This window comes from Pelobates fuscus, chromosome 6 (assembly GCF_036172605.1).
Source record: "Pelobates fuscus isolate aPelFus1 chromosome 6, aPelFus1.pri, whole genome shotgun sequence".
NCBI classification, from domain to species: domain Eukaryota; kingdom Metazoa; phylum Chordata; class Amphibia; order Anura; family Pelobatidae; genus Pelobates; species Pelobates fuscus.
Genome location: NC_086322.1, coordinates 88,147,891 through 88,208,838, shown reverse-complemented (window position 1 = coordinate 88,208,838; position 60,948 = coordinate 88,147,891). Strand labels below are relative to the sequence as shown.

The window sequence follows — 60,948 nt, the reverse complement described above, 5'->3', positions numbered from 1 at the left end:
CTACTATAATCACTGGTTTGCAGCTATAATCACTCTAGGACTGGGCACAACTAGGAAGGGGCGACCACAGGCGGTAGTAACCCATTCTCGAGAGGGTATACCGCCACATCACCCTCCGCTAAAGGGAACATTGAAAAGCTCCTGTAGGATCTACAAGCGGTTAGGAAAGCAGACCTAGCAGAAAGCAAACTGAAATAGGCAGCCTGAATCGACTCATTAGCGACGTTAAATACCGAGAGGAGGAACGAGAGGGACTACTGACTGTGACCCATACACAAACGATAAGATCTCCCAACAGGTCCAGAGGCTTAACCGCACAGTACCATCACTGGAAGCACAACATCGACATAAAAATATCTGGTCCTGAGGGGCACAAGAAACAGTGGGCCCAGATGCCCACTCCACTGTTGATATGGAGGACTTTCATCTTAAAATATTTGATGATGGGGGCGGGGCCAGGCCGCCGAGCGAGATGGTCGCATGTCAGACCAGCTCCCGAAATTTACAACGAAAGAACAAGCAATCAGTTTATTTTGGCATAAAAAGTTGACAAAAATCAGTGAAACACATCGGGTGGAGAGTACAGAATAAACTTGCGGGCAGCACCGGCTAGAAGCGGCACCTTCACAAGAGACCACAGAGCGCAGAGTCCACCTTTAAAATGGCGGAGACTGCATGCCCAGCTATCCATGCCCGAGGGCTGACTGAGGCACCCTCCCTTCTGACTTCTCAAGGACGGACTGCCGAAAGACGCCAAGCAGGAACAGGCGAGCACATCCTCATACCCCACTAGCCTCACTACAGAGGGACAACAACTTAACCTTACCTTCCACACTGCATGCGGGCCAACGAACGCGGATTAACCACCTACAGCCACCATACTGTACACGATGATCGGCACGGCAACAGGGACTCTTTTCCCGCCTAAGACAGACACTCGTCTGGATCGCCCATACAGGGACTGCCACCATACGAACATGACACACATCGGGACTATAACTACCATAGCAGTCCTTATATCCCCTTTTATTTAAATGCTTCAAGATATATTTAGGGGGGTCCCTTGGCAGGCGACCACTGACTGCCCATCAAAAGTGTACTCACAAGGGTAATTCCATCTCCTGAAAGAGTAACTATGCGGCTGTTAATATACATATATTTGTGTGTACCTAACATTAATGCAGAGCACTGTATATCACCTAGCCTAACATACCCTCATTTTGTTATAGCTATCCTTGACTACAATACAATTGGTAGTCAGTGGTCTTTATTATATAATATGTCTGTCTAGCATGTAACCTAACGTTTAATAATTAACCTGTCCCAACCGAGTACAGCCTTGCATGTAAGCTACTATACGTTGACAGTATTAAGTCGAGAAGACAACCGTATTAAAGCGAGAGATAACCGTATTAAAGCGAGCGATAACCGTATTAAAGCGAGAGATAACCGTATTAAGGCGAGAGATAACAGTATTAAAGCGAGAGATAACAGTATTAAAGCGAGAGATAACAATATTAAAGCGAGAGAAAACAGTATCAATGCGAGAGATTACAGTATTAAAGCAAGAGATAACAGTATTTAGCCACAGCATGTTACTATATATATAAAATGAGGTTGATAATCATAGGAGACTTTGTCAATATGTTATGACGACCCCATCCTGTACAACTCTTGAACGTCTCCCTCTCTTTTTTCTGTACCCCCATAATCACATGCCTCAACAAAAATAAAGAATTTAAAAAATAAATAAAATATTTGATGATTTGCCATTCTCCGTCCTGATGGAGTGGCGAAGATGCAGGTACTCTGGTGGTGGGTGCCTCAAGGAGATTCTGTGTCAACACTGTCGGCTGGAGAGGACCCGGAGGGTCACTTGCACCCTTCAATTGACGTCTCTACGACTATCGAGGGTGAATGTAGATCCACCCAAAGCCGTAATCAGTCTGAGACGAGGTGGTGAGGAGAAGAGCCAAGACCCTCTATAAACCACCCGGCCTGGCATATGGGTTGCATTGGGGTTGTTTGTTTTCCCAGACACACTGTCTATTTGACACAACCTGCTTTTATTTTTGGTTTTACAGTAATGCATTTTTTCTTTTGTACTTACCTTGTGAAAGTTAATGTTGTACTTTTCCTGTGAGAGGGAGGGTATTTAAATAGCTGGGAATGATGGCCTGTGGGCGAGGGAACCTGTGTGTAAGCCAGGTGTGTGAAAGGTGGCCTGTAGTGACCCTAATTGAGACTACCCCTCCTCTACCATTTTGCACCAGTGGGCTTACCTAGAGGACAGAAGGCTGTTTTAAAGGAAATCTAGGCTGCCCATGGGTTGGGTCTGTGGACCGTGAATAGTCCAGCCCCACAATGAGGTCTCAGTGAAAACCATTTTTAGAAAAAGTCGCTTGGCTTTGAGAATATTATCTCGAGTGGTATATAAAATCCCTTGCCGTGTGAATGTGTGCATGCATGTCCTGATGTGTGGATGGAGGCAGTTAGCTGACCCACTGTGCAAGGGAGAAGAAAATAGGGAGGAGGCCCAGGCTTTGATGATTGACCCTCAACCTCATGTTGATTAGATTTGCCTCATTTCTAGTGATATGAAAGTATACAAATTTAAGCCTACTAGAATTTACAAAATATGGGAAAGCTATGACTTTTTGTGTCTTACTTGAATGATACCACATCAAGAATAAATATATATTTATTTATTTTTAAAAAGGGGGAGGGGAGAGGGTTTTTGGTTCATCTATATTTTTAGTGTTTAGAAATATGGAAAACAAAATAAACAACGTAGTACAATTAAAGCAGAACAGTAATACATTTCCAAAAGGTTTGTACATGTGAAGGAGAGCACATCCCAAAATACAGCATGAAATCTTACAATACTACTTACTTAGACCTATCTTGGCAATACGGAATTTAGTTACACCGTATGGCATACTGGGTTATTTTGAAGCAGGAGAGGACCCCCACATGGCCATATGGTGTGACTAAATCCCACCTAGGAGAAATCTGACTGCCTTTGGAGTTGAGATTTTTTTTTTTGTGGCATGATTGGAAGTCACTTGAAATTGGAATTTGCCGCCCTCTTTTGCATTACCAGTAGAAAGAGAGGCATGCTCATTCACTAAAACCTGAATTATAAAATTGAGGCAAAAAAACCCCAAAAGATCTCAAATCTGAAATTCAAGTTTAATTGAATCTACCGATGTGTGAAAATCGGGATGGATTGGAGTCTTTATTTCCTTCCACCTTATATTGATATGCAGCACTTTCCTATTGTTCACAATAGTGACTTAACTATTAATCCGCTTTTGATCGATTTCTTGTGTTTCACTAAAGACTCCCCAGTGTATAACAAGTAGTAATAGCAATGGTTAGAAAGGGAAAGTCCGCTAGGTGTGTTTTAATGGAAATTTGAAAAGCATCACTTAGTTCGTTAGCCGAATTACAGAGACTGTAAAAAAGAGGTATTAGACCCTTAAATACTAAATTCCCTTTGACGTGTCACTGTAGTGAATAACCGTATAAGAATGTAGCAAGACAGTGATCACCTCCATACAGTCATATATCAGTGTGAGCTCTTTCTGGGGATTGTGGGTGGCTCTTAAAAGAGCCTTTTGTGTAAGTTTGGGAGCTGAGGGACAGTGGAGTTACTTGCTCTTGGCTGGCTTGTGGCTGTCGGTTTTCTTGGGCAGTAAAACAGCCTGGATATTGGGCAATACCCCACCCTGGGCTATGGTGACCCCTCCGAGCAGTTTGTTGAGCTCCTCGTCGTTGCGCACAGCGAGCTGCAGATGGCGGGGGATGATGCAGGTCTTCTTGTTGTCTCGGGCTGCATTCCCAGCCAGTTCCAGGATCTCGGTGGTCAGATACTCCAGCACTGCAGCCAGATAGACCGGAGCTCCGGCTCCAACCCGCTCTGCATAATTCTCCTTTCTGAGCAGCCTGTGGACACGGCCGACTGGGAACTGCAGACCTGCTCTGGATGATCGGGTCTTGGCTTTAGCCCTGACTTTGCCGCCCTGTTTGCCTCTTCCTGACATTTTCAAAACAAAATTGAATTATCGTCTAGACCTTGGCGCCCCCTGCACGGCTATTTATACCATCTCAGATACCATGAGCTCTAATCTAATTGGTTGCATTTTAAAGCCACCAATCAGCGTCCGACTCAGAAAGTAACCAATCGCTGTAGGTTACCGCGTTCCATGCTCAATGCTCTTACTGAACGAACCAATAGAAAATGCACACAGGTCAGGCTTTACTGCCAGGGCTTCTATATATAGAGCAGCTGGGAAACGTGTTCCTTATTCTGTTGGAAATTTCGTAAGATTTCTCTGATCATCATGCCTGAACCAGCCAAGTCCGCTCCCGCACCCAAGAAGGGCTCTAAAAAAGCCGTGACCAAGACCCAGAAGAAGGATGGGAAGAAGCGCAGAAAGAGCAGGAAGGAGAGCTATGCCATCTACGTGTACAAGGTGCTGAAACAGGTCCACCCCGACACCGGTATCTCCTCCAAGGCCATGGGGATCATGAACTCCTTTGTCAATGATATCTTCGAGCGCATCGCAGGGGAAGCCTCCCGTCTGGCTCACTACAACAAGCGCTCCACCATCACCTCCCGGGAGATCCAGACCGCTGTACGGCTCTTACTGCCCGGAGAGCTGGCCAAACACGCCGTGTCTGAGGGCACCAAGGCAGTGACCAAGTACACCAGCGCCAAGTAAAGACCCGTCACCCAAACTCTAATAACACAAAGGCTCTTCTAAGAGCCACCCACACAATCCATGAGAGAGCTGTGACTAGATGGCAGTGTAACATTGAAAGAGCATGCGTTGTGCTCAGTATTTCAATCTACACTTTTGTCTCCAAGTGGCAGCGTCTCTCTCCTCCTATCAGAGTTAGGGGCGTGGTACATTGTGTCCAATCATATCCATCTTATATCTATAAAGAACTCGGGCTCGCGGCTCTCTAGCCATAGCTCCTGATAACCTTGTGGTAGGTGAGACGCTCAGTTTGACAGAATGGCCCGTACTAAGCAGACAGCCCGTAAATCCACCGGAGGGAAGGCTCCCAGGAAGCAGCTGGCCACCAAGGCTGCCAGGAAAAGCGCTCCAGCTACCGGTGGTGTCAAGAAACCTCACCGTTACCGCCCTGGCACGGTAGCTCTTCGGGAAATCCATCGCTATCAGAAATCCACTGAGCTGCTGATCCGCAAACTGCCCTTCCAGCGCCTGGTCCGTGAGATCGCCCAGGACTTCAAAACCGACCTGCGCTTCCAGAGCTCTGCTGTCATGGCCTTGCAAGAGGCTAGCGAGGCTTACCTGGTTGGCCTCTTCGAGGATACCAACCTGTGTGCCATCCACGCCAAGAGAGTGACCATCATGCCCAAAGACATCCAGCTGGCTCGCAGGATTAGAGGAGAGCGCGCTTAATGCCATTCTCCTGACCAATCTCTTCATTTCTCCAACCAAAGGCTCTTTTCAGAGCCACTATGTCTTCAACCAAACGAGCTTGTCAATCCCTTCCTCCCGCACCCTTTATTATCCAGGACTATGGTCTTTATTTCTATTGGCTAATATCCTGCACTTTACTAGCAAACAGGTCCTGCTGTGAGGCATAATAAAGTACATTAACAATAATACAAACACTTGAAAATAATTATACCTAAAAACAGAACCATTCATCCCATTTTCTATGATTTATATATGTATATTGCTTTTTTCTTTCTCCTTGGAGCTAGATAATCATTTTCTCTCTCTCCACCCACCCCAATTCCCAGTTTCAGTCAGAATCCTAACATTTTTGAGAGATTCGTAGCTGTTTAAATGTGCATCAGAAAATGTATAAATAATGAAAGCAGGAAAAAACGAAGAATCTTACCAAGTTTATAAGAACCTAAATCGCTTTTGATTTTTTTTTTTCAATGTCAATTTCAGTATTCTGCTTTCCAACTTCCTACGTTCATTTTGAAAACCACACGGGAAAAACGTTAAAAGATTTGTCGGCATATGCTTTAATAGATCCTTTGTTTCTTTTGTTTTTGAAGGTATGGCATACTTGTTACAATTTGATACTATGTTACTGTGTGCCATTCCAGCCACTGATAAGGTGAATGTGTATTTGATTTTGATTATCCTACCAGGAAAACATGTTTATTAGAAACCTAATTTTGTATATATTTTTTTAAATTTTTTTTATTTATTTTATTTAAGTTTCAGTATTATACTTTCCAACGTTCCCTTGTTCGTTTTATACTTGTGGTAGGGGCATAAAAAGGCAGAGGCAAGAGTGTAAGGAGAGTATGACTGTGTAGCAATGTGTAAGAAGAGGAAAAGTCGGTTGAGGTGTGCGGGGAACGTAGCAGTAGACCTGTAAATAAAGAGGGCCTACCCAGTAATGAATAGAGAAAAGTATAAAAGGGAGAGGAGGGTGGGGTCAAGCAACGCTAAGGAACGAACGGGACAGGTGGAGGTGAGTAGTGAGCTTAAATAGGGGACCATGCCCATCCCACAACTGCAGGCCAAGCCTTCACATTTGTGGTAGGGGCATAAAAAGGCAGAGGCAAGAGTGTAAGGAGAGCAATGTGTAAGAAGAGGAAAAGTTGGTTGAGGTGTGCCGGAACCGACGTAGCAGTAGGCCTGTAAATAAAGAGGGCCAAAAAGATACAGACTAGAATTTATTACAATCAACAACAGGAAGAGCATGACTTACATGGACATAGTATGAAAAATATGTCTAGGTTCTGTAGTGGTTGTGGTATGAACAGAGTATGTGTAGTTCGAGTGTGAGGAAGTGTAAGTACATAATAGTCTCCCAAATTAACTAGGTGAGACCTCCTGAGGCATTATTGTAGGTTGGTTATGGTAGTAGTGGTAAGTTCACGGGGTCTAAGAAGACCGTAGAAAGCCAGGTAAATGGGAGTTTACTTACATGGTCGGAGTGAAAACATCAGAAAGGTCCAGCATCTAAAATGGAGAACAGTTCGGTCTTCCTAGTGTATGCAGGGAACAGGAGCTGACATTTCCGAAAATCTGTCATGAGGTGAAGAATCGACCAGGAACCGAAGGAGGCAGGCGTGGCAGAATCTCCCCTGCGAGATGGAGTACCAGACCTGGCCGGAGTGTCGGGCAGTAACAAGTGTTCGCCACCTTCCGGTACTTGATTCATGCTAAAAGAAAGAAGCGAGAAATCAGAGCAAGAAAAAGGACCAGAGTAAGTGTAGGACCAGTGTGAGCTGGCCAGCTTGCTAGTGCCGCAAGGCGGCGAAACAATTAAAACTAAGTTGGTGACAGGTGAGGCCCTGCTAGATGCCAAGCGGCTTGAGAGACTCTATCTATGCGTTGGCGCGAGGGGATTTCGTGGCCACCGAACGTTGTGGCGGGGTGTCGGCCTCTCGGTGACCAGTAAAGCATAAGACAGAATGGGAGTGACAGGGTAGGCCCTCTCTATGCCACATGCGAGGCAACTAACCAGGGCCGTCTTTAATAGTGATTGGACCCTGGGCAAGCATTTGCTTTGGCCCCCTGGACCCTGCTGCCCTCCCACTCCCTGGCATGCAATCATGCCTTACACTCCAACCCAGTGGCGGAACTAATGCAGAGAAGCCCTGGTACAAGAAAGTTGTTTGGGCCTCCCCCTCTAGCACAAGAGTGGCGAGAAGATACATCCCCATCTGTCATACAACTCCCACAATGCTATGCTAGCTGGGGATCTATACTTTGCCCATTCTTGTAGGGTTGTATTTGTGTGCAGTGTTTGTGCATTTGAATGTAAGCCTGTTTTTGTATAGAGTATATGTGTGCATGTAGAGGTGTATTTGTATGTACTATTACAATTGGAATGCAGAGGTGTACTTGTGTGTAGTGTTTGCGTTTGAATGCAGTGGTGTGTGTTTGTATGTATGGTTGACTTTTAAATGCAGGTGTGCAACTGTGAATTGGTGTATGCATATCATTTTGGCATTTTAATACTGGGTTTTGTTAGTATGTAATATTTGCCTTCAGGGTTGTTATAGGATGTAGTGTTGTCTTCTAAACATTTGTGTATAGTATTGGTGTTTGAGTAAAGGGTGTGTTTTATATATAATTTTGGAGTTTGAAATCAGGGGTGTGTTTGTCTGTAATGTTTGTGTTATCAGGGATGTGTTTGCATGTTGTTTTTGATTGCTGGGATGTATACACTTACACAGTTACATACACATCAACACACATATAAACATACTGACACATGCACATACCTTGACATACAGATACACACACTGGCACATGCACACAAATTCTGATATGCACACTGGCACATAAACACTCAGATACACACTGACACAGTTACACACTGGCACACACATACACACAGATACACACACTCTGACATACATGTGATCATTTTTATGTTTGCAGCAGGGCAGAAGCAAAGAGTTGGAGGAGGCACAAAGCTGGTAAATGCTGATGCTGCTGTGGCAAGGCAAGCTGGTACTGTTATATGTAATGCACAACAAAAAAAATAATTAAAACATAAAATAAACACTGTGCTTAAATGCAACTGCAGCAATAATTAAACTCATCTAAACAACAACAAAAAAGCAGTGAGTGGGGGCACATAGTAGAAAGGCAGTGAGTGGGGGCACAGGGCAAAAAAGCAGTGAGGGGGGAAGGCAGGAGCAGTGAGTGGGGGCACCGAGAAGCAGTAAGTGGGGGGAAAGCAGGGCAGGGGCAGAGAGTGGGGGCATAGAGAAGAGAAGAAGTGAGTGGGGGAAGGCAGGGCAGGGGCAGAGAGTGGGGGCACAGAGAAGAGAAGAAGTGAGTGGGGAAGGCAGGGCAGGGGCAGAGAGTGGGGGCATAGAGAAGAGAAGAAGTGAGTGGGGGAAGGCAGGGCAGGGGCAGAGAGTGGGGGCATAGAGAAGAGAAGAAGTGAGTGGGGGAAGGCAGGGCTGGGGCAGAGAGAAGAGAAAAAGTGAGTGGGGGAAGGCAGGGCAGGGGCAGAGAGTGGGGGCATAGAGAAGAGAAGAAGTGAGTGGGGAAGGCAGGGCAGGGGCAGAGAGTGGGGGCACAGAGAAGAGAAGAAGTGAGGGGGGAAAGGCAGGGCAGGGGCAGAGAGTGGGGGCACAGAGAAGAGAAGTGAGTGGGGAAGGCAGGGCAGGGGCAGAGAGGAGAGAAAGAAAAAGTGAGTGGGGAAGGCAGGGCAGGTGCAGAGAGTGGGGGCACAGAGAAGAGAAGAAGTGAGTGGGGAAGGCAGGGCAGGGCCAGAGAGTGGGGGCACAGAAGATAAGCAGTAAGTGGGGGAAATCAGGGCAGGGGCATTGAGTGGGGTGGTTTTTCTAAAAACTGTCCTAGCTGCAGCCATTCACCCAGAAGGAGAGGATCAGGGACTGGATACACTTACCTTCAACTCAGCTTAGTGCTGGCTGAGGCTGATGGGAGTGGGGATGTGCAGCAGCTCATTCCTGCCTCTCCTCCCCATGCTGCTACCTGCTGCTGCCTCCTTCCTCCCGCGGTGCTCTCTCATCGGCTGTCACTTCCTCCCAGCCAGCTAATACTACAGGGGCCCGGTCGGCTCTTAAAGGGCCATGGCACCCCACCGGGTCCCTGTTCAGAGATACCCATCGGGTGGCCCTAAATGCATGAGCCACTTGATAGGCCCCTCCAAATTGTTGTGGGCAGTGTGGGCCCACAGGGCAGCTGCTTTGGGTCCCCCAGGAGTAACTGGGCCCGGGGCAGCTGCCCCTTTTGCCCTGTCTTAAAGACGGCCCTGCAACTAACTATGATTTGGCCCGAGGGGCGTAGTACCTCCGAGTATGAGGATGGGTGTTGGCCTCGCGGGACCACTAACCTAAGGCTAAGAAAGCCAGGGGGAGATAACCTCTATTGGACCCCTAAGACTCTGACAGCCAGCCACATCTAGACTAGGTGGGGGGCCAAGGGCGAGACAGGACGTACCTGGGGAAAACATGTAACAAAAACGTAGGGGAGGTATGAGGCAGCAACGTAAGGCAGACCGTACCTGGAGTGTGGAGTAAGCACGTCAGAAACCAGGTGGTCAGGCCGTACAGAGGGAACAAGGAAATAGGAAATAGAACGTGTATTGGGTTACTAAATTAATAGATCAGGGTGGTGCAGTAGACATTGCTTACCTAGATTTCAGTAAGGATTTTGACACTGTTGCACATAGAAGGCTTGTCCATAAACTGAAATCTTGAAGTTTGGATTCCAATATTGTTGAATGGGCAAGGCAGTGGCTGAGTGACAGGCAACAGAGGGTTGTAGTTAATGGAGTATATTCGAGCATGGGCTTGTCACCAGTTGGGTACCTCAGGGATCTGTACCTGGACCCATTCTCTTTAATATTTTTATTAGTGATATTGCAGAAGATATATCTTTTTGCTGACACTACTAAGATATGTAACAGGGTTAATGTTCCAGGAGGGATAAGCAAAATGGCAAATGCTATAGGTAAACTAGAAAAATGGTCAAAGTTGTGGCAACTGACATTGAATGTGGATAATGGACATAAGATTATTTCTGATGACTCAAAGGTAGGAAGACAATGCTATAGAGCAGCAGGGAGTGCTTGCAGAATGCTTGGTTGTATAGGGAGAGGTATTGGCAGTAGAAAGAGGGAACTGCCCATGCCATTGTACAGAACGGCGACAATAGCCTAGGAACCCTTAACAATAATAATAACGAAGGTGATTGCACAATATTTCAGGAGCTTGAAGACCAAAAGCAGCCGGTGGCACGGCCCCGTTGCTGACAAACCCCGTCAAAAAACACCTCTTTTGGGGTATTAACAAACACCTGCCTCATAGACGTCTGAATGTTGTTGAGAGTGGTGTAGCGGTATACTCTCTCGAGGATGGGTTACTACTGCCTGTGGTCGCTCCTTCCATGTTGTGCCCAGCCCTAGAGGGATTAGAGCTGCTAGCCAGTGATTATAGCCGCTTGCAGAAGGGCAATCGTGGTATCACCCAAACACTATTCGAGACCTAGTGAACGGCGAAAAAAACCCTGTTTATTTCAGGCAAGATACACAGTCTTTATGCACAGACCCCTAGCAACATGAAAACATAAGCCCGCCCAAGCGTCGCTGTCTCTCGGAGATAATGGTATCTCAAGACACAGGAAGCCGAACACACCAAAACCACAAAAATACACACAGTACAGTAACACAACCCTACATGCCATACAATAGCGCCTGGTCTCAGCTATGATCCCTGCAAATAGCGGAGCTATCGGATGTGCAGAGCCCGAGAAATCATCGTACAAAGTCTGGGCTTGAGGCTCTGTACATACCCGAAAATAGCTCCACAGAATCACTTGATTTTGTCCGGTGGATTCAAACTTTGCATCTCAACCACGTGATGGCCAGTCAGAAGAAAGACCATGAACCAATTTGCACCAATTGGCACTCAGGGAGGGGAGGTGTTTCGCCGGCAAATGGGTAGAAAGGGCGCCATACCCACAGGGGGAACGCAGGGGAACACCCTACCTGCTCCTGAAGGAGCCATAATCACTGTCCAGGGAGGATCCAGGAGCCTCATGCCTGGCCAGCTTCCCCGGCTAGTGATTATGGCTCCTTTAGGAGCAGGTAGGGCGATCCCCCACAGGGGAACCTGAAAGCCATGCGGGCAAGCAAGTGGGATCATGTGGATATGGCACTCAGTGACTGCGTTCATACTTCTTGAGTTTGGTGATAAACAGCCCTCCGAACAGTAGGCAATTAGCCAATGGGCCTAATTTGTTCTTGCCTAGATCCAGTATCTTCATAAGAGATGCTCATTGTCTTTCTGTGCAGGGTGACGCATTTGCGTTGCTCAGTAGGCATATTTATCTCTGGGTCCTTTCCGTATGTTTTATGGGTCCAGAGGGGTATCTTGGGTGAGTGCAAGGTCTGCATAGCTTACAACACCTTCCCAGAAAGACAGGAGGCAGCTATTTGAGGGGAAATACAGGGCACGTCCCCAAACAATTGATACCAGGAGAGAGCCAGGGGGAGTCCCCCTTTTTCAGCAAAAGGGTAAAAGACCGGCATATTGTACTAAACGTACTGAACTGTTTTCGGCTAGGACTGCCTAGATTTTGACGGTGTGGAACTTTCCCAAACCTACATGGATCAGAGCGGTAATTCCACAGATTGGTTGCTCCAACAAGAGCTATCTAGGAATATATAGCATGTGGGGGTTTCGGAGGTGTGTCACTGGCCGCGCTGAAGAAAGCCTTAGCCGCAACAGGCTACAGTGGTGTCGCTGGGGGGTGGGCATGGCCCCCCCTACATCATGCTGTGCCCCCCCTTGGGCCCCCTCAAATGCCAGCAACCGGCTGTCCATGTGTTTAAATTCGATTCCCTCGGGCTGTAACAGTGTGTGACAGCCCGATGGTATGCAGGAGAGAGGAGCTGGAGCGGTGCTGGGGGCTGTCTGTGGCCGGAGGGAGCACTGACAGGCTCCCCGGCACAGGCCCCGCCCCAAATGAAGCCCCACCTCCCGAAAATAAGCCCCGCCCCTGCCGTTAAGCAGCAGCCCATGCTGCTGCTCTGCAAAGGACAGAAGATGTCTGAGTGTCTGACCCCCAGCAACAGTTAGGCTTGATGTGCTCAGGTGTGTGTGTGTCTCTGCTAGTGAGGAAGCTTGTGTGTGTGTGTGTATGGACTCAGCAGTCTGTGTGTGTGTGTGTGTGTGTGTGTATGGACTCAGCAGTCTGTGTGTGTGTGTGTGTGTGTGTGTATGGACTCAGCAGTCTCTGTGTGTGTGTGTGGGGGGGGGCTCAGCAGTCTGTGTGTGTGTGTGTGTGTGTATGGACTCAGCAGTCTGTGTGTGTGCGTGTGTATATGGACTCAGCAGTCTGTGTGTGTGCGTGTGTGTGTGTGTATGGACTCAGCAGTCTGTGTGTGTGTGTATGGACTCAGCTGTCTGTGTGTGTATGGACTCATCAGTCTGTGTGTGTGTGTGTGTGTGTGTGCATGGACTCAGCAGTCTGTGTGTGTATGTGTATATGGACTCAGCCGTCTGTGTGTGTGTGTGTGTGTGTGTGTGTATGGACTCAGCAGTCTGTGTGTGTGTGTGTATGGACTCAGCAGTCTGTGTGTGTGTGTGTGTGTGTGTGTGTGTGTGTATGGACTCAGCAGTCTGTGTATGGACTCAGCAGTCTGTGTATGGACTCAGCAGTCTGTGTGTGTGTGTGTATGGACTCAGCAGTCTGTGTGTGTGTGTGTGTGTGTGTGTATGGACTCAGCAGTCTGTGTATGGACTCAGCAGTCTGTGTATGGACTCAGCAGTCTGTGTGTACGTGTATAAATCAGCCTGTGTGCATTCAGCAACGCCTGTGTGCATTCAGAAATCTGTGTGTGTGTGTGTGTGTGTATGTATTCACACCTCTGCCGGTAAGTCTTGCATGATGCCGACCTCTGTGTATTGATGGCTCCGCCGGCGACTCTACCAGCCACAGTCCGGCCGGTATTTGCCGTGGTGCTAACCTGGTGCGGTTGTACTAGGGTCAGAGTGGCCCTCGTGTCTCTTAGCCCCTGAGCCTCCTTGCCATTTATTTTGACAACTTGCCTATGCTCGGCATGGTTGTCCTCCACAGCTTGTACCGGGGCCATCTCATGAAGCACTGGAAAAAATTTCCTGGGTTGCGCCTGGACCACCCCCGTAACGGTTTCCCTCTTCACAGTGGGCTCCGGCTCAGGGCTGGTTAGATGGGGGTCAGTTCCACTCCATCCGGATTTGCTGGGGGCAGTTGTTCCTGTAATGCCTGGGCTGTTTACACCCATGGCACAGAGGGTTGGTGCGATGTGGCTCTACTGTGGTAGCCATGGGGCGCTGTGTGGAGGGCTGGGGGTTATAGGGTTGAGGTAGCGGGGTGTGGGGCCGAGGGAGGCAGTGACAGTATGTGGAGGGTGTAGTGTGACAGTGTGTGTGAGGGGGTAGTGTGACAACTTGGGGCAGTGCCATTGTGGGGGAGGGAGTAGTCTGATAGTGTGGGGCAATGACAGTGAGAGGCAGTGTGACAGTGTGGGACAATGACATTGTAGTAGTGGGGCAGTGACATTGTGGTGTAGGGGACAGTGTGTGTTGGGAGTGGCAGTGTGACAGCTTGCGGCAGTGACATTGTGGTGGAGGGGGCAGCGTGACAGTGTATGTTGGGAGTTGGCAGTGCGACAGCTTGGGGCCTGTGACATTGTGGTGGAGGGGACAGTGTGTGTTTGGAGGCGGCAGTGTGACAGCTTGGGTAAGTGACATTGTGGGGGAGGGAGTAGTCTAACAGTGTGGGGCAGTGGGACAGTGACAATGTGATGGAGGGGGCAGTGTGACAACTTGGGGCAGTTATATTGTGGGAGAGGGAGTAGTCTGACAGTGTGGGACAGTGACAGTGTGGACAATGGGACAGTGACATTGTGAAGGAGCAGCAGAGCCACTTGACGAGGGTGCAGAGACATGCGACTAGGAAGCGGGGCTACATCGCGAGTAGTTGGCAAGCCGTGAATGCGGCAGCAAATCACTAGATGGAACATTTCTGTCTCAATTTGACTTCCATTATGTCATGCACATCGGGCAACTGCCCTGAATCAGCCATGCGGAAGTCAATTGCGCTATTGCACAATATTTTTTTCATAACTCCATGGGAGCTGAATTGTACCCTTGGGGGTAAGCTTACCTTGGGTTGGGAAATCCATGCCAACCAATAGGAGAAGGAGCTGCCATTCAAACTTGTTTGCGCCATTTATCACGATTGGTCGGCGAGCCCTCAAGGGCTTAGCTTGTAACTCCTCCCCTCTGTGAGTGCTGATTGGTTGCTGCATGGTTTAGGCGTGTAGTTTGACTCTACAGGCCTAAACCAAGTGGAACTATTTGTGAGAATGTACAGAGTCTTAAGCCCAGACTTTATATGATGATTTCTCTGGCTCTGTACATGCGATCGCTCTGCTATTTGCAGGGATTCTAGCTGGGACCAGGAGCTATTTGGTGATGTATGGCATGGGGTTGTGTTACTGTATTGGGTGAGTTTTGGGTTTTCTGTGTGTTCGGCTTCCTGTGTCCGGGAGATACCATTATCTCCCAGACACAGCGATGCCTGTGCATAAATACTGTGTATCTTTCCTACAATAAACAGTTCTTGTTTACCCTTCCCTAAGTCTCGACTAGTGTTTGGGTGATACCACGCTTGCCTTCCTGCAAACTACTATAATCACTGGTTTGCAGCTATAATCACTCTAGGACTGGGCACAACTAGGAAGGGGCGACCACAGGCGGTAGTAACCCATTCTCGAGAGGGTATACCGCCACATCACCCTCCGCTAAAGGGAACATTGAAAAGCTCCTGTAGGATCTACAAGCGGTTAGGAAAGCAGACCTAGCAGAAAGCAAACTGAAATAGGCAGCCTGAATCGACTCATTAGCGACGTTAAATACCGAGAGGAGGAACGAGAGGGACTACTGACTGTGACCCATACACAAACGATAAGATCTCCCAACAGGTCCAGAGGCTTAACCGCACAGTACCATCACTGGAAGCACAACATCGACATAAAAATATCTGGTCCTGAGGGGCACAAGAAACAGTGGGCCCAGATGCCCACTCCACTGTTGATATGGAGGACTTTCATATTAAAATATTTGATGGGGGCGGGGCCAGGCCGCCGAGCGAGATGGTCGCATGTCAGACCAGCTCCCGAAATTTATAACGAAAGAACAAGCAATCAGTTTATTTTGGCATAAAAAGTTGACAAAAATCGGTGAAACACATCGGGTGGAGAGTACCGGACCCAGGGTGAGGCTGGCCCGACCGGTTTCAGTCCCCTGGGGGATGAATCCTCACTGGCATCAACGAGGCCTACTCCGGTGGTGAGTGGGGCAGACGGTCGCTGCCCCGCTATCCTGCTCATCGGTGCTCAGACAGGAGCCAGACCCGTGGAGCTGTGGCCCCGTTCCCCCCCCCCATGGACCGGGGGGGTGATCCCGGTCCCCACCCCCGCATGCCCCGACCATCCCGGGAGCAGCAGCAGGGCCGCCTGGATCCAGCACCAAAGCGCAGCGTGCAAGATGGCGGAGACCAAGGATGCTGGCACCAAAACCGGCAGTGAGGCTCAGAAGCGACCCATACCGCTCCCCCTGCACAGAATAAACTTGCGGGCAGCACCGGCTAGAAGCGGCACCTTCACAAGAGACCACAGAGCGCAGAGTCCACCTTTAAAATGGCGGAGACTGCATGCCCAGCTATCCATGCCCGAGGGCTGACTGAGGCACCCTCCCTTCTGACTTCTCAAGGAAGGACTGCCGAAGGACGCCAAGCAGGAACAGGCGAGCACATCCTCATACCCCACTAGCCTCACTACAGAGGGACAACAACTTAACCTTACCTTCCACACTGCATGCGGGCCAACGAACGCGGATTAACCACCTACAGCCACCATACCGTACACGATGATCGGCACGGCAACAGGGACTCTTTTCCCGCCTAAGACAGACACTCGTCTGGATCGCCCATACAGGGACTGCCACCATACGAACATGACACACATCGGGACTATAACTACCATAGCAGTCCTTATATCCCCTTTTATTTAAATGCTTCGAGATATATTTAGGGGGGTCCCTTGGCAGGCAACCACTGACTGCCCATCAAAAGTGTACTCACAAGGGTAATTCCATCTCCTGAAAGAGTAACTATGCGGCTGTTAATATACATATATTTGTGTGTACCTAACATTAATGCAGAGCACTGTATATCACCTAGCCTAACATACCCTCATTTTGTTATAGCTATCCTTGACTACAATACAATTGGTAGTCAGTGGTCTTTATTATATAATATGTCTGTCTAGCATGTAACCTAACGTTTAATAATTAACCTGTCCCAACCGAGTACAGCCTTGCATGTAAGCTACTATACGTTGACAGTATTAAGTCGAGAAGACAACCGTATTAAAGCGAGAGATAACCGTATTAAAGCAAGCGATAACCGTATTAAAGCGAGAGATAACCGTATTAAGGCGAGAGATAACAGTATTAAAGCGAGAGATAACAGTATTAAAGCGAGAGATAACAATATCAAAGCAAGAGAAAACAGTATCAATGCGAGAGATTACAGTATTTAGCCACAGCATTTTACTATATATAAAATTAGGTTGATAATCATAGGAGACTTTGTCAATATGTTATGACGACCCCATCCTGTACAACTCTTGAACGTCTCCCTCTCTTTTTTCTGTACCCCCATAATCATATGCCTCAACAAAAATAAAGAATTTAAAAAATAAATAAAATATTTGATGATTTGCCATTCTCCGTCCTGATGGAGTGGCGAAGATGCAGGTACTCTGGTGGTGGGTGCCTCAAGGAGATTCTGTGTCAACACTGTCGGCTGGAGAGGACCCGGAGGGTCACTTGCACCCTTCAATTGACGCCTCTATGACTATCGAGGGTGAATGTAGATCCACCCAAAGCCATAATCAGTCTGAGACGAGGTGGTGAGGAGAAGAGCCAAGACCCTCTATAAACCACCCGGCCTGGCATATGGGTTGCATTGGGGCTGTTTGTTTTCCCAGACACACTGTCTATTTGACACAACCTGCTTTTATTTTTGGTTTTACAGTAATGCATTTTTTCTTTTGTACTTACCTTGTGAAAGTTAATGTTGTACTTTTCCTGTGAGAGGGAGGGTATTTAAATAGCTGGGAATGATGGCCTGTGGGCGATGGATCCTGTGTGTAAGCCAGGTGTGTGAAAGGTGGCCTGTAGTGACCCTAATTGAGACTACCCCTCCTCTACCATTTTGCACCAGTGGGCTTACCTAGAGGACAGAAGGCTGTTTTAAAGGAAATCTAGGCCCATGGGTTGTGTCTGTGGACCGTGAATAGTCCAGCCCCACAATGAGGTCTCCGTGAAAACCATTTTTAGAAAAAGTCGCTTGGCTTTGAGAATATTATCTCGAGTGGTATATAAAATCCCTTGCCGTGTGAATGTGTGCATGTATGTCCTGATGTGTGGATGGAGGCAGTTAGCTGACCCACTGTGCAAGGGAGAAGAAAATAGGGAGGAGGCCCAGGCTTTGATGATTGACCCTCAACCTCATGTTGATTAGATTTGCCTCATTTCTAGTGATATGAAAGTATACAAATTTAAGCCTACTAGAATTTACAAAATATGGGAAAGCTATGACTTTTTGTGTCTTACTTGAATGATACCACATCAAGAATAAATATATATTTATTTTTTTTTAAAAGGGGGAGGGGAGAGGGTTTTTGGTTCATCTATATTTTTAGTGTTTAGAAATATGCAAAACAAAATAAACAACGTAGTACAATTAAAGCAGAACAGTAATACATTTCCAAAAGGTTTGTACATGTGAAGGAGAGCACATCCCAAAATACAGCATGAAATCTTACAATACTACTTACTTAGACCTATCTTGGCAATACGGAATTTAGTATTTTTTAGAATTTACACCGTATGGCATACTGGGTTATTTTGAAGCAGGAGAGGACCCCCACATGGCCATATGGTGTGACTAAATACCACCTAGGAGAAATCTGACTGCCTTTGGAGTTGAGATTTTTTTTTGTGGCATGATTGGAAGTCACTTGAAATTGGAATTTGCCGCCCTCTTTTGCATTACCAGTAGAAAGAGAGGCATGCTCATTCACTAAAACCTGAATTATAAAATTGAGGCAAAAAAAACCCAAAAGATCTCAAATCTGAAATTCAAGTTTAATTGAATCTACCGATGTGTGAAAATCGGGATGGATTGGAGTCTTTATTTCTTTCCACCTTATATTGATATGCAGCACTTTCCTATTGTTCACAATAGTGACTTAACTATTAATCCGCTTTTGATCGATTTCTTGTGTTTCACTAAAGACTCCCCTATAAGACTCCCTATACTACTATAACAAGTAGTAATAGCAATGGTTAGAAAGGGAAAGTCCGCTAGGTGTGTTTTAATGGAAATTTGAAAAGCATCGCTTAGTTCGTTAGCCGAATTACAGAGACTGTAAAAAAGAGGTATTAGACCCTTAAATACTAAATTCCCTTTGACGTGTCACTGTAGTGAATAACCGTATAAGAATGTAGCAAGACAGTGATCACCTCCATACAGTCATATATCAGTGTGAGCTCTTTCTGGGGATTGTGGGTGGCTCTTAAAAGAGCCTTTGTGTAAGTTTGGGAGCTGAGGGACAGTGGAGTTACTTGCTCTTGGCTGGCTTGTGGCTGTCGGTTTTCTTGGGCAGTAAAACAGCCTGGATATTGGGCAATACCCCACCCTGGGCTATGGTGACCCCTCCGAGCAGTTTGTTGAGCTCCTCGTCGTTGCGCACAGCGAGCTGCAGATGGCGGGGGATGATGCGGGTCTTCTTGTTGTCTCGGGCTGCATTCCCAGCCAGTTCCAGGATCTCAGCGGTCAGATACTCCAGCACTGCAGCCAGATAGACCGGAGCTCCTGCTCCAACCCGCTCGGCATAATTGCCCTTTCTGAGCAGCCTGTGGACACGGCCGACTGGGAACTACAGACCTGCTCTGGATGATCGGGTCTTGGCTTTAGACCTGACTTTGCCGCCCTGTTTGCCTCTTCCTGACATTTTCAAAACGAAATCGAATTATCGTCTAGACCTTGGCGCCCCCTGCACGGCTATTTATACCATCTCAGATACCGCGAGCTCTAATCTAATTGGTTGCATTTTAAAGCCACCAATCAGCGTCCGACTCAGAAAGTAACCAATCGCTGTAGGTTACTGCGTTCCATGCTCAATGCTCTTACTGAACGAACCAATAGAAAATGCACACAGGTCAGGCTTTACTGCCAGGGCTTCTATATATAGAGCAGCTGGGGAACGTGTTCCTTATTCTGTTGGAAATTTCGTAAGATTTCTCTGATCATCATGCCTAAACCAGCCAAGTCCGCTCCCGCACCCAAGAAGGGCTCTAAAAAAGCCGTGACCAAGACCCAGAAGAAGGATGGGAAGAAGCGCAGAAAGAGCAGGAAGGAGAGCTATGCCATCTACATGTACAAGGTGCTGAAACAGGTCCACCCCGACACCGGTATCTCCTCCAAGGCCATGGGGATCATGAACTCCTTTGTCAATGATATTGATACCGGAGAAACTGACGGAAGCCAAGCACAGAGAGATGGACACAGGTTTCTTCAGGAAGGAAGAGATTCTTTATTCGGTTCACCGATCGGGACTCAGAGGGACTAATGTCACCAAAATACAGCAAGTTCTGAGCCCCGGACAATAGTGTAGGCTCCTTATATAGGCACATAACTCCTCCCATATTAAGCTCCACCCGCACATTCTCTTGACCAATCAATACAAATAAGAATTAACTTCCTGCTTGACCGCATGGCCTGTCCAGCACAATGGAGGAGGGGAATACTACATCCTGTATTCTTGCACATGCTCCGTACACTACTGATCGTATCTTGCCTCGTGCAACCAACTGATCGATACGTCAGCATATGCACGTACACATGCCACGTGGTAATCTCGGCCTACTAAATTTATTTTTACCGAGATTCCACCACATTCCCCCCTTTGATGCCTCTTGATATTTCACAATTACTTGAGGCATCACTTAACCTTGGTTTGCATACACCGCAAGTTACCATGAACCAGACCAGACTTATCTATGATGTGAATCTTCAACACTCATCTTCCTGCATTGATTCTCCCTGATCTAGAGCCTTATATTTATAAATTGCCATTATCTGTGCAGCAGCCTTCCTCTCTGCTATATTTTCTATCAGGCTTTGCACAGACCTAACTACTAAGGGTATAAGACATGGCAGGAGTAGACACAACATTAAAATCAGTAGGACTCCACCTACCACTGCCTTAAGCCCTCCAAACCACTCATACCAGCTACCAAACCAACTACTTGGATTGTACCCTTTCCATACCTGAGTAGGCACATGCGCTAGTTTAACCATATGGCTAGTAAGCTCAGCTATTGCTTGCCCTTCGTCATCTATTTGAAGACAGCAATTGCTCAGGTTAAACTTCCCACATACACCTCCCTCTACTGCCAATAGGTAATCCAAGGCTAATCTATTTTGGTACACTGCTGTCCTCATCCTGGTATTATGCTTTGCTAGAAGATTGAGCGCTTGTGATGTCTCATTAGTAATGATCTCAACCACTGCCTGTAATCTTATAATACGGTTGAGCATATAAATTGGGGTTCTATAACCAAAAGTACCATCCTCTGCCCACGTGGCTGGCCCATAGTAATCTATAATACGCTGGGGAGGCCATTCATCATCTTCCCAGGCGCCTATCTCTATGGGTCCCCTTTTCTTCCTATGATTCACATCATAGACTTTAACACCTAAAGTCTCACCTGTTTCGATAGGCAACAAGAAGAAGGATGGTTTGAGCATACCCAACACACATGCCCCTTCCCAGTCCTGTGGCAACTCCGAATAGGCTTTCTTACCACAGATCCAGTACAAATTTGCTGGGGCTCTCCAATTAGATGTGATGGATAAATCAAACCATACGTCCTTTGAATTGGCATATCTTGCAAACGGGTTAGATGGTTCTGAGACATTTGAAGCCGACCACCAAGTTGTATTCTTTGTATCATCATCATAAGCTTTTTGCCCTAGACAAGTTAATTCTCCTACAGAAGTATTATACATCATTCCTTTCCTCGCTATGCAAACATAACCTATGATGGAGGTCTTTAATCTCCACTCAGATTTACCTCTAACACTCATATGATAATCGGCTTGTGTAGATATTAATTGGTCAACTGCCTCAGAACCGGACATTACCTCCTTTGCTTCCCAAGGCCATTGGTCTCCCATGTTAGTACCTCCACACACATAGCAGTTGGTAACATTAAGACTACCGGCAATACTTTCGGCTAAATCAATGAACAGGTTTTTAGCATTATGGGGGATCTTATTATCTATGCTCATCTCTTCATAAAAGGAATGGTATACTTGATGAGTTTGGGAGGTTACCGTATCAGTCTCTATCCCTATAAACAATACTGTCCCAGGGTCTAAACCCGTCCCATATATTTGGAACCCAAATAAATTACCATATTTATCTAAGAACTTGTCAGGGTTATTTATAAGTATATGGATTGGATTGCATTCCATAGACTTACAGTATGGATTGGTAGGCAACTTAGTCACAATCATGTCCTTGTCTGCTGTCTGTCCCCAAGTTGCCCACCCCACACAAGACCAATATGGGCAAAAGTTATAATCTCTATTTGGGCATCTAGGACTCACATACTTATTTTTACTACTGGGACAAATATATTTATCGTTAGACCCATACGTTCTCTCCCATCTAAGATCCCCACATACATTCCACGGCTTTCTACCACTCGATATCGCTTTACACGCATCAAATAGCAGAACACGTGAAGAATATACGGATTCTAATACCGTTTTGTTAATTAGGGTCCCCTGAGGATCTCCATTCCTGAGAGTCAACCAAATTGTACGGGGTTGATACTCTGGACTGAAGCACTTAGGTTCTCCTACCCCTAAATGGCACACACTATATTCTATATTTAAGTATCTACATCTTGATACATCTCCTTTACACTCGTATTGCGAATGCCAAATTAGGGTCTGGGAAATATGATTACCTGTTCTTGTAGTCTTAATGCATACCTCACAGCTAGGAGTGTCGGTACCTCTACCTTCCTGAATATAAAAATACACATATAAAAACATTATTAGAAACACATCTTTCGTCGTCATCCTCAGTCTTCGTCCGTGTGATGGCACCTCAGCTTCCAGGTGTAAGGGCTGCAGGGAATGGAGTTCTGCTCGTCTTCACAGGGGTCCCTTCGAGACTTTTCCTGACTTATACACTACACGTCGGTGAGCGGACAGGCTTTATTATGGCCTTCTCACTCACTTACCAATCTCTGAAACAATAAAATTTGTAATCCACAAGGTTCCTCGTCACTCCGACTGAATCGTGCGCTTTAACCGGATCTTGCAGGGATTCTCTGGATCTGCTGTAGCTTGCCAAGAATCGACTGCTGCTGGTTTAACCCTGGAGTGATGTATCCACGGAGTCACTTTGGCTACTTTTATCGCTGTAGGGGTAGACAAAAGAACAACATAAGGACCTCTCCACTTGGGCCCTAACGGTACATTATTCCACTCTTTAATCCACACTTGGTCTCCTGGGTGGTAACTATGAACTGGGGGATAAATATTCACAGGTAATCTATCTTGTACCCATTTCTGTACCTCCTCCATAGTCTTACCCAACTCTACAACCTGCTGCCGGGTAATTCCTTCTCCCAACTGACTCAAATCCCCCCTTAAGTTACCAAGTACGGGAGGTGGTCGCGCATACATGATCTCAAAAGGAGAGAGGCCCATCCTTCTGGTAGGTGTACTGCGGATTCGCAATAGAGCTATGGGCAAGAGAACGTTCCACTTAAGTTGGGTTTCCTGACACATTTTAGCCAACTGATTCTTGATAGTTCTATTCATTCTCTCTACCTTACCAGAACTCTGGGGTCTATATGCCGTATGAAGCCTCCACTTTATACCAAGCATATGAGTCAGTGGTTGTAGGCACTGATGAACAAAAGCTGGACCATTGTCCGATCCTATAGAGCAGGGTAGTCCATATCGGGGTATTATTTCTCGTAGCAGGAATCTCACAACTTCTCCTGCTTTTTCTGTACGAGTAGGACATGCTTCTACCCAGCCTGAATAGGTGCACACAACTACCAGTAGGTAGCGATGTCCACCAGATTTAGGCATTACTGTATAGTCAATTTGTAGATCGGACATGGGGAGTCCCCCCATAAACTGGACTCCTGGTGGCTTTACTGGTCCTTGCCTTGCATTATTTTTAGCACACGTTACACATCTTCGTACAATGGCCTGAGTCAAATTGGACAATCTTGGTATGTAGAAATATTTTCTGAGAGATTCTTCTGTACTGTCTCTCCCAGAATGTGTCCCGTTGTGATAGTTTTGGACAATTTCTACCGGTAGTGATGCTGGAATGACTATTCTTCCATCTTCTAACTGATACCATTTGTTCTCCAAATACTTTCCAGGTTCAGTCTTTAACCACTCCTCTTCTTGAGCTGTATAAACTGGAGTCCATTGAGACAGTGGAGTTGGTATCAGAGCAGCTATATGCTCCACATATTCCTGTCTTTCTCATTCAGCGGCACGCTTAGCTGCACTATCTGCCATCCGATTTCCTTTGGTTACATCACCATCTCCTCTCAGATGCGCTCGACAATGTATAATACCGACTTCTTTCGGCTCCCACACTGCTTCCAATAGTTGTAGGATTTCGGCTGCGTACTTGATTTCTTTGCCTTCTGAATTCAATAGTCCTCTTTCTTTATACAAAGCTCCGTGGGCATGGGTGGTTAAAAACGCATACTTGGAGTCCGTGTAGATGTTCACTCTTAGACCTTCAGCCAATTGTAACGCTTGTGTCAGTGCTATCAATTCTGCCTTTTGTGCTGATGTTCCTTTTGCCAGTGGCCGAGCTTCTATCACCTTATCTATCGTTGTTACTGCATATCCTGCATAGCGGATCCCTTCTTTCACATAACTACTGCCGTCGGTGTAATATTGAACATCGGGGTTCTGGATGGGAAAATCACGAAGATCTGGTCTACTTGAAAATACTTCATCCATCACTTCCAAACAATCATGTTGACTTTCAGTAGGTTGTGGCAAAAGGGTAGCTGGATTTAAGGTATTTACAGTCTCTAAATGCACTCTTGGGTTTTCACACAACATTGCTTGATACTTGGTCATACGGCTGTTACTAAACCAATGATTTCCTTTGTAATCCAACAACGTCTGTACTGCATGTGGGACTCGTACATAAAGTTCTTGACCCAGAGTGAGTTTATCGGCTTCAGCTACTAACAGGGCGGCTGCAGCTACTGCTCTTAGGCAAGGTGGAAGTCCGCTGGCCACTGCATCCAGTTGCTTAGACATGTAGGCAACAGGTCTTTGCCATGATCCCAAGTACTGTGTCAATACTCCCACAGCCATTCTTCTTTGCTCATGTACATACAGGTAGAATGGTCGTGTGTGATCAGGTAGACCTAATGCTGGGGCACTCATCAAAGCCCTCTTCACATCTTCAAATGCCGTTTGCTGTTCTTGAGTCCATAAGAAGGGGTCGTGCTCTGTACCTTTGATAGCTGCATACAGAGGTTTTGCCAGTATCGCGTAGCTGGGAATCCATATCCTACAGAAGCCTGCTGCCCCCAAGAATTCTCGCACTTGTCTTCTATTCTTGGGTATCGGTATTTGGCACACCGCTTCTTTTCTCTCTGGCCCCATAATTCTTTGACCTTCAGAGATATGGAATCCCAGATATTTGACAGTTGGCAAACACAACTGAGCCTTCTTTCTAGACACCTTGTATCCTGCCTTCCAGAGAATGTGTAGTAGATCGTGCGTTGCTTGCTGACATATTTCCTTTGTAACTGCTGCTATCAACAAGTCATCTACATATTGTAACAATACACACTCTCCTGGGATGGACTCGAAATCCAGTAGATCTTGACTTAGAGCTGAACCAAATAGGGTAGGTGAATTTTTAAACCCTTGTGGCAGTCTTGTCCAAGTCATTTGGCGTTTCGAGCCCGTTACAGCGTTTTCCCATTGGAAAGCGAAGATACATTGGCTTTCTGCGGCAATTCGGAGGCAAAAGAAGGCATCTTTGAGGTCTAAGACTGTAAAATAAGTTGCCCCGCCCGGAATTAAAGCAAGCAGGTTATATGGATTGGGCACAACTGGATGTATGCTAACAACCGCATCATTGACTGCTCTCAAGTCCTGCACAGGTCGATACTCATCTGTACCGGGCTTTTGAACAGGCAGCAATGGGGTGTTCCAGGGGGAAGTACAGAATTTTAGGATACCATACCGTATGAACTTATCCAGATAAGATTGGATGTTCTTCTTAGCCTTCTGCAGGATGTGATATTGCCGTAGGCTCACTGGATAAACCCCAAGTTTTAGTTCGATTTTAATAGGTGGAATATTGCGGGCCAGTCCTGGTGGGTTGTTCTCTGCCCAAACTCCTGGTATGTTGAATAAGGATTCATCACTCCTAGGGTTTTGGCTAGTCAACGCTGTATAAAGTCGCCACTCTTCTTCCTTTGGTACGGATAATGTCATAACACCTGAAGGTCCATTAAACTTTAAGGATGTTGTTCCATTTGGTAGGAACGTAATCTGCGCTTGTAATTTGGATAGCATATCACTTCCCAGCAATTGGACTGGACTTTCAGGCCAGTAAAGGAATTGATGTTTTACTACGTGGCCTCCCAATGTACAGAGTCGACTTTTAAGAACCGGTTTTGCAGCACTTCTTCCAGTTGCTCCTATTACAGTAATAGTTCTTCCAGATGGAGGAGCAACTAGGTTAGTCACCACCGAATGTTCAGCACCAGTGTCGATCATGAATGCACTCCTTTTTCCCCCTATTGATACATCGACCATAGGCTCCGCTCGACCAAGGGGGATGGAGCCCGGTCGGTATCAATAGTCCTCCATGACCGTGTCAGCCAATCCTACAAAGTCCCTACCTTCTCTATCGCGGGACCTTTGCGCTGCTGGATAGTACCTATCTTCCCTTACACTTCCTCTATTACCATTACTTCCTCTATTACCATTGCTCCCTCCGGGGCCTCCTCTACCTCTCGCTCTGCCTCTAAAGTTTCCATAACCTGCCCTGGGTTGGTCTCTCTCATACTGCTCTCTTTGTGGACACTCACTTCTCCAATGCCCTTCTTCCTTGCAATATGCGCACTGATTCCTACTCAGGGGCTCCCTATTCCACCTACTATCGCCTCTATCTGTTCCTCGTCTATCTACGCCTGCGATTGCTACCGCTAGCATATCAGCCTTTCTACGCATCTTGCGCTCTTCCTCTTTCTTTGTCTCTGTTTCCCTGTTCATGTACACCTTATTTGCTACCTCCATTAGTTGGGTGATAGACATACCTGCAAACCCTTCTAACTTTTGTAGCTTGCGCTTAATATCTCCGTAAGCTTGGCTGACAAAGGCGGAGTTTACCATTCGGGAATTATCAGCGTCTTCCGGATTAAAGGGGGTATACAAGCAGTATGCCTCCAATAATCGGTCATAAAAGACACTGGGCGCTTCATCACTTTTCTGAATCACCTCAACTGTCTTCGACATATTAATGGCTTTCTTCCCTCCGGCTTTCATGCCAGCAATTATAGCGTCTCTATAGGCTTTTAGTTGAACCATATCTGCGCCATTAACATTCCAGTCGGGATCGGTATTAGGATAATGCGTTGCGGCCCATGCTGCTGGATTGGCTTGATTTAAAGCACGGGCTTCATCCTCTAGCGCTTTAATGGCCGCTTGGTTAATCCTAGTCCTTTCCTCATTATTGAACATTAATAACTGCTGGCAATCAGCCCATGTCGGATTATGTGTCTGAACTATCGAGGTGAACAGATCGGTCATAGCTTGTGGTTTCTCAGTGTACGAGGAATTGTGGGTCTTCCAATTCAAGAGATCGGTAGTCGTGAACGGGACATATACGAAGACTGGGTCAGCATATACCATTTGACCTGCGGCATCGAGATAGGCTGACCCAGGATTCAGACGAAGAGGCATCTGGTAATGTTTGGGTCGTTGGGTACCGGTCAGTTGTCGGGTTAGTATAGGGCTACGTGAAGGGGCGTCGGTTAGAGGTTCCAGTCGGGGGGTGGTAAGGCATGAGGATGTGGGAGCTTGATTTTGGGAAAGGTCGGTGAATAGAATATTCCGAGCCGAGCTAGAAGAAGCTTGACCGGAAGTTTGAAGTGGCGCCAAATCAGGATATTCAGATCTAACGGGGGTTGGTTCCGGAAGGGAAGATTTAATACGAGGGGGGGTGGATTCTGCACTGGAGGAGGAAGTGGATGGGGGCAATGGGGGAAGGGATGTAGAGCTTCCTGTACTCGTACCACTTCCTCCTAAAGGGAAGTAAGGGGGCGGCAAAGGGATCTCGGACTCAGGGGGCGTGTCCAAAATGGGCCTAACCATAGTCCTAGTGGACAAACAAGTCCTGGCCACCATGAGGCGACATTGCTCCTCGTGGCATATCCGAATCCATCTTGGCGAGTCGTTTACGGCCTGTCTCCAACAATCAATATATGGAAACTGTCCGTAAAGTTCAGGCCTACCTGATACAGCCACGTGTACACGCTGTACCAGAGTTGGATCCAAACTGCCACGTGGCGGCCATGCCGCAACCAAAGTAGGCCACTCCCTAGTACACAAAGTGACCAAACGTACAGGAGACATTTTAACCCCAAAATCACATGTTTTAAATCCCTTTTTGAAATTCTTTACCATACAACCTAAGGGATCCAAGATCGTTGACTCCGACGCGCCCATACTTATCAATGGAGCGTCGTTGACAACGAATACTATGCACACGTTCTATTCAACAGTCACACCCGTTTCTTCCGGCAACAGCACCACGTGGTACGGTTACCAAGTGAAACGTACACAATAACACAATAAACACTCAAGGAATTCCCGTACACACACAGCTGTTACACCAGTCACTAAATAATCAATATTATGCCCTTTGGCGAAACTATACAGTCACCCACGCTATAATTCTCTATATATGAATTACCCGTCTATAACACACCCCAGTAACATCGTCTTTTACAAATAGCAGTTACAGTACGGTTAGCATAGGTCAAGGCACAATTTAGGGTCACAATACAATTATTAGTGGTTATGGTGTTAAACATGCAATAGACGACAATGATTAGTACTTATATACAGTGTCAGTAAATATACAGGGTTATGTACCGTGCACTATGATACAGCAACACACTATTAACACTCTCGCTAGACGGCTGAGCTCGCGCTATCTAACAAGATATACACTTTACTAACAATCTTTAACACATATACAATCCCAACTAAACTATTGGCCAGTACCTTGAATGGACTACCTAAAACTATCTACATCCGTTTTGGTTAGCCACACTGCCCAAGCACCACATATAGCGAACTAGAGGGCGGAATTTACAACAGAACCCTTTTAGTCTTTCTACTCTATCAATAGTCTAGTGGGTTCCAAATTTACACGCCTTCCCACTTAGCCAAGATAGGTTGAGATCTAGCGGACCGAATTTACACAGGCGCCGCTTAGTCTCTCGGTCCCTCCGACCTAGCGAACGTAATATACACCCTAGAACGCTAGTCTAGACAAGACACCGGTGTCCGGCTAGGGCTATTTACACAGGACCCCGCCTGACTCCAAACCAAATCAAACGGTCTTACTAAAGAGCGTTCGATTGAGCGGTGCGCCTTCGCTCCTTCCCTCCGACAGAGGGGGCAGATTCCATACACAGATTTAAACCCCTTATGGGCCTACCGCACAATCGGTATACCCCTAGTGGGTCCGCCGTCTAAAACAGCGGTCGTCTTACCTCCTCGTTCCTGAACCTGAGTTCACACTCATCGACGGGGACACCCCAGCACTTCTTACGTAGAGGCAGATGATCTCCTGGACAACAGACCAGTGTCGCCGAGACGAAGGGAGGTACACGCAGAAGTTCAGGGGTGCAGCCGTAGAGAACGTGGGCAAAGATAGACCGCCTCACGCCTCTGCCTCTCAGCTACCGTTGAACGATGAGCTTCCTGGCCAATGCACCAAATGATACCGGAGAAACTGACGGAAGCCAAGCACAGAGAGATGGACACAGGTTTCTTCAGGAAGGAAGAGATTCTTTATTCGGTTCACCGATCGGGACTCAGAGGGACTAATGTCACCAAAATACAGCAAGTTCTGAGCCCCGGACAATAGTGCAGGCTCCTTATATAGGCACATAACTCCTCCCATATTAAGCTCCACCCGCACATTCTCTTGACCAATCAATACAAATAAGAATTAACTTCCTGCTTGACCGCATGGCCTGTCCAGCACAATGGAGGAGGGGAATACTACATCCTGTATTCTTGCACATGCTCCGTACACTACTGATCGTATCTTGCCTCGTGCAACCAACTGATCGATACGTCAGCATATGCACGTACACATGCCACGTGGTAATCTCGGCCTACTAAATTTATTTTTACCGAGATTCCACCACAATATCTTCGAGCACATCGCAGGGGAAGCCTCCCGTCTGGCTCACTACAACAAGCGCTCCACCATCACCTCCCGGGAGATCCAGACCGCTGTACGGCTCTTACTGCCCGGAGAGCTGGCCAAACACGCCGTGTCTGAGGGCACCAAGGCAGTGACCAAGTACACCAGGGCCAAGTAAAGACCCGTCACCCAAACTCTAATAACACAAAGGCTCTTCTAAGAGCCACCCACACAATCCACGAGAGAGCTGTGACTATATTACGAGAGTATTCTCTATGTGCGAAATGTAAAAAGTAATCGATTGTCGCGTTACACTATTTCAATTTTGAAATCTTCTTCAAGCTAAAATAAATTGTAAAACACTCTCAATGGCAGAACCTATAGTGTAACATTTATTCTGCTGGTTATAAAGTATCCTAAAAGATACAACAGCCTGAAACTATTATAATGTATCAATCTAGCTTACAAATGAAACGTGTTTCCATTCACACTCCTCTCTCACAAATTATACAATGCTGCCATCTCGTGTATACAGATTGCAATGGTTACTTTTTGTTTAATACATATCATGGATCAAACCAGCAATATCAATCTCAATGAATACTTTATAAATTAAAATTAGGAGTTTGGTGGGTCTGTTTCCCTCTTATAATGTATTTATTACCAAATTTATACATTCAGCGTTCTCTGCATGGCGTTTTTAAAGCGGTAAAGTCGGTTACAAAATGGCGAAGTTTAAATCCTGCATGATATAGTCCCCCTGCTGGCTCTGTCACAGCAGCTTTTTGTTCTTCCACTTTCATCTCCCGCCATTTCCTGGCCTCATACTGATTGCAGTTTCATTGAGCAGTATTTTGTGATGATAAAATGCATATAGTTTAACCCTTTCATACTCAGGTGGAAACGACTGCCATATAATTTGTATGGACTGTGATGCTTAGAGAATTCTAATGATTCCTCAAACTATAATTATCACAGTATAGAATGTCTAGTTTTAGGTCTGTTTCGAGGTGTATAAAGTCAGTATGCAGCATGTTTTCCATATAAAAAGCGGGAATGGCTGCTTCGATCACAGCAGCTTTTCTCTCCGGCCGTTTTAGATCACATACTGACTGCAGTTTAGTGCAGAGAGAATTCTAGTCTTACTAACAAGCAAAACTTTAACCCTCTCAGCCTCCAATGCCCTTATTTCATGTTTTATGAGAGCATTGCATTCAAACAGAAAACGAAGCAGGATATTCGGGGAAACATAAGGCCACATTATATGGATAGGAAACACATTGGAGTTTGGGTTACCGGAAGGCTACTCTGTAATTTCTCGTTCTCCAATATGTTGTAGGGAGCATTGAGACAGCCGAGCCATCCTGGTGGAATTATAGCCTTATGAGGGAAGGAGTGGGCGGCTCTGAAAAGAGCCTTTGGTTTGAATGAATTATCGAACATCAGCCGAAACGTTTAACCTCCGAAACCGTAGAGAGTGCGGCCCTGGCGTTTCAGCGCGTACACCACGTCCATGGCGGTGACCGTCTTCCTCTTGGCGTGCTCGGTGTAGGTGACGGCATCACGGATAACGTTCTCCAGGAAGACTTTCAGCACTCCTCGAGTCTCCTCGTAAATGAGGCCGGAGATTCGCTTGACACCTCCTCTGCGAGCCAAACGGCGGATAGCCGGTTTACATAGAAACATAGAAACATAGAATGTGACGGCAGATAAGAACCATTCGGCCCATCTAGTCTGCCCAATGTTCTAAATACTTTCATTAGTCCCTGGCCTTATCTTATAGTTAGGATAGCCTTATGCCTATCCCACGCATGCGTAAACTCCTTTACTGTGTTAACCTCTACCACTTCAGCTGGAAGGCTATTCCATGCATCCACTACCCTCTCAGTAAAGTAATACTTCCTGATATTATTTTTAAACCTTTGTCCCTCTAATTTAAGACTATGTCCTCTTGTTGTGGTAGTTTTTCTTCTTTTAAATATAGTCTCCTCCTTTACTGTGTTGATTCCCTTTATGTATTTAAATGTTTCTATCATATCCCCCCTGTCTCGTCTTTCCTCCAAGCTATACATGTTAAGATCCTTTAACCTTTCCTGGTAAGTTTTATCCTGCAATCCATGAACCAGTTTAGTAGCCCTTCTTTGAACTCTCTCTAAGGTATCAATATCCTTCTGAAGATAGGGTCTCCAGTACTGTGTACAGTACTCCAAGTGAGGTCTCACCAGTGTTCTGTACAATGGCATGAGCACTTCCCTCTTTCTACTGCTAATACCTCTCCCTATACAACCAAGCATTCTGCTAGCATTTCCTGCTGCTCTATTACATTGTCTGCCTACCTTTAAGTCGTCAGAAATAATCACCCCTAAATCCCTTTCCTCAGATGTTGAGGTTAGGACTCTATCAAATATTCTGTACTCTGCCCTTGGGTTTTTACGTCCAAGATGCATTATCTTGCACTTATCCACATTAAATGTCAGTTGCCACAACTCTGACCATTTTTCTAGTTTACCTAAATCATTTTCCATTTGGCTTATCCCTCCTGGAACATCAACCCTGTTACATATCTTAGTATCATCCGCAAAAAGACACACCTTACCATCAAGACCTTCTGCAATATCACTAATAAAAATATTAAAGAGAATGGGTCCAAGTACAGATCCCTGAGGTACCCCACTGGTGACAAGCCCAAGCTTCGAATATACTCCATTGACTACAACCCTCTGTTGCCTGTCACTCAGCCACTGCCTTACCCATTCAACAATATTGGAATCCAAACTCAAAGATTGTAGTTTATTGATAAGCCTTCTATGTGCAACAGTGTCAAAAGCCTTACTGAAATCTAGGTAAGCAATGTCTACTGCACCACCCTGATCTATAATTTTAGTTACCCAATCAAAAAAATCAATAAGATTAGTTTGGCATGATCTCCCTGAAGTAAACCCACGTTGTCTCTGATCTTGAAATCCATGTGTTTTTAGATGTTCAACAATCCTATCCTTTAACATGGTTTCCATCACTTTCCCCACTATTGAAGTAAGGCTTACTGGCCTATAGTTGCCCGACTCCTCCCTATTACCTTTCTTGTGAATGGGCACAACATTCGCTAACTTCCAATCTTCTGGGACTACTCCTGTTATCAATGATTGGTTAAATAAATCTGTTAATGGTTTTGCTAGTACACCACTAAGCTCTTTTAATAGCTTTGGGTGTATTCCATCAGGTCCCATTGACTTATTTGTCTTTACTTTTGACAGTTGAAATAGAACCTCTTCCTCTGTAAACTCACGTGTAATAAATGACTCATTTATCCTTTTTCTTAACTGAGGTCCTACCGAACAAAAATATTCATTGAGGCAGTCAGCTAGACCTTTATCCTCATCTACATACCTTCCTTCTTTTGTTTTTAATCTAACTAATCCTTGTTTTACTTTTCTTTTCTCATTTATGTATCTAAAAAAGTTTTGTCCCCCTTTTTTACTGACTGTGCTATTTTCTCTTCTGTGTGTGATTTGGAAGCTCTTATAACTTGCTTAGCCTCTTTCTGCCTAATCTTATAGGTCATTCTGTCTTCCTCACTCTGGGTTTTTTTATAATTACTAAATGCTAACTTTTTGTTTTTTACTATTTTGGCCACATCTGCGGAGTACCACAGTGGTTTCTTGAATTTTTTGCTTTTACTGACAAGCCTAATGCAATTTTCTGTTGCCTTCAGTAGTGCAACTTTTAAATAATCCCATTTCTTTTGGACTCCATTTAAATTGCTCCAGTCTGATAATGACTCCTTTACACATATTCTAATTTTAGAAAAGTCTGTTTTTCTAAAGTCTAAAACTTTTGTTTTTGTGTGGTGTGACTCAGTCACTGTTCTTATATTAAACCACACTGACTGATGATCACTGGATCCTAAACTTTCACCTACAGTAATATCTGATACCAAATCTCCATTTGTTAACACTAAATCTAGTATGGCCTCTTTACGAGTTGGCTCCTCAACGACTTGTTTTAGAGACAATCCCAGTAGGGAGTTTAGAATATGTGTGCTCCTGGCACAAGTAGCTATTTTTGTTTTCCAATTCACATCAGGAAGATTAAAGTCACCCATGATGATAACTTCCCCCTTCATTGTCATTTTAGCTATTTCTTCAACTAGTAGATTATCTAACTCTTCAATTTGTCCTGGGGGCCTATAAATCACACCTACACGAGTTACTGTGTGATTACCAAATTCTAACGTAACCCAAACGGACTCTATGTTCGCCTCACTAACCTTTATTAGGCTAGATTTTATGCTATCCTTTACATACAGGGCCACCCCTCCCCCTTTCTTGCCTTCCCTGTCTTTTCTATATAAAGAGTACCCTGGTATTGCTATGTCCCAGTCATTTTTCTCATTATACCATGTCTCAGTAACAGCGACTAAATCTACACTATCAGTTGCAATTATTGCCACAAGTTCATGGATCTTATTCCCTAAACTGCAAGCATTTGTAGACATGACTTTAAGCTTATCATTTTTTAACACACTTGCTACAGGCACCTTCTGTCCTTGTTTTGGGGGACAATTGGATTGATGTTTTATCACCCTTTTGCCCCCCCTCCTAGTTTAAAAACATCCTAGCAAAACCTCTGAACTGCTCACTGAGAACATTTGTTCCCTTTTGAGAAAGATGCAAACGATCTTTTTTGTACAGTTTATTTCCATTCCAAACAGAGCTACCATGAGCAATAAAGCCAAATCCTTGCTCCCGACACCATTCACCAAGCCACAAGTTAAAGTCCCTAATACGCATCCGCCTGTCGTTCTAAGTGTTATGCACAGGCAGAACTTCAGAGAATGACAGTGTGGAAGCAACCTGCCGTATATCATTGGCAAAAACACTAAAAACTTCCTTAACCTCTGAAACCTCATTGCAAGCCAAGTCATTTGTCCCTAAATGGACAAGTACATCCAATTCCCCTTCCTGCTTTGCTTGCTTAACAATATTACAGATACGTCTCCTGTCTCTGTGAGCAGTATCTCCGGGAAGAAACCTCACAAGACCATCATTGTCCATCTCCACACCTCTTATGATGGAATCCCCCAACAACAACTGCTTTCTATTAGGCCTCACCATAGTCTTCAAGCCTCTCTGCACAACACCACTAGCCTCAGTGCCTCTTTGCACAACACCACTAGCCTCAGTGCCTCTTTGCACAACACCACTAGCCTCAGTTTAGTGATCCCCTGGATGTTATCACGGAGCACCTTCCTGTGCCGCTTGGCACCACCTTTACCGAGCCTTTTCCCTCCTTTACCGCGACCAGACATTCTGAGCTGAGACAAGTGGAACAATGAATGCTCCCAACACGGCCGCCTTCTCTTATATGTCTCTTGAGACGACCGAGTGGGGAACTGATAGACAAATCAAACCGTCACTGGGCGGCTCTTGTCGTTGATTGGCTGATGCAGGAGGTTGTGCTTTGCGGTGATTTGCTGAATAGTCATTTTTGAACTAGAGAAAAAAAACGCCAGCGGGAAAGGTTTCTACCGTATTCGAATTTGCAGCTCCGGCAAGTATTCAGTGCAGACTGCATTTACTGATAAAATGTTTCATTTTTCTTCACTTTGCTTCATACATAATAGACAAATCCTGTAATAGCACGGAATGCAGGTAAAGAGATTAAAAGTAAATATGTCTCGATAAATTATTTAGCTAAAGACATAATTATAATCTTTTAATTTTTACACTGATTGTATGTATTACACATAGTATCTCTTAGTTCTGGATCGAATTATGTAATTAATCAATTAACGCAGTTAACATTGAAAGAGCATGCGTTGCGCTCAGTATTTCAATCTACACTTTTGTCACCAAGTGGCAGCGTCTCTCTCCTCCTATCAGAGTTAGGGGTGTGGTACATTGTGTCCAATCATATCCATCTTTGATCTATAAAGAACTCGGGCTCGCGGCTCTCTAGCCATAGCTCCTGATAAACTTGTGGTAGTTGAGACGCTCAGTTTGACAGAATGGCCCGTACTAAGCAGACAGCCCGTAAATCCACCGGAGGGAAGGCTCCCAGGAAGCAGCTGGCCACCAAGGCTGCCAGGAAAAGCGCTCCCGCTACCGGTGGTGTCAAGAAACCTCACCGTTACCGCCCTGGCACGGTAGCTCTTCGGGAAATCCGTCGCTATCAGAAATCCACTGAGCTGCTGATCCGCAAACTGCCCTTCCAGCGCCTGGTCTGTGAGATCGCCCAGGACTTCAAAACCGACCTGCGCTTCCAGAGCTCTGCTGTCATGGCCTTGCAAGAGGCTAGCGAGGCTTACCTGGTTGGCCTCTTCGAGGATACCAACCTGTGTGCCATCCACGCCAAGAGAGTGACCATCATGCCCAAAGACATCCAGCTGGCTCGCAGGATTAGAGGAGAGCGCGCTTAATGCCATTTTCCTGACCAATCTCTTCATTTCTCCAACCAAAGGCTCTTTTCAGAGCCACTATGTCTTCAACCAAACGAGCTTGTCAATCCCTTCCTCCCGCACCCTTTATTATACAGGACCATGGTCTTTATTTCTATTGGCTAATATCCTGCACTTTACTAGCAAACAGGTCCTGCTGTGAGGCATAATATCGTATAATAAAGTACATTAACAATAATACACTAGGAAATAATACCTGTAAACAGAATCATTTATCCCCTTTTCAATCAGTTATTTATAGTAATAAGGTTAAAAGTAGGATCAACATTTCATTCATTTCCCAGGACTTTAATCAGATCAATACATATACTTTTTTATTTTATTTTTTTATGAGCTTTTTTCTCTCCCACCCCTTCCCCAATTTCAATCAGAATCATGGGGGGAGGGGGGATTTAAGTAACCTAAATGAATCGCTTTGGAATTTTTTTTTATTATATAAATTTCAGTATTCTGCTTTCCAATGTTCCCAGGTTCATATTGAAGCTCCTGGTGCACAAAGATGGCAAAACTGTGACTATCTCCACAACAGAGAAAGGCTAGAAAATCCTCGAGCCCTGGGGAATGCAAGTGGCACCTGCTCCGAGCAGATTTCCCAGCCCAGCGAGAATACCACCGGAATGGAAGAAGGCGAAGAGACATTGAGACTGGTACCAGTGTTCTCAGTCTATGGTATAGCTCTACAGGGCAATTGCAGTATGAAGATAACACTTCACACTGCATGTGTTTATGTTGGTAATATTAATGCTAATAGTCATGCTCCACATAGAAGTGGGGGGGAACGTTCTGCTGCTTGTTATTCAGCAGATAGACACGAAAGCCCCTTACAATACCCACATACCTTTATTGAAGGGACATAACAATCACACACTGATAGCAAAAACTAACACAAAAAAAAAGATAAAAGGTAAAAATAACAATAAAAAACATAAAAACAGACAGAGTTTACAAACTTTGCCACTAATAGACCAGTTAATGATGCCTATAAACCTTACTCCACTACCACAGTCACAGATAGGAGGCAAACTGCCAAGCAAAGAAACCCTCCTTGACTCCTTTAGCGACATTCAGCCAATAAGTAAACGGTCCTAGTACGTTTAATGTTTGTCACCATACTAGGTCTGCTGGTCCCTACTTGGGGGGGGGGGGGGTAAGTGAGACATGGGAATGGCAGCCTACAGATCAGGTTAGTGAGACATTGGGGAGGGCAGCCTACAGATCAGGTTAGTGAGACATTGGGGAGGCAGCCTACAGATCAGGTTAGTGAGACATGGGGAGGGCAGCCTACAAATCAGATAAGTGAGACATTGGGGAGGCAGCCTACAGATCAGATAAGAGAGACATAGGGAGGACAGCCTACAGATCAGATAAGTGAGGGATGGGGGGGCAGCCTACAGATCAGATAAGTGAGGGATGGGGGGGCAGCGTACAGATCATGTAAGTGAGGGATGGGGGGCGGGGCAGCCTACAGATCAGGTAAGTGAGGGATGGGGGGCAGCCTACAGATCAGGTAAGTGAGGCATGGGGGGCAGCCTACATATCAGGTAAGCAGCAAGGGTCTGCAATGAGCAGAAAGGGTCAGGAAAGGACTAAAGGAGCACAACGGTAAAGGAGCCGAAAGAATCAGAAGGAACACAAAGGTAAAGTAAGAGAAGGAGCAAAAAAGAACAGCAGGAAGGTAAAGTAAGAGAAGAAGCACAAAAGGAGAAGGAATAGAAATGAGCAGAAAGAATCAAAAGAAGCACAAAGGTAAAGTAGGAGAAGGAACAAAAAGGGTCTAAAATGAGCAGAAAGGGCAGGAAGGGACAGAATGAGTCAAAAAGGTGAAGGAGCAGAAAGAATAAGGAGCACAAAAATGAGCAGGAAAGGACATCAAGGAGCAGTTAGGATCAGCAATGATCTGGAAGCAGCAGAAGGAGTAGAAAGGAACAGAAATGAGCAGGAAGAGTCTGTAAAGAGAAGGAAGAGTCTGCAAGGAGCAGGAAGGGACAGAAGGAGCACACATGTAAAAGAGCAGAAAGAATCAGAAAGAGCACAAAGGTAAAGTAGGAAAAGGAGCAGAAAGGGACAGCAATGAGCTGAAAGGAGCTGGAAGGTAAAGTAGGAGAACAAGCAGAAAGCGTCTGCAAGGAGCAGAAAGGGACATCAGGAGCAGGAATGGACAGAAGAAGCACAAATGTAAAGTATGATAAGGAGCAGCAAGGAGCAGGAAGGGACAGGTGGAGCACAAAGGTGAAGGAGCAGAAAGGAGAAGGAACAGAAATGAGCAGGAAGGGAAATCAAGGAGCAGAAAGGGTCAACAATGATCTGGAAGGGGCAGGAGCACAAAGGTAAAGTAGGAAAAGGAACAGAAATGAGCAGCAAGGGTCTGTAAGAAGCAGGAGGCCGCATCAAGGAGCAGAAAGGGTCTGCAAGAAGAATGAAGGGTCTGCAAGGAGCAGAAGGGTGCAAAATAATCAGAAAGTAGCAGAAAGGTAAAGGAGCAGAAGGAGCCAAGGAGGAGAGAAGACTGTGTCAGAAGAAAAAGAAGACTGTGTCAAATGAAGGAGAAGAACATGAGATTGGAGCAGGAAGGACAAGTGAAGTGATCCCTCCTGGGCCTGGCAGGGAAACTTTGGACCTTCTCATCTCTCCATGTAAAAACAATTATTAGTGTTAATGTGTTCCCTTTTATTTACTGAGTATCAGGAACAACAGAGGGCTGCTGGGTAGGGCTGCCGCTGATTGACTAGAGCGGTCAGCTGGCACTCTAAGCCAATCAGTAGCTCCCCATTTATAAAAACTTAAAACATTTTTATGAATCGGGAACTAGCGATTGGCTTAGAGCATCAGCTGACCACTCTAGCCAATTTGCGGCACCCATGCCCGACGTCAATCTGCACTTCCTGACACTCCGTTTCAGAAGCTGAATACCACTGAGCTGGAGGAAGTATTTGGGGTTAAACCATTTGAGAGCGGTTTCAACCCTTAAAGGAAAGAGAGCACACAGGGGCCTCCTTACATCATAGCAATTTCATTTAGATAAAGTTGTTATGATGACCAGAATGTTCCTTTTATTTGCTTAAAGGAACACTATAGTGTCAGGAATACAAACATGTATTCCTGACACCATAGTTGTGGAAACGCTATTCACCCTGGCTTTATGTGATAATGACTATGCTTCTCCCCTTCAGGACACTGGAAAAATTCCTGCGGACGCACATGTCAGGGTCTGTTACCGGATCTCTCCACAGGTGAGGGACAACCTATTGGTTTAAACAATAGTGCTGCGATCTACGCTGCTTATAGGGTGTTGGGCAGTGGTGTATCCTGGTTTTGTGCTGCCCTAGGCAGGACAAAACTCAGGCGCCCCCCTCCCCCCGCGCCACCCCCACCCAACCTTTCCCCCCGCCCCGCATTCTAAATACACACACACACACTCGCTAACAGAAACACACACTAACAGACACACTCACACTCACTAACAGACAAACACACTCACTCACTAACAGACAAACACACTCACTCACTAGCAGACACAAACTAACATACACACACACTCACAGGCAAACACACACTAACAGACACACACACTAACAGACACAGACACACACACTAACAGACACAAACACACTAACAGACACACACACACACACACTAACAGACACAAACACTAACAGACACAGACACTAACAGACACAGACACTAACAGACACAGACACTAACAGACACAGACACACACCCACCCACATTAACCCTTTTTTTTTTTTTTTTAACACATTTTTATTTTTTTTAACACATTTTTTTAAATTTATTTTTAACACGTTTTTTTTAAATTTATTTCTAACACTTTTTTTTTAAATTAATTTTTAACACATTTTTTAATTTAACCCCCCCCCCCCCACCAGCCTCCTTACCTTTGGGAATGCTGGGGGGGGGGGGGGTCTCTTCCTCCCTGGTGGTCCAGTGGCTGCTGGGTGATCGGGCGGCAGTGGCTGCTGGGTGATCGGGCGGCACTGCCTGGCGGGCGGGCGGCTGGCCGGCGAGGGAGCACTTCCCCTGAGCTGTCTGCTCAGCTCCCTCGCCAGCCTCAGAGTGAGGCTGGGAGCCGGAATATGACGTCATATTCCGGCTCCGCCTCCCAGCCTCACTCTGCGGCTGGCGAGGGAGCTGAGCAGACAGCTCAGGGGAAGTGCTCCCTCGCCGGCCGCCCGCCCGCCAGGCAGTGCCGCCCGATCGCCCAGCAGCCCGCCGGCATGTCTGTTAGCCGCAAGGCTAACAAGACATTTGCCTTGGGCATTTGGGGGCGGCTTTTTTTGCCGCCCCCTGGAAAATGCCACCCAAGGCAAATGCCTTGTTTGCCTCGCGGCTAATACGCCCCTGGTGTTGGGGGCTTAATAGCTGGTAAGGGCGTTCCCCTCCTATTGTAAATGTACACCTACACCATTCCAACACATTAACTTTTTTGAACCTCCATGAAAATGTGCACTCTAAATATCCCTGTTAAAAGACACCTGCTTAGGTACACTTTAAGACGACAGATCCTTATAGGGACGCCGGGAAATTAGATTACCTGCCCCAAACATTAACTGGACACCCCAAACAGCTCAGACCACCGGACGGATAGCCCCTGACGGATAACCACCGCACAGACCTGGGACACTACCCGGACTTCGTTAGAGGGCTGAGAAAATGTGGGCACACACCTCACAAGCTTGGGGACCCAACGGGAAGGCTCTTACCGCCAGGTCGGTGCTATGTCAGGGGTTCAGCCTTGTACGGGTTGCGCTACCTGCTCATGCAAAATGTATTTTCCCTGACTGACGGAACTCACACTACCTTTTGTACGACAGAAAATTATTTAGAAAAAAAATATATATATAAAATTTATAACAATAATAATAGTTTATAATACAAATAAATGTAGATTGTTTAGCGGGCCGATGATTGTCTTTCTGCTAAGCAACGATGCATGACACCACTCTGAAATACACCAGACAGTTACAGTTGTTGTTCTGATGCTTCCACTTTGTTCACCAATTATACCACCTGCGTGTGGATGAAAGCAAACGTTATACCCCTATTGTTACTACCCACCTTTGACATGGAAATGTAACTAAATAAAGATTGTCCAAAAAAAAAAAAAGACACCTGCTTTATAGAGAACTGAAATCTCAAATTGCGGATATAGTATATCTCCAGACACATTTTAGAACGCTAGACCACCCTCAACTCCGACTCACTGACTACCCAGTTCAATTCCATGCCACATCATCGACAAAATCGAAAGGCACAACAATTCTTATTAATAGGAATGTATTCTTCTCCCTGCAGACACCCTCAGGTCAGATATGTAATTGTGGTGGGTGCCATTAACAACATACAGTACACTATTGCTAATGTCTATGCCCCCAAAAGCAACCAAACTGGCTTCTTATGCCATGTCCTACATAAGATTCATAACATACAACAGGGTATAATTATCCTCTGTGGCGATCTTAACCACATTCTGGACAATAAACTAGACACAACTCTTTCTCCCAAAAGTACCAGGTACCAACTACTCCGTCGCCAATGCAACAGGGTGCAAAAGCTGATCGCCTCCTTCCACTACTATGATGTATGGAGACTAAACCATGTGAGTGAAAAAACCTATACACACCACTCAGTGGTCCATAACACATACTCACGGATAGATCACATCCTTCTGCAAGGGACCGCCCTGAACCAAGTACGCAACTGTACGAATGACCCCATTACCTGGTCATACCACGCCCCAGTCCTACTAACCCTGGACGACCAGTACGAATATCACCACCTCAGTCCTTGGAGGTTAAATACTTCCCTCCTTAAAGACCCCACATTTACCCACAAATTAGGTGACGCCATAGACAACTACTTCCGAGACAATTCTACCCCCAATGTCTCCCAACAAGGGAGGTCACTAGACAGACCCATAAATTAGCATTAGACAAAATGGGATACCAGCTGCACCTCTTGAAATCCAACCACTACACACAGGGGAACAAGGTGAGCAAACTGCTTGCTGCACATTTACAAGACAAACAAATGCAGCAGAAAATAGCTTACCCGACAGCTCCAAACAGTACAAAGATAATGATCCCTAGAGAAATTGGCAACACTTTTGCAAAGTACTACACCTCGCTGTATAATCTGCACTCTGACGCTTCTACCCCCCAGCCGCTGGACTGCCACATAAATGACTATTTAGACAAGGTCCGACTAACCCATTTGACGACCCCACAACATGATGCCCCATTACTGAGCAGGAGATTATAGACACGATTAAATTGATGCCACTGGGGAAGTCACTGAGTCCCAATGGCTTTGATGGATCTTACTACCACAAATTCAGCAAGACCCTTGCCCCTCAGCTAGCCTCTGCATTTGCCTCAGCTATAGCCAACAAATCTCTCCATAAGGACATGCTCCTAGCCCACATAGTGACGCTACCAAAGCCAAGTAAACTTCCTAATGTCCCGCAAAATTTCAGACCAATCTCCTTATTAAATACGGATGTGAAAATCTTTGCTAAATTGTATGCAGTGAGACTGGGACAATTGTTACCAACCATAATACATAGCGACAAGGTGCACTTCACCATGGGGTCTGACAAAACCCGCAAAATGCTGGTCCTTCTATACAGTCTGCAAAAATTGAATATTGGCGGGGGGGGGGGGGGGGGGGGGCTTGATTGTATCCCTGGATGCAGAAAAGGCCTTTGAATTCCTCCATTGGTGCTTTCTGGAAGCAGTCTTGATCAAATTTGGCATGCCAGAGGAATTCCTGTAGGTGGTTGAGGTGCTTTATAGCCCCCTCACTGCACAGGTTCTCACTGCTGGGTTCCTGACAGATCCCTTTACAATTATGAATGAGTCCAGGCAGGGCTGCCCGCTGTCTACCCTCCTGTATGTCCTAGTGCTGGAACCTCTTGCAGCCAGAATAAGGGACAACAGACTCATTCGCGGAATACAGCTTGGGGACACAGAATATAAAACCAACCTCTTTGCTAGCGACGTCCTACTAACGCTAACTGACCCGCTGACCTCCCTCCCCCAGTTATTGACAGAAATTACAGAGTATGGACGCCACTCCTACTACAAATTAAATGTTGCCAAAATGCAGGCCATGGGGATTGACTTACCTAGGAACGTACTGCAGGACTTGCAAACCATTTCTACCTTAGACTGGAGACAGGACTACCAGACTTTTTGGGGCATCTGACCCACCAGAAACCTGAACCTACTTTACAAGGAAAACTATGAAAAGCTTATAGGCGAAGTGTCGGGCACCCTCAAAACATGGAAGGGGGGGTGGAGCCTGACCAGCGAGCAAGCAAGATGTGTTTTGCATGAGCGTCTGCTGCACGGACCCCATCCGTGACAATATCTCGTGTAGAAGCGCTGGGAAACTTTCTAAAAAGAGCCCTGCAGACTGGGGAAACCGGCACCTACCTGTAGATACCAAATCTGACGTCTGGAGCATTCAGGAACCGCGACAGTGGGCTGAAGCCTACTGGAGAGGGCTAACTGGAAAGGTGGCCACTTTACGCTCGCTGCTCCAAGCCGCACGCAAGCACTACGCTTTCCCCCCATCCCTTCCCCGTGGACCTGTGGGGGATATCCCGGTCCCCGCCAAATGAAGCTAGCTGGGTCCCATACCTCTCAGAGGGTCTTACAGCCTTTACAAGCTAAAAGGGGGTAAAGATGATGGCGGTCTCATCTGACCCAGCTACACGCGGCATGCAGCCTCAGCGGCCTGATGTGCCAGGCGCCAGTAATAAAGCAAAGGACACCCTCGAAAACATCTTTGACCATTTCTGGGCTCAGCTGGTAGCTCACACACGGCCAACTGTGGCTATTCATGCACCACTTATGGGGGAACAAGTTCGCAGGAAGTAGAGGCCTGGGAGATCTTTCACGGGCGCAACGCAGTTCCACACTTCGGAAACTCGCACAAGATGCCCACCTGGGCTGAGAGCAACACGGGTCAAGACCCACAGGTATCGGCCACACACACAGAGGGCCGCAAGATGCCCATGACATCACACAACTGACCCATGCAGGGCCCACCGCACCATCCCGACCGGGAAAACCCTGGACCTCAGTACCAGCTCTCCCACAGCACCAGGGCTGGAGAGGAATCTCACAGCCACGATGCTGCACTGCTCTTCCAGATGGACAGAGCCCAAGCACAAGCAATGACCCCTGCAGGAGTGTCGGATGACTGTTTAGCCTACTGATTTGAGGGGCCTGCGTGGTGGCCCGCAAGCACCACCACAGACGCATTTCTAAAACCATGAGGCAGATGGTGCAAGTTCGGGCGGTGCATCTACCCAGCATGTTTACAGACCACATGTTATTATGTGTTTTGTTTTACTCTTTTCCTTTCCATGGCTCGCTCTCCTGACTCTACTTCCATGCCCTTAATTTACTTAGCATGATTCTTAGCCATTACTGATAAGTATAACATGTATTATGACTGTTTAATCCTGTTGATATAGTTGATATATCTGTCATTTTCTTTGTCTGACCTAACGTGTGGTACTGTGTACATTCACTTACTTAAACCCAGCACCCCTACTGCCAAGATAACGCTCAGCCTGTATTATCATCTAACCTCCTACCTTGTAGGGGCCAATCCTGAGTTACATCCCCACTAGATCTGCTTAATATGCCACTCTGCATTTGACACATTCTCTGGCTAACCGGTCACCTAACGCAGTCCTGACTAGGCACTCGGTAACATTAATTGCATGCCATAACCTTGTTCCCTTCTTGTTTTACTATGACTCTGGAGTAATGGCATTACCCTATATCCTGCTTAGTACCGTGACTAGCCTATGCTAATCTTGCTTAACCTCTTCCTAACTATAAAACTGTTCAAGTATTCTCAAATACCTCAATGTTACATGAAATTAAAATAAGCTTGAGGATTGCCATTGGGGTACCTCACGCGCGTTTGTTCTATTTATATGCACTGCAAAAATAAATAAATAAATAAAACATGGGAGGGGACATTTTTGTCATGGCTGGGCCGAATTGCGGCTTTTAAGATGATCCTGCTGCCCAAAATCCAGTAAGGGAGGTCTATGTCCACATCGCACTTTGAGACAGTACGTAAACTACAATACAGATGGTATATGGTGCCCGATAGGTTAGCCAAAATATATCAGACTGCTACAAAAACATGTTGATGCTGCCAAGATGCAAGGGCTACCATGTTCCACATTTGGTGGACGTGCTCGAGAGTCAAACCATTTTGGAACATGGTGGAAGACGTAGTATCCACAGCCCTACACAAACACGTTTCCCTCACACCCGAAACCAGTCTCCTGTTTATGGACCTCGATGACTTCGGCAAAATAGACTCCATACTGCTCTTCCACATACTAGTTGCCGCTCACACCCTGTTGGCCAGGGCCTGGATATCCAGGGACACACCGGCCAGAGCAGCTCTAGTTCTCCAAACCACTACCAATCTAGACTACGAATGCATGACTAGGAAGAATCCCAGAGTGTGGCGGGCCGTCGTGACTGAGTACCATGCTTTTCCTCTGTGTAGTGTACGTTTTCCCATGTATTCCGTGTAGTATGCCCTGTCGACCATTGGGGAGTGCCCATGCGAACGGAACCCGTTCGTCTCCCAAACGCGGACCACCCTGGTACCCCATCGATCAGAACGTTCACACCTGCAACATAATTAATGTGAAACCACAAGGGAAACAATTAATGAGTGCTCCCCTGGGTGGCCGACATTTTGTATAGGTGAACGCCACCGAGGGGGAGCATTCGTATCCCGAAAGAAGACACTTCACTTGTGGCGTCTTCACACCGGGACTCCATGAACAGGTCCCTGAGTTTGGTGGGGACACTGTTGGGGTACTGGCGGTTCGGATTACCCTACCTGCTCCTAACAGGGCTGTAATCACTGCTTATCCCTCCCGGGAGCTGCGAGGCAAGGCTCAAAGCTGCCCAAAGAGCGCTGTCCCCAGGGCTGCCTAAGTGGAGGAAGCCCCTGGAAAGAGGCGTGAGCCCCAGCAGAATCCCTGGGGCTGTGAGTGGGTTTCGCATCCACCGAGTCCCACTGGCTGCCTGGAAGTCCATGCCGACCAATCAGGAGATGGAACTGACTGGTGCAACTGACAGGTTTTTTGCCTTTCAGTTGATTGGCTGTTACTTGGTTTAGGTTTGAAGTTTGAATTCGCCAGACTAAACCAGGCAATGCTGTGGAACTGATTTCGGGGATGTACAGAGCCTTGAGCCCCAGACTTTATACGATGGTTTCTCGGACATCCGATAGCCCCGCTATTTGCAGGGATCATAGCAGGGACCCGGGGCTATCCTGTTTCATCTGTGTACTTCATTCCCTTCTCGGGGCGCAGAGTCCCTAAGTATTCCCCCATATATGTAATGTGCTCGGGACACTGACACTTTCCCCTACTTCTACTCCATCTAGAAGAGCGCTAATTGGAGGGAAGGTACAATCAACACTGAGGAACAATCACTCCCTGAAATCCTGGGGAAGCTGCCTTTTGCCACTGAAGTTAACTTATGTAACTAATTTCAGCCAGGATTAAGCAAATGGACAGTCAGAACTTTAACCTTGTAGTGTTACCCCAATTCCTTATGGGTCTTTTCCTAGAATGGGCACTCAGATCAGACCTTTCCAACAATATATTGCTTGTGGAGGTTCAGGGTTGTTTTATTAATGTTTGTTTGGTTTTTTATGTAAGATATTCTGTATCCGGGGGATAACTGATTTAGCAGCAAGAGCTTCCGACAGTTGATCGGCCAAAGCACACATTGCTCTCGAACTATTTAGGACCACGTGTGCAGCTGGTCAGAACTTTACCCCGGTGGCGATTCCCCTACACTGCATGAGTCTGAGCTCTATTTCAACAACTTGGTTGTTCAGTTAAGAGCTGTTTGGGGATGTAGGGACATGTCAGGTTATTGTATTTTTCTTAATAATGTTTTGAGGTACTTTTATACTTTTATGTTTGGCTCTCTCTTCCTGGGAGATAATTAACTTACATGTATTTAACTCAATTATCTCCCAGGCACAGAAACAACTGGACGGGGCTAGTATTGTATTGTTTGGAGACCCCCTTCTGGGGTCTTTGCATAAAAGGCTGTGCATTTAATGGCTCATTAAAATCAGTTGTACTCTCAGATCTATGTGTCGTCTAGTTACTGTGAGAGGAAAGGGCTAATCACTGCTCAACACCTTGTTTCAGCTCGTGGAGGATTCAGCGGGGAAAGTCCTTGAAAGGACTATAGCTCGAAGGACTGTGTGTTGTCCAGTCCCTGGGAGGAAATAGAGCTAGTCCCCTACCCTGTTCCAGAATGGAGAGGCTCCAAGAGGACCCCAGTAAAGCCACAGCGACTGGGGCAGAAGCTAGGTTTTCTCAGGTTCCAGCTAGGGAGCGATCCTTGGTGGAGGTATCCAGCCCGGGTACAGGGAGCTCCGCTACAAGCACTTCTCCCTATTTTCCCGCAAGGCAAAAGTGATTATAGTTCTCACTCAAATATCAGCATAGAGTTGATGAAGGGTGAAAAGAAGTGTGTCTTTATTGATAAAAGTACAGGATTTTATACACAGACCCCCAGCATGCAGTCTCCATTCAAAGTACAGTAATCCTGTCCAGGGGCCTCTGTGCCTGGGAGAGAATTGTGACCTACATTGCTTAATTTAATTATCTCCCAGCCCAGAGGCAGTTGACACAAATAACCACCAATTACAATGTAAAAACATTAAGAAACCGCACACATATGGTATCCCAAGAAAGCTGGTATTTGAGCACCCAGAGAATAGCGGGAGGATGCATGATGAGTATAGGGAAGGCAACTCTGGTGATTATAGGTCCCTTTGGCCAAAATATAAAAAAATAGAAATAGGAAATGAGCTCTTAGATAACCACTAAAGAAAACCACGACAGGGCACTGAGAAATAACCAAAGGAAGTTTATATAGCCGTAGGAGGGCTGTAATTGGTTAGTGGCTGTCATGTGACACCAGAACATGCTTGTGTGACATCTGCATGATGACACTTGCATGTTCGCATCAATTATTGGATCCAGGAAGTTGAGGCCATAAAACAGCCCCGATTAGCAGTGGCTGTAGTCAGACATAATGTTGGAGTAGGTAGTGGACGCAGGGGACGAAGGGAACAATGGTACAAGTGGCAGACAAACTAGCCATGTGGGTAATCCCTGCACTGGAGCGCATCCGGGGGGAAACGATAACAAGTGTCCCTCTCCCCCACAGCACACACCCACTGGCAGTGGCAATGAAAGGTTTAAAACCACTTTTAACACTTACCTGATTCCAGCGCCGATGTTCCTCAGCACTTGAATGGGCTCCGCTATTTGTCACAGGAATCCGAAAACTGAATGTGTGGCGTGCACTGCACATGAATTAGGCCTTCCCCATAGGAAAGCATTGAATCAATGCTTTCCTACAGGGTTTTTCAAAATGCTGGATGTCCTACGTAAAGCTGCTAAAAGCGCCACTAGTGGCTGTCTAGAAGACTGTCTAGAGGCAATCTTAACCCTGCATTGGAACTATTGCAGTTTCTCTAAAACTGCCGTGATTTACATTGCAGGTTTAAGGGGACAGGGACACTGCACCCAGACCACTTAATATCTAGTGTCCCTTTAAATATACAGAAGCTTCAGTGTGCAAAATGAAGAACTATATCAACAGCAAGAAATACTGTCAGCAGAGACGGTCTCAAAAATGCAAGTCATGCTGACTTTAGGGGCTCGGCTGCAAGTAGGCGGTTGTTTTTATCCAATAAATATTCTTTCTGGCAGATACACTAGCACAATATAAGCCACTTTTTTTGTTTATCTAAAAAATTATCCCTGTAGATAAACATTACATTTCTGGAGCTGCAGCAAATGAACATCTTTCATGAAATCTCAATGGATCTGTATCCAGGGACGTTTTAGCTGCGAGGCAAACAAGGCATTTGCCTTGGGCGGCATTTTCTATGGGGCTGCAAAAAACACAGCCCCCAAATGCCCAGGGCAAATGCCTTGTTAGCCTTGCAGCTAACTGACATGCCGGCCGGGCGTGCAGGCTGCTGTGTGCGGGCCGGCGGCTGGCGAGGGAGCACTTCCCCTGAGCTTTCTGCTCAGCTCCCTCGCACGCCGCAGACAGGGACGGTGCAAGGATTTTTGCCGCCCTAGGCAAAAGTAAAGTTTGCCGCCCCCCCATGTGTGAATCTGTATTGGTATGTGTAAGGGCTGCAAGGTGTATTTCTGTGTATGTACGGGATGCAGTGTGTGCGTCTGTAAGGGGTGCATTGAGTGTGTGTAAGGAATGCATTGTGTGTTTCTGTGTGTGTAAGGGTTGCATGATTGTGTGTGTGTGTGTGATGGATGTCAATCTCTTTCTCCCCCTCCCTCCCTTGTCACTCTCTTTCTCCCCCCCCCCTTGTCACTCTCTTTCCCCCCTCCCTTGTCACTCTCTTTCCCCCCTCCCTCGTCACTCTCTTTCCCCCCTCCCTCGTCACTCTCTTTCCCCCCTCCCTCGTCACTCTCTTTCCCCCCTCCCTCACTCCCTTTCTCCCCTCCCTCCCTCCCTTGTCACTCTCTTTCTCCCCTCCCTCCATCCCTTGTCACTCTCTTTCTCCCCTCCCTCCCTCCCTTGTCACTCTCTTTCTCCCCCCCATCCCTCCCTTGTCACTCTCTTTCTCCCCCCCATCCCTCCCTTGTCACTCTCTTTCTCCCCCCCATCCCTCCCTTGTCACTCTCTTTCTCCCCCCCATCCCTCCCTTGTCACTCTCTTTCTCCCCCCATCCCTCCCTTGTCACTCTCTTTCCCCCCCATCCCTCCCTTGTCACTCTCTTTCCCCCCCATCCCTCCCTTGTCACTCTCTTTCCCCCCCATCCCTCCCTTGTCACTCTCTTTCCCCCCCATCCCTCCCTTGTCACTCTCTTTCCCCCCCATCCCTCCCTTGTCACTCTCTTTCCCCCCCATCCCTCCCTTGTCACTCTCTTTCCCCCCCATCCCTCCCTTGTCACTCTCTTTCCCCCCATCCCTCCCTTGTCACTCTCTTCCCCCCATCCCTCCCTTGTCACTCTCTTTCCCCCCCATCCCTCCCTTGTCACTCTCTTTCCCCCCCATCCCTCCCTTGTCACTCTCTTTCCCTCCCATCCCTCCCTTGTCACTCTCTTTCCCTCCCATCCCTCCCTTGTCACTCTCTTTCCCCCCCATCCCTCCCTTGTCACTCTCTTTCCCCCCCATCCCTCCCTTGTCACTCTCTTTCTCCCCCCTCCCTGCTTTGTCACTCTCTTTCTCCCCCTCCCCACTCTCTTTCTCCCCCTCCCCACTCTCTTTCTCCCCCTCCCCACTCTCTTTCTCCCTCCTCCCTCCTCCCCACTCTCTTTCTCCCCCTCCCTCCCTTGTCACTCACTTTGTCCCCCCTCCCTCCTCCCCACTCTCTTTCTCCCCCCTCCCTCCTCCCCCCTCCCTTTCTCCCCCCTCCCTCCTCCCCACTCTCTTTCTCCCCCCTCCCTCCTCCCCACTCTCTTTCTCCCCCCTCCCTCCTCCCCACTCTCTTTCTCCCCCCTCCCTCCTCCCCACTCTCTTTCTCCCCCCTCCCTCCTCCCCACTCTCTTTCTCCCCCCTCCCCTCTCTTTCTCCCCCTCCCCCCTCTCTTTCTCCCCCTCCCCCCTCCCCCTCTCTTTCTCTCCCCACCTCTATTGTAGCGTGGCCGAGCGCTGTATGGTCCGCGGGTACAGGGAGCTTTTGTTTCCTGTACCCGGCCGGACTAAAAGGAAGTGCACACTCAGTGTGCACTTCCTGTTAGTCCGGCCGGGTACAGGAGACAGATGCCACCTGTACCCGCGGACCATACAGGGCTCGGCCACGCTACAGTGAGGGAGTGACAGGAGGGAGCGCTGAGCGCTTCCCTCCTGTCAGCCCCTCTCCTCATGCTGCGCCCGGGGCGGTGCACCCTCATGGACGCACCAGCCCAGGCAAAGCTGCAGCCGCCTGAGGCTCTCTGCAGAGCGCTCGGGCGGCTGCAGCATGAGGGGGGCCAGCGCTCCTGGCGGCGCCCCTTCCCAAGGGGTGCCCTAGGCGGCTGCCTAGTCCGCCTAACAGGAAGCGCCGGCCCTGGCCGCAGAGTGAGGCTGGGAGCCGGAAGCTGACGTCATATTCCGTATCCCAGCCTCACGCTGCGGCGAGCGAGGGAGCTGAGCAGACAGCTCAGAGGAAGTGCTCCCTCGCCAGCCGCCCGCCAGTGCCGCCCTGCAACCAGCCCAGCAACCAGCCCAGCAGCCATTGGACCACCAGGGAGAAAGAGAACCCTCCCCCCCCCCCCCAGCATTCCCAAAGGTAAGGAGGCTGGGGGAGTGGTAAATAAAATAAAAAAAAAATGTGTTAATGTGAGTGAGTGTGTGTGTCTGTTAGTGAGTGTATGTGTGTCTGTTAGTGTGTGTCTGTTAGTGAGTGTGAGTGTGTCTGTTAGTGTGTGTCTGTTAGTGTGAGTGTGTCTGTTAGTGAGTGTGTGTGTGTGTGTGTCTGCTAGTGTGTGTCTGCTAGTGAGTGAGTGTGTGTGTGTGTGTCTGTTAGTGAGTGTATGTGTGTCTGTTAGTGAGTGTCTGTTAGTGTGTGTATGTTAGTGAGTGTGAGTGTGTCTGTTAGTGTGTGTGTGTCTGTGTGTGTGTGTGTGTGTCTGTTAGTGTGTGTCTGTCTGTTTGTGTCTGTTAGTGAGTGTGTGTGTGTCTGCTAGTGAGTGAGTGTCTGTGTGTGTCTGTTAGTGTGAGTGTGTTTGCCTGTGAGTGTGTGTGTCTGCTAGTGAGTGAGTGTATGTTAGTGTGTGTCTGTTAGTGAGTGTGTGTTTGCCTGTGAGTGTGTTTGCCTTTGAGTGTGTGTGTCTGTTAGTGAGTGTGTCTGTTAGTGTGTGTGTGTGTGTTTCTGTTAGCGAGTGTGTGTTTCTGTTAGCTAGTGTATGCGTATCTGTCAGTGAATGTGTGTGTGTGTGTGTATGTATTTAGAAGGTGGGGAGGGGGGAAGGGTTGGGTGGGGGTCGCACGGGGGGGTTTGGGGGTGCCTGCGTTTTGTCCTGCCTAGGGCAGCACAAAACCAGGATACACCACTGTCTGTATCCATGTATGAGTGTGTCAATGTTTCAGCATAGGTACCTTGTACTGAATCTAGTCACTTTCTATTCTAATGAATCCCCAAAAAAACTTATCTTGTGATGTTTCTTTGTCCCCAGTTAAAACTTTAGGTCTGTAGAGGAAATGTTCTTCTAATTAACCACATTATCTCACTGTGACCATTTTACATTAAAGCCACACTCCAATCACCATAACAACTGATGCCAGGAGTACCCAGACACCCTCCCTGGGTGATGTCAGCTGTAAATGGGATTCTCATTGGGAAGCTTAATCTATTTGCAATCACCCTTAAGCAAGCTACTTTAGGTGTATGGAATATCAGGTAATTAAGTTTGTTTGGTTTAAATAAAATACACTTTATTAAATAAAAGCTCATTGAATAAAAACATTGCACCAAATTGAATAAAAGAATACAAATCTCAATAAATTGTTACAAATTAATTCTTAAATGATCTTAACTATGTAGCTAACTAACTACCTGGAAAACTAAAGCTGAAGGTTTACTGGCAAATCATACATTGACTGGAGTAATATAGAAATTAAAAATATGCCAAATGATTTGACTACTTACAATGGAGGAGCACCAGGGCACGCTTGGCACCATAACCACTATAACTCACTGTAGGTGGTGAAGGGGATAAATAGACACATGGAAAGGGGGGAGAAAGAGACAGAGGTCCAGAAGGGCCAAGAGAGAGAGAGAGAGAGAGAGAGAGACAGGAGGAGGGGGAGAAAGAGACAGAGGGGCAAGAGAGACACAGGGGGAGGCGGGAGGGAGAAAACGACAGAGGGGCAAGAGAGACACAGGGAGAGGGGGGAAGAGGAAGAAAGAGACACTGGGGCAAGTAATAGACACAGGGAAAGGGGGGAGAAAGAGACAGAGGGCCAGAGGGGGCAAGAGAGAGAGAAACAGGTGGAGGGGGAGAAAGAGACAGATGGGCAAGAGAGACACAGTGAGAGGGGGAAGGGGAAGAAAGAGTCAGAGGGGCAAGAAAGAGACACAGGGGGAGAAAGAGACAGAGGGGAAAGAGAGAGAAACAGGGGGAGGGGGAGAAAGAGACAGATGGGCAAAAGAGAGGGAGAGGGGGAAGGGGAAGAAAGAGACTCAGGGGCAAATGAGAGATGGGTGTAGAGGCGAAAGAGAGAGACACAAGTGGTGGGGGAGAAAGAGAGAGGGGCAAGAGAGAGACACAGGGGGAGGGGGAAAAGAGACAGAGGGGCAAGAGAGAGACAGAGAGAGGGGGAGAAATAGACAGGGGGAGAGAGAGACATGTGGAGGGGGAAGAAAGAGACAGAGGGAAGAGAAAAGGAGAGGAGAAGGAAAAAAAGGAGAGCAAAGGGAGAGGAGAGCAGAAGAGAGAAAAAAGAAAAGGAGGTCAAAGCAGAAATAGAGCAAAAGGAAAGGAGGGGAAAGCAGAAGGAGAGCAAATGGGAAGAAGGGGAAAGCAGAAGGAGAGCAAAAGGTAAGGGGGAAGCTCAATGAGAGCAAAAGGAAAAGAGGGGGAAGCAGAAGGAGAGCAAAAGGAAAGGAGGGTAAAGCAGAGCAGAAGGAGAGCAAAAGGAAATGACGGGAGAGCAGAAGGAGTCAAGGAGGAGAAGACCGTGTCAGAGGAAGGCAAAGAAAAGGAGATTGGAGCAGGAAGGACAACGTGGAAGACAAGTGATCCCCCACTTCATCCTGAACACTGGATGGTACCTGACAGGCAGAATTTGGACTTTGGACCATCTCATCATCCCAGGTAAAATAAAATAAAAACTATCAATGTATTAACTTTTTTGATTATGTGAGATGTAGACATATTGGTTATTTTCAAAGGAACACTGTTTACCATAACAATTTAATCTACGTAAATGAAGTTATGGTGCCAGTAGGCCCCCGGGTGCTCTATTAACTTAATGGGTAAAAACCTATCCTAGATCTTCAGGTCCCCCAACAGGAATCAGCTTCTATAACTGAGTTTCCCCCCCCCCCCCCCCTAAGGCTGCCATCCCTCCCCTACCTTAGAGGTCCTGGCAGTGGCAAGCAGTCTCTGCTTTCCTATGTTCTTTCATGAATATGCACATCTTCAAATCCTACACCTTCCCAGTTACGACTGGATGACCACATGACATAATTACAGTTTCCAAAGTACCTGGATGCAATTAGGATACGAAGGGCATGTTTGCACACATATTTTGTGCATGCACACGAAGGATTGTAACTGGGATAGCAATGAGTGCCCACAGAGCACATGAACAGACAGAGAAAAATGCAAGATATGACGCTACAGGCCACCAAGCACAGGTAAGTACCAGTGGCGTCACAAAGGAGGTGCGGGGGGTGTGGACCGCACCAGGGTGTGCATCACTGGGGGGGGTGACACCACAGACACTAGCCAGACAGGATCTTTACTTAGTAACCTCTATCCTGGCTGAGTCCTGCGATGGTGTCACTGTCACCTCTGGATCGGATGCATCATGCCGATGTGCCCAGTTTGGCGGATGCATCCCTTGAGGAGCCAGCACCGGCGCATTACTCACTGTGTGTTCAGGCAGTCGGCAGAGGCAGCAGGGAGGGCTGGGACTCTACAGAAAACAGAATCCGGCACATGCGATGTGCGTAGGGATCCTGGGTGGGTGGTCTCTGGCCGGCCTCAAACTGGAGTAGACTGGGATGTGGTAAGTTGTGCTCTGAAGTGGACCTCTTCTTGCTTTTGGCCTGCCTGTTGCTTCCGCGAGGGACTAGTAGGACAGTGACAGACAGTCAGCTGCTGCTGTGCCCTCACTGCCTCTGCTCTGCCAGTCCCTACTAGCCTGCACTTTTCTCTGTCCTGCTGGAACTGACCTGGGGTGAGCAGAGGAGTCCTCCTGAAGTTCCCCTAATCCATTTCTGCTTACTACAGTAAGTTTATTTATTTATTTATTTTGGCATTTATTATTAAACATATATTCTAAATTTAAGGTAAACAATTGCAGACTATTTTTTTCTTCATACATAATACTGTCCACTTCTGGGATGGTATGGGGGAAAAATCTCTGCACTGTACACTTTAATAATGTTTGATGCATGTGTATAACAATCATTTATTATATATAATAATATATTAGTCCAATCAATCCCAGTGACAGACAGTGTCTAAGCCTGACACTGAAATCACTGGAATTGATTAGGCAGGCTATAGGGCCTAGAGCATGCCTAATTAATCCCAGTGACTTGAGGGCAGGCAGCTTAGACACTACTGGTATTGATTAGACTTAAACATTACATATAATAAATTATTGTTATGCACTCACCCACTGTACTATTAAAGTGCACAGTGCAGAGAATTTTTATTTCATACTTTCCTATGGGACATGCCTTAAAGGACCACTATAGTCACCCAGACCACTTCAGCTCAATGAAGTGGTCTTGTGGTGGAATCTCGGTAAAAATAAATTTAGTAGGCCGAGATTACCACGTGGCATGTGTACGTGCATATGCTGACGTATCGATCAGTTGGTTGCACGAGGCAAGATACGATCAGTAGTGTACGGAGCATGTGCAAGAATACAGGATGTAGTATTCCCCCTCCTCCATTGTGCTGGACAAGCCATGCGGTCAAGCAGGAAGTTAATTCTTATTTGTATTGATTGGTCAAGAGAATGTGCGGGTGGAGCTTAATATGGGAGGAGTTATGTTCCTATATAAGGAGCCTGCACTATTGTCCGGGGCTCAGAACTTGTGGTATTTTGGTGACGCTAGTCCCTCTGAGTCCCGATCGGTGATCCAATAAAGAATCTCTTCCTTCCTGAAGAAACCTGTGTCCATCTCTCTGTGCTTCGCTTCCGTCAGTTTCTCCGGTATCATTTGGTGCATTGGCCGGGAAGCTCATCGTTCAACGGTAGCTGAGAGGCAGAGGCGTGAGACGGTCTATCTTTGCCCACGTTCTCTACGGCTGCACCCCTGAACTTCTGCGTGGACCTCCCTTCGTCTCGGCGCCACTGGTCTGTTGTCCAGGAGATCATCGGCCTCTACGTGAGAAGTGCTGGGGTGTCCCCGTCGATGAGTGTGAACTCAGGTTCAGGAACGAGGAGGTAAGACAACTGCTGTTTTAGACGGCAGAACCCACTAGGGGTATACCGATTGTGCGGTAGGCCCAAAGGGGTTTGAATCTGTGTATCTGCCCCCTCTGTCGGAGGGAAGGAGCGAAGGCGCACCGCTCGATCGAACGCTATTTAGTCAGACCGTTTGATTTTGTCAGTCAGGCGGGGTCCTGGTGTAAATAGCCCTAGCCGGACACCGGTGTCTTGTCTAGACTAGCGTTCTAGGGTGTATATTACGTTCGCTAGGTCGGAGGGACCGGGAGACTAAGCGGCGCCTGTGTAAATTCGGTTCGCTAGCTCTCAACCTATCTGGGCTAAGTGGGAAGGCGTGTAAATTTGGAACCCACTAGACTTTTGATAGTGCGAATAAGAGGCGCCTGTGTAAATTCGGTTCTCTAGCTCGCTATATGTGGTGATTGGGCAGTGTGGCTAACCAAAACGGGTGTATATAGTTTTAGGTAGTCCATTCAAGGTACTGACCAATAGTTTAGTTGGGAATTGTAAATGTGATAAAGATTGTTTAGTAAAGTGTATATCTTGTTAGATAGCGCGAGCTCAGCCGTCTAGCGAGAGTGTTAATAGTGTGTTGCTGTATCATAGTGCACGGTACCATAACCCTGTATATTTACTGACACTGTATATAAGTACTAATCATTGTCGTCCATTGCATGTTTAACACCATAACCACTAATAATTGTATTGTGACCTTAACTTGTGCTTTGACCTATGCTAACCGTACTGTAACCGCTATTTGTAAAAGACGATGTTACTGGGGTGTGTTATAGACGGGTAATTCATATATAGAGAATTATAGCGTGGGTGACTGTATAGTTTCGCCAAAGGGCATAATATTGATTACTTAGTGACTGGTGTAACAGCTGTGTGTGTACGGGAATTCCCTGAGTGTTTATTGTGTTATTGTGTACGTTTCACTTGGTAACTGTACCACGTGGTGCTGTTGCCAGAGGAAACGGGTGTGACTGTTGAATAGTACGCGTGTATAGTATTCGTTGTCGACGACGTTCCATTGTTAAGTATGGGTGCGTCGCAGTCAACGATTCCGGATCCCTTAGGTTGTATGGTGAAGAATTTTAAAAAGGGATTCAAGACATGTGATTTTGGGGTTAAAATGTCCCCTGTACGTTTGGTCACTTTGTGTACTAGGGAGTGGCCTACTTTGGTTGCGGCATGGCCGCCACGTGGCAGTTTGGATCCAACTCTGGTACAGCGCTTACACGTGACTGTATCAGGTAGGCCTGAACTTTACGGCCAGTTTCCTTATATTGATTGTTGAAGACAGGCCGTAAATGACTCGCCAAAATGGCTCCAGACATGCCACGAGGAGCAATGTCGCCTCATGGTAGCTAGGACTTGTTTGTCCACTAGGACTGGTGTTAGACCCATTTTGGACACGCCCCCTGAGTCCGAGATCCCTTTGCCGCCCCCTTACTTTCCGTTAAGAGGAAGTGACGCAAATGCAGGAAGTCCTGCAACCCTCCCCTCATTACCCTCATCCACTTCCGCTTCCTCCTCCAGTACAGGATCCACCCCCCCTCGTACTAAATCTCCCCTTCCGGAATCAGAACCAACCCCCATTAAAAACGAATATCCTGATTTGGCGCCACTTCAGACTTCCGGTCAAGCTTCATCTAGCTCGGCTCGAAGTGTTTTATTTACAACCTTTTCCCAAAACCAAGCTCCCACATCCCCATACCCTATTTCTCCCCGACTGGAACCTATGACTGACGCCCCTCCACGTAGCCCCATACAGACCCGACAGTTGACCGGTGCCCAACAATTAAAACACTATCAGATGCCTCTTCGTCTGAATCCTGGGTCAGCCTATATTGATGCCGCAGGCCAAATGGCACATGCTGACCCAGTCTTTGTATATGTCCCATTCACGACAACCGATCTCTTAAATTGGAAGACCCACAATTCCTCGTATACTGAGAAACCACAAGCTATGACTGATCTGTTCACCTCAATAGTACAGACACATAACCCGACATGGGCTGATTGCCAGCAGTTATTAATGACTTTATTCAACAATGAGGAAAGGACAAGAATAAATCAAGCGGCTATTAAAGCGCTAGAGGATAAAGCCCGTACTTTGAACCAAGCTAATCCAGCAGCATGGGCCGCAACACATTATCCCAATACCGATCCCGACTGGAATGTAAACGGTGCTGATATGGTTCAACTCAGAGCCTATAGAGACGCTATAATTGCTGGCATGAAAGCCGGAGGAAAGAAAGCCATTAACATGTCGAAGACAGTTGAGGTGATTCAGAAAAGCGATGAAGCGCCCAGTGTCTTTTATGACCGATTATTGGAGGCATACCGCTTGTATACCCCCTTTAATCCGGAAGACGCAGACAATTCCCGAATGGTGAACTCCGCCTTTGTCAGCCAAGCTTACGGAGATATTAAGCGCAAGCTACAAAAGTTAGAAGGGTTTGCAGGTATGTCCATCACCCAACTAATGGAGGTAGCGAATAAGGTTTATATGAATAGGGAAACAGAAAGTAAGAAAGAGGAGGAGCGCAAGATGCGTAGAAAGGCTGATATGCTAGCGGTAGCGATCGCAGGCGTAGATAGACGGGGCCCAGATAGAGGCGATAGTAGATGGAGTAGGGAGCCTTTGAGTAGGAATCAGTGCGCGTATTGCAAGGAAGAAGGGCATTGGAGGAACGAATGTCCACAAAGAGAGCAGTACGAGAGAGACCAACCCAGGGCAGGTTATGGAAACTTTAGAGGCAGAGCGAGAGGTAGAGGAGGCCCCGGAGGAAGTAATGGTAATAGAGGGAGTAATGGGAACAGAGGAAGTGTTAGGGAAGACAGGTATATTCCAGCAGCGCAAAGGTCCCGCGATAGAGAAGGTAGGGACTTTGTAGGATTGGCTGACACGGTCATGGAGGACTATTGATACCGACCGGGCTCCATCCCCCTTGGTCGAGCGGAGCCTATGGTCGATGTATCAATAGGGGGAAAAAGGAGTGCGTTCATGATCGACACTGGTGCTGAACATTCAGTGGTGACTAATCTAGTTGCTCCTCCATCTGGAAGGACTATTACTGTAATAGGAGCAACTGGAAGAAGTGCTGAAAAACCGGTTCTTAAAAGTCGACTCTGTACATTGGGAGGCCACGTAGTAAAACATCGATTCCTTTATATGCCTGAATGTCCAGTCCAATTGCTGGGACGTGATATGCTATCAAAATTACAAGCGCAGATTACGTTCCTACCAAATGGAACAACATCTTTAAAGTTTAATGGACCTTCAGGTATCATGACATTATCCGTACCAAAGGAAGAAGAGTGGCGACTTTATACAGCGTTGACTAGCCAAAACCCTAGGAGTGATGAGACATTATTTAACATACCAGGAGTTTGGGCAGAGAACAACCCACCAGGACTGGCCCGCAATATTCCACCTATAAAAATTGAACTAAAACTTGGGGTTTATCCAGTGAGCCTAAGACAATACCACATCCCGCAGAAGGCTAAGAAGAACATCCAATCTTACCTGGATAAGTTCATACGGTATGGTATCCTAAAATTCTGTACTTCCCCCTGGAACACCCCATTGCTGCCTGTTCAAAAGCCCGGTACAGATGAGTATCTACCTGTGCAGGACTTGAGAGCAGTCAATGATGCGTTTGTTAGTATACATCCAGTTGTACCCAATCCATATAACCTGCTTGCTTTAATTCCGGGCGGGGCTACTTACTTTACAGTCTTAGACCTCAAAGATGCCTTCTTTTGCCTCCGAATTGCCGCAGAAAGTCAATGTATTTTCGCTTTCCAATGGGAGAACGCTGTAACGGGCTCAAAACGCCAAATGACTTGGACAAGACTGCCCCAAGGGTTTAAAAATTCACCTACCCTATTTGGTTCAGCCCTAAGTCAAGATCTACTGGATTTCGAGTCCATCCCAGGAGAGTGTGTATTGTTACAATATGTAGATGACTTGTTGATAGCAGCAGTTACAAAAGAAATCTGTCAGCAAGTGTGGCGAAACCAACCTCGCCACTATGAGCTGGAGAAGCCTGGTTGCTCGCCTGCTTCCTTTGGACTATGGACCAGACTTTAAAAAGCTTATGTTACCTGCAGAAAGGCATATTCGTGCCTTTCAGCCGGGGTGTTCGGTGGATTCCAGCTACCGAACAAACTACCGTATGAGGGACCACCTAGGA

The 60,948-nt window shown here is 46.8% G+C and overlaps 6 protein-coding genes across 6 annotated transcripts; 4 read left to right on the top strand and 2 right to left on the bottom strand.

Annotated features, from left to right (window-relative positions):
- Nucleotides 1-3,653: 3,653 nt before the first annotated feature.
- On the bottom strand, nucleotides 3,654-4,046 carry LOC134566067 (histone H2A type 2-B-like). Its single transcript, XM_063425777.1, has one exon. The coding sequence runs from the start codon at nucleotides 4,044-4,046 to the stop codon at nucleotides 3,654-3,656; it is 393 nt and encodes a 130-aa protein (XP_063281847.1).
- A 300-nt stretch (nucleotides 4,047-4,346) lies between these two features.
- On the top strand, nucleotides 4,347-4,727 carry LOC134615418 (histone H2B 1.1). Its single transcript, XM_063459937.1, has one exon. The coding sequence runs from the start codon at nucleotides 4,347-4,349 to the stop codon at nucleotides 4,725-4,727; it is 381 nt and encodes a 126-aa protein (XP_063316007.1).
- A 297-nt stretch (nucleotides 4,728-5,024) lies between these two features.
- Nucleotides 5,025-5,435, top strand: LOC134615417 (histone H3-like). The gene has a single exon (XM_063459936.1). It carries the CDS (start codon nucleotides 5,025-5,027, stop codon nucleotides 5,433-5,435), a length of 411 nt encoding a protein of 136 aa, XP_063316006.1.
- Nucleotides 5,436-19,869: 14,434 nt separating this feature from the next.
- On the top strand, nucleotides 19,870-30,274 carry LOC134566066 (histone H2B 1.1-like). Its single transcript, XM_063425776.1, has 2 exons — nucleotides 19,870-20,029; nucleotides 30,120-30,274. Exons 1-2 carry the CDS (start codon nucleotides 19,870-19,872, stop codon nucleotides 30,272-30,274), a joined length of 315 nt encoding a protein of 104 aa, XP_063281846.1.
- Nucleotides 30,275-31,551: 1,277 nt separating this feature from the next.
- LOC134615416 (histone H4-like) lies at nucleotides 31,552-35,404 on the bottom strand. Its single transcript, XM_063459935.1, has 2 exons — nucleotides 35,313-35,404; nucleotides 31,552-31,771 (listed from the first exon to the last, which is right to left on the bottom strand). Exons 1-2 carry the CDS (start codon nucleotides 35,402-35,404, stop codon nucleotides 31,552-31,554), a joined length of 312 nt encoding a protein of 103 aa, XP_063316005.1.
- A 699-nt stretch (nucleotides 35,405-36,103) lies between these two features.
- On the top strand, nucleotides 36,104-36,514 carry LOC134566065 (histone H3-like). Its single transcript, XM_063425774.1, has one exon. It carries the CDS (start codon nucleotides 36,104-36,106, stop codon nucleotides 36,512-36,514), a length of 411 nt encoding a protein of 136 aa, XP_063281844.1.
- The last annotated feature ends 24,434 nt before the right edge of the window (nucleotides 36,515-60,948 follow it).

Coding starts and splice junctions, on each gene's coding strand:
- LOC134566067 (XM_063425777.1), bottom strand. CDS start 4,046: ATGTCAGGAAGAGGCAAACAGGGCGGCAAAGTCAGGGCTAAAGCCAAG.
- LOC134615418 (XM_063459937.1), top strand. CDS start 4,347: ATGCCTGAACCAGCCAAGTCCGCTCCCGCACCCAAGAAGGGCTCTAAA.
- LOC134615416 (XM_063459935.1), bottom strand. CDS start 35,404: ATGTCTGGTCGCGGTAAAGGAGGGAAAAGGCTCGGTAAAGGTGGTGCC. Junction 31,772..35,312: donor GATAACATCCAGGGGATCAC/TAAACTGAGGCT, acceptor TATGTTTCTATG/TAAACCGGCTATCCGCCGTT.
- LOC134566066 (XM_063425776.1), top strand. CDS start 19,870: ATGCCTAAACCAGCCAAGTCCGCTCCCGCACCCAAGAAGGGCTCTAAA. Junction 20,030..30,119: donor ACAGGTCCACCCCGACACCG/GTATCTCCTCCA, acceptor AGCACATCGCAG/GGGAAGCCTCCCGTCTGGCT.
- LOC134615417 (XM_063459936.1), top strand. CDS start 5,025: ATGGCCCGTACTAAGCAGACAGCCCGTAAATCCACCGGAGGGAAGGCT.
- LOC134566065 (XM_063425774.1), top strand. CDS start 36,104: ATGGCCCGTACTAAGCAGACAGCCCGTAAATCCACCGGAGGGAAGGCT.